The sequence below is a fragment of the Homalodisca vitripennis genome, chromosome 1, assembly GCF_021130785.1.
Source record: "Homalodisca vitripennis isolate AUS2020 chromosome 1, UT_GWSS_2.1, whole genome shotgun sequence".
Taxonomy (NCBI): Eukaryota; Metazoa; Arthropoda; class Insecta; order Hemiptera; family Cicadellidae; genus Homalodisca; species Homalodisca vitripennis.
In genome coordinates this window covers 136,760,705-136,832,793 of record NC_060207.1, presented here as the reverse complement: position 1 = coordinate 136,832,793, position 72,089 = coordinate 136,760,705, and the positions used below count along the sequence as shown (strand labels likewise).

General features: G+C 31.3%; 1 protein-coding gene across 1 annotated transcript; it reads right to left on the bottom strand.

Moving 5' to 3' along the window:
- Positions 1-28,887: 28,887 nt before the first annotated feature.
- Positions 28,888-44,649, bottom strand: LOC124371884 (trace amine-associated receptor 9). Its single transcript, XM_046830255.1, has 7 exons — positions 43,993-44,649; positions 42,489-42,614; positions 40,422-40,538; positions 38,012-38,302; positions 34,429-34,557; positions 33,055-33,180; positions 28,888-30,763 (listed from the first exon to the last, which is right to left on the bottom strand). Exons 1-7 carry the CDS (start codon positions 44,212-44,214, stop codon positions 30,530-30,532), a joined length of 1,245 nt encoding a protein of 414 aa, XP_046686211.1. The 5' UTR covers positions 44,215-44,649; the 3' UTR covers positions 28,888-30,529.
- Between the last annotated feature and the right edge of the window lie 27,440 nt (positions 44,650-72,089).

Sequence of the window (72,089 nt, the reverse complement as noted above, 5' to 3'; positions counted from 1 at the left end):
TCTGTTATAACAGCAAACAAACCAGAGTAACAACAACAATACACAGTTTAAATAGTTTATGTGTACTTTGAAACAATAATAACTCAAGTCTTGTACAATTAACGTTGAGTAAGTTTCCCTTAGAGTACAGGAAACCGACTGAGTAAACATTTCCACACGCTAGAGTAATAGTTAACTGTCGTATGCCTGTAACCAAAAGTTGATAAAGACCAGTACATATATGACATCTAGGTAAATGTTTCATTTATAAAAAACAATGGTTCATAGATACTAAATATTTTAAACATAGTTGGAACTTTTATCAAAATTTTCATTAGATGTTTGGTAATCCCTCGCCGATTATAGATATTCCTCTCTTATGTTTATTATACGGATTTATTTAATTGCCGGTAACAACCTGAAACTCTTACACATAATATGCGTAGGCCAAGTTTTATCCAACCTTGTAACAATAACACATTATAAAAATACTTAACATGATTTGAGTGGTTAGTAAGCACACTCGCATGTTGTAAAAAACATATAATTTACAAACATATAGATCCTATAATTTTCTATTCATGTACTAAATACTTCACAAACATAACGTTAATAACTCTTAGTAGACTAAGATAATCCTGTATATATTCAAATAATGTTCACAACATTTAATATGATCTATACTAGTGCCACTAATTTAATTATTATTGATGCTCCTATTTGCCCATAAATATATCATGACATTATCTGACTATAAAATTTGACTGTCTTTAAATATTCATCTATTAAATATTTAAGGCCTAATCAATACCACAACTAATAACCTCTTAGGATGGTCTTATAGTTCTTTGTGTACATACAGCTCAGGTTAAATAATCAAACGATGCTTGGCGTCAAAAGTAAAGCGTTTGAGCTCCTTTGTCTCCGATTTTTTTTCGATTCTTTAAACGTACATGCCGAATATTCTGATTCGGGAGTGAATTTTTTTACGGTGTCAGAGTTTTGAGCATGTTTACAAAGTTAAGGACAGCGAAGTAGGCTTCATCTGAACAGCGAGACACAAAAGACAAATAATTACGGTTTTCAACTCTGATACAAAAGCAGTAGAGTTAGAAGAATACTGTCTAATATAAAACAGATTTCAGTTACTGATATCGATAAAAATATACGAGAGGAGTGTGCACGACTCATAAACACAACATCTGCACGCACGCAAATAATCGCAAATCGAGGTCACAAACACGTCTTTGCAAAACCGTGCAAATTAATAGAAACATACATATCCAGTAACAAACATCGATTTCTTTTCCGATGGCAATATACATTTCCTTTGTTTTAAGGGCACTATTATTCTAGGCGTTTGAGTCTATACGAGAGTTTATTATGTAAATAATTATAACACTTTACTCCAGTCTTCAGCTAATGTATGTCCGAAATGTCATTTCTTACTAATTTATTTAAAAAACAATAAATTATTATACTGAAAAGACAAGAAAGTGACTTAATCAAAAGTGTTGATCTACTATACATTAGGTCCATACTTTTTATTAGCACTAGGATTTTTTATTAGTAACGTCGTACAACATAAAACGGTTGAAAACCCCTTTAAAGTTTGCTATGCTGTAAAGACATTGTAGGTTAAGCTGACAGTTTGATTTTTGTTAAAATCTACCATTAAAGATGTTAAAGTGACTTAATTGAATATAATAAGAAGGAAATAAAACTTTTCACACGATAGATTTATAATTAAAATATATATATATATATATATATATAATATATATAATAGTATATATACAAACATATCTGAAAAGCCTGCTTGTGTTAAGCTACAACTAAGATTGGTTAAGAAGTGTTGTTATTATCAAGCTTACTTTATGCTCTCGAAGCTATAAATGTAACAAAATTGAAAATAATGGCTAAATTATTTAAACATATGATAGTGTCTACACAGAACAGTTTATTATTTTTAACAGGCTCTTTTAATTAATAATTCGCAACGATTGAGTAACACACACACACACACACACACACACACACACACACACACACACACACACTACACAAATAATTTTTAGAAAAAGTAAAAGGAAGGTAACGTTATAAAAAATGGTAAATGGAAGTATTGGAAGATGACAAGAAGATGCATCAGAGAGAAGTACGGGACTCTAGGGAGCTGATTGGACATTGCCCGAGGACGGGATCTGGGCCAGCGTCATTATTCCAAGACCGGAGTTCAATGACGATTTATGGATTAAAACATTAGTCCAGTTTGGTATTAGCACACTCAAGTATTATTAAATTAAACTTACTTAGATTTTAATACGGTTAAATTTATATTGGGCCTTCGGGATATTGATTTTAATCTTACTAAAATCATGACATTTCTCTGAACAATGTATTTTGAAAAGAAATTAAGATTACTGTAAGAAAATCAATATTTTGTTTTAATTTTAATACAATATCTTAATAACTCAAAATATGGGCCAATAATATAGTATTTGTTTTTATTAGGCATTATTGATATTTACTTTCTTTAAAAGTAAATCTCAAGAGTAACAATATTCAAAAGAACGTTGGTTGTTGTAAGTGGGTAAATTCTACAAACAGCATCACCATTGTATGCACAATTACTATAGACGCCTTAAAAGCAGTTGTGTCCCTGAGGTTGAGGCCTGCAAAAAGGATGGGGCAAGCTAGAGGCCTGGGCTAATTATAGGTTAGGATCTGGTAGAGGCAGGAGCCTGGTAAAGGCCGCTGAGTGCTAGAGGTCTGAGTCTGCTAGAGACCGGGGCCTGCTAGAGGAGAGACCCTGCTAGAGGCCCTTTTGTGCTCGAAGCTAGGGCTTGCTAGAGATTAGTGCGTACTACATGCCAAGACCTGATAGACACCGGTGAGTGCTAGAGGCCGGTGTTTTCTAAAGGCTGGTACCTGCTAGATGCCAGGTCCTGCTAACGGTAGAGTCCTGCAAGAGGTCGGTGTGTGCTAGAGGTCAGATCCTGCTAGTGGTCATTTCCTGAAGCCAGGTCCTGATAAAAAAACCGGTGAGAGCTAGAGGCTAGGGCGTGATGGAGGCCACAGAAAGCCATAAGGTAGGGCCGGGGACTGCCCACGGTTGAGGCCTGTTATAGGATGGGGCCTACCAGGGATTAGGCCTTCTAGAGTCTATAGTCAGCCTGGCCTTGGGACTTGCAAAGGCCAGGAAATTCTAGAATTAGGAAGGTACTAGGTACCTGGGTCTTCTGAAGGCCGAATATTAGCCGATATTGGGATGTTCTATAATTCTAGAGCTTCCAGATTTTGAAGGGTGGCAGGGGCTTGAGAAATCGGATCTGCTAGATCTCAGACCTTACAGTGACTAGAGTGTACCAGTGACCGCGTTTTCGTAAGGCCGAGACTAACCAGTGGCTGGGAAGTTCTAGACGCTGAGAGAGCTACCAGAGATCTAGAGGTTGAGAGCTCTCGGTGACTGGAAAATCCAAAAATCTTAGACCTGACTGGTTAAGACGGCAGCTTATGGTGTGTCATATTTGGTTTAACATACTTGCTTGTGTCTATTACGAACCCTTGTTACTTCAGAGACGTAAATTTAATATACCACAACTTAAAATGTTAAGTCGATCTCCACAGAAATGTAACAATATGACATATACAAAAAATAAATATAGGATAGATAACTATCAGAAACCGTTAACCGTGTATTTTTTTCTTTTTGTAAGCAAATAAATTAGCCTAATCTTTGATAATTGTCGAATTTCAAAGATATGAATCGTTTGAGTTTATAGAAAGCAGTTGGTTAAAAATTTGTAATACTTTAAAAGTCTCAAATATTTAGAGCTAAGATGGTTTAGAGGTCAAAAACAAATTGAAGCAAGATTTTTTCCTACCTTTATAGTTTATTTATGTCATAAATATTTGTAACTTATAAACCAATAGCTAGAAACAAGAGATTCTCTCGTTGCTGGCATAAAATGAGCATCGCCAATATTCCAAAACTCCACTGCAAACTAATTAACAGAGGCTCAGGAAACTTTAACTTCATAAACTCTCCTTTTTACTTATTCATGGACCCCTTCAGTGAAAATAGGTTAAAATTCACAAATTACTATAAAAATGAGGATATACTATAGAGAATCAATACTATCTTCTATACATTTGTACAGTACTTATATTTGACAGTTTCTTTCTGTTAAATTGTAGCTTATTCTCTACAATTGGTTTGATATACAGTATAATTGTAATTATATACGTACAAGGTATGTAAATAAAGTAATGAGGCTGATTTGAGTAGGAGTAATGAATGAATATTTCCTATCAAAGTAGAAATGTAACTCTGACAAGTAGTCACGTGTCTAGCCAAACAGCTGTTCAACATTAAGTATTAATTTCAATTGCTTTTAGCATTGTTATGTGAGTATTAAACAAACGTCCAGCAAAAAAGGTTTTTGATGTGCGTTCCAAAACAGAATATGAAATCATAATGGAAGTGTGTCAAAATATTTTAGACCGAAAATAAAGATATGATTTTTCTAAAACACTTTATCATCAGTGAAGAATTTTAGATTTTTTAGTATGACCCAGAAACAAAACGTCAGAATAAACAATGCCACACTTCCAATGCATCTTGACCTAAAAAAGAAAGAATGAGAAAATCAAAAGTCGAAACCATGCTGATTTCTTTTTTTGATTCCAATAGCGTTCTTCATAATGACTTTTGCCAGCAAGACACTGTAAAGAAATACGTTTACCGGGAATACAAATACATTTTAAATATAACATTTTATGGAACCAGTCTCGTTACTTAATTTATAAATGTCGTACGTAGGTGTATATAAAATATTTGTGTAACAATATGTTTGATTTAACGTATTTTAACGCTGAAATTCTCCTAGTGCACCTATTGATTTTACAGGCATTGAAAAGTGATTTGATCTGACTGACACCCACCATGCCACGCTTTGAAAGTGCCTCACACGTGACCTGTATGCCGTGCCCGCTAATATTTGTCCTCGGTAGACTACATTACTGTACGGTATTGATTCCTAGTGAAATTCATAACAGTCATGTCACCAACCAATCTGCAATATCTCATTATACACATCAAGTATACAATACACCGTTAAAACTAGATTCAACTACTAAACTCCATAGTTTATAAAAACCAATAATAGTTAATGATTTAAAATATCATAGCTATGAAAACATAATCTTTAATTGTTGTCAGTAGTATAGAGTATAGCTAATATTAAAAAAAACATATTTTTGATATATAAATCTTCTGAGCATCTAGCAGTTTTAATTCGTTTTAACTAATTATTTTAACTGGATTTCAAGACCAATTTAAAAGTTAAACAGTAGTTTTCACAGCAATTATGTAGTCTCCACATTACTGAAACACGATGATATTATTGAACATTTAATGTATGTCTGTTTTTATATGTTCAAGCAATCGTGATGGTAATTGTATTTTGAAATGCTACCAGTTTCATATAACTGATAATACCGAAATGTGAATTTTAGCGATCACTCACTATATTTGCATATGAAAACCAAAATTAAATAGTTGTAGATATATTCTTATACATTTTAAAATATACATGAACCAAATGAAATCGATTAGAGTAAACGTTTTTACAATAAAAAGAATACGAATGTGTCTTTGAAGTTACGATAAATATTGCTCAATAATGTCCACTTTTTTAGTTATTATAGCACATTTTAATATACCAGATTTTATGAAAGCTCATGTGGCAATGTTCCATTAGTTTATATACAGTATTATTATTGTTCAGTTTCGTTTGTTAAAGGTGTATATTCCAAGGTAGATGGAATATTTGTAATGAACGCATACTTCAAATATTTAACATGTCACGGGCCATGAACCGTGCAAACAAAAGCATTGCTCTTACAAAAGTATAGGTCAACCGAGTTCAATTTGTCAATTCTCTAGGTTTTCCTGTTGCTCTGTTCTGATTATAACTTTCATGCTGTAGCCAAGGGTCTATGTCAGCATCCAATCACGTAACATAATGCTTGTGTCTACCTCAAAGCATAGAAGACCATTAAATTGTAGATATTACCAACAGGACAAGGGTAATGTCAATATCAGAACGTTCCGGAGGCTCTCAGTTGTTGACGATCATACACCTTTAGTACTTACATGTCACCTAACGTTTCCTACGTTATTGTTAGTAACTATTACTAATTTTGTACTTATCTATTAGTTAGGAATGACTAATAACAATACAGGAATAATTAAAACCCCGATGATATACGAAGAGGTACGAGAAATAAATATACTTTTTTGTTTGGAACGTTTCAAAAAATAAATGTTGTCTTTATTACACCGTTTTTTTTCGTAGAAATAAAATGATGTTCGATGAATGAATTTTCTTACATACTTTCTTTTCTTTTTAACAGCATGGTAGAGTAATAAAAATAATGTTTTGTCGAGATGGCTCACTTCAAGATTTGACCATAATTGAACGTGATTAATTTACAGTAAGTACCAGTGGTATTCAACGGATCTAGCGCTAGTGAATACAATGTTTGATGGCGTTGTTTGTAAATTAGTTGAAAGTGACAAAGGTGATGTATTAATTAAACTGCCATTAAATAATTCATGACTTTGGAACATTGGAAAATACGATATATTTTACAATAATGAAAAATCTATTCTAATTGTATACCTAAGTATATTATAATTAATCGTTTTCAATTGTGACTAAATAACTACTTCTGTGTGGATGTCTATTAATTTGTACGAAATAATAGTAACAGAATATAACTGGTTTATAGTAAGAATAAAGTATACGTTTTACGCCTAGAATATTCGTTCATAAATATTAAATATAAATCTCATGAAAATTTTCATATGGATTATAAAAAATTCTAATGACATATATGATTAGTGTGAAAATAAAAGAGGAATAATATATTATTTGATCAATTTAAACTAGTAGAAAAAGTTTTTTTTACACAAAAATACTTTGTGTTACATATAAATTCCGAAGCAATTATAGTATATAAAATGTTAATAACAACTAATATTGCATATAGACCGTATATACATAAGATACGATGGATAACAAACTTTTTTGGAAGTCGTAGGTTCGAAACATTAAAAGTAGTTCTAAAAGGAAAATAACGGAGGCCATAAGGATAAAATTAAACCCAATAGTGCTTTGTAAAAAATGTATTTATTTGTGGCTAATGATTCGTGAATTTGTAGTTACAAATCCATTGTAAATTTTTATTTGTGTGGTAGGCCTGCAGTATATTGGGTGAGCGGGTGTGGGGATCGCGCGGAAGGACACACGGGCGCCCGACATAATCACGACAATCCCGGTTCGGTATCATCAAACGCTCGCCACATGTGTGCAATACGTCCGCCATGATTAATCGGTCGACATATCAACTATACTTCATTACTGTATACATTATATACAAATATTGTTTATCATTATTATATAAACGTTTTGAATATTTTAAAATGAAATAAAAATCATATGTGGTTTTGTTAAGACATTGAACACTCAACAACAAATTTAGAAAAGTATCATTTTTAAACGTGAGCATTATACGTTTATAATACTTAGCCAAAATTTGAATATTATCTATATTGTTTAAACAATGATAACCTGGCATATACACGATAGTATGGGAATCTCGGGCATGAATAAGTAAATCTCGTGTTTTAATAAATCAGGTATGTATTTTTGCCATGTCGTTTTCTCTTATGAATGCTACATTTACAGCCTTTAAAAAATACAACAACGACGGAATGATATTTTACCACATAACTTGAACGTTTCAATGAAAACTACCAAAAGTAACCAAAAATATATGTGCAAAAATTGGAAAAATATTAGTTTTATTGGTATTTTAAGTATACGTGATATATTTAACTGTTATAAACATCCATGTTATTAGTTCGTTTGAACAATTTCGGATTATTTTAAATAGTAAGAAATCACGTGTTGTAACATAAGACAGCTCTCTCTTAACAAGAGGTGGTTTTCCGAATGTTTTGTAACTGTTACAGGTTTTACATGATTAATGAAAATCCATAATTTTTCCAGAAGATAGAAGTAAGAGCAGGTTTTTTTCATTAGAAATAGTTATGTATTGAAACTGGGGGTTGATTCATAAGTGGCTTTCTTTGGCTAGAGAAGTAAAACTATACAATTTAACTTAACAAATCCTTGGATTGGAAAATAAAACTCTATTCAATTGGCTCTTTCATAACCTGACATTTTTTATAGAGTTAATAGTGATATTTCTTGTGAGACATTTTAGCCAGCTGACTAGGACTTAATTGGACAGTCCTGGGGCCAAGCGCGTGTGGTAATTAGAATAAAGGTTTCATTATTTTATTTAAATATTTTTTAATAGAAAATAAACCTATTATAAGTATTGATATGAATGTATGTTTTAACGGTAATCTTTTTACAATATAAAGATATTGAATATGAACTAAACTGTAATAGGATGGCATAGACTTAACTATACTATGATTTTATTAGTTTAGTGTTAGTTTTAACGAGACGTACACTTTTGCCAAAGAATATCCATATCAGTGGGCACACTGTACAGAGGTGATAGTTGATTTTCATTTTGAATTATTTTAAGTTCTCTATTATACTTAACTAGCAGGTAACCGTGGCTTTTCAAGCGATTTCCTATTCAATAATATGTGCATAATAGACATATCCTTTTTAGGGCACAATAAACACTCCTGAAAATAGGTTATGAACACAGTTTTGTAGCCCTGAAGTCAGAAAGTTAAATTGTTTTTATGAGTACCAATGTAATACACAAATTCCTTTGCAACACTCCATACAATAACGATGAATAGCTCCAACAATTTCAGCCACTCTTGAAATATTTTAGTCCAGAGTGGAGAAATATTAAACCCTTAGTAATTGTAGCGATATCACTTGTGATTTTATATAATCTAGTAATATAATAGTTTTAAATGGAATTCAGATATGTTTGAGGTATGCACTATTTCAGTATTTATAGATCAGAGGTTCAAGAGCCAAACTGGCTCTTATTTGATATTTAGCACATGAAGAAACGTACTTTACAAAACAATTATATTTTATACGATATAATGCAGTTTGTCTTTTTGCCACGATTAAAATATAAACAAATAACACGGTTTGAGAAGTCTGGATTAGTCAAAAATAGTCTAATTTCAGTCCTATTAATATTCAACTACTTTTACGTTATTTTCGATTTCTTGGTCTCGTTTACATTATTGGACGATCTAGAAAATATTTGCAAAAGCTTTCAATGCATTGCCATTGAACATTAAAAATGAGCAAAATCAACGTTTAAAAAAAAAAAAAAACTAGATACACTTTCTAGATAAATGTTTTTACTGTGTAAGAGATTTGTTAGGTTAGATATAGTTTTTAGTATTTGACGTGTAATGCAAAAATGTATTTTGCATTTACGAATAAAGATCTTGAATCTATCGGTGAAAAACAGTCTAATTCCGACCATAGCTATATATATTATATTTCTGATCAAAGCTATTTATGGTAGTAGCGTTTACATGGCGGATCCGATAAAGTAAGTATGCGCGTACGTCGGTCAAAAAGTGCTCGGGGTCATTGTAGGAGTAATAACGTATGTGTGCCAAATTAACCTTTTAAGGAGGGTAGGAAGTTAAAAAACGTGTTCTATGAGTTACAAAACACGATTTTAAAAAAAATCTCTATGGGTAATAGATCTTTACGTAAATCCCTTTGCTTTTGTTAGTAATTAATAGGACATGTTTGTGACAAATCTGATCTTATTAGAACACCGCGTGCTTAAAAAAACAAAGATATACTTCTTCTAGGAGTTGCAACCCTATTTCAACCCTTATAGACATTTATCTTCGTGAACAGTTTTTATGTTGAGGGTATAAGGCATATGTGTATGAAATTCCGCCTTTCTAGGACATCGATAAGTTCAAAGGCAAAATATAGTTCTTATAGGGGTTGCAACCCCATTTCAACATCTATGGTCGATAATTCTGTTAACTTTTAAATATATTCAAGCATTTTGGAATAATATTGGTTTGATTATAAAATGGTCTCATCTTGGTAAAACTAACTTGAAACGTAAGCATCAAACTAAATATTGAGTTTATCTCTTTGAGATTATTACAACGGTATTTTCTGAAGAATGACTTCGAAGTATTTAGTGTCCTAATTTGTTATAATCAAAGATCCATTCCATTCTTGTCTTTTGTAGCTTTTATCAATACAGTTGAGATCATTTTGAAATCAGAACAGGAAGTAATATTTAAGAAACTTCATGCTTTTCTTATTCATAGCCCGCTTGGTGTAGCGAAAGCAATGGCGTAAATGGAATAAGAGAGATACCGTCTGGACAATAACATAAATCTTATCGGTTTTACAATATTCAGGTCACCTTGACCTGCCGCTGGGTTGGTAGTGCAAAATATGTCTACGTAATTTTTTCCAGTCCGTTTTAATGTGTAATGTGCAGTCTCTGTACGGTCCAATCAGTTATCCTTTAGTAGCTTGTTACAAAGATTATTATTAAGCAAATTAATTATTTTATTGAATTTTATTTTATCTTCCAATAAGGGTCCCTTATCAATATTTAGACTTTCTTTAGAATGTGGATTATTGGTTGTCTAAAATAATATAAAACAATTATCGTCTTTTTATTAGCAAATTGACAGCTCACTTTGGTAATTTTATTAAATAATTAATTTTTTATTTTAATAAAATTATTTCTAATAGAGGCATTTTTAATGCAATATTTCACAACTTTAGATACTAAAATAGTATTTTTCACTGCTTTAAAAACCAGTGAGGAGGTCCAGAGGGAATAATAATATGTCAATATTCATCCCAGGGACCGTAAGAATGTCCATTTAAAATTTCAATACCGTTGGTTGAACAGTTTAAGCGGAAAGTAAAACAAATAAACGAAAACACTCGCATTTATAATATTGTTAGAATTTTTATTACAATCTAAATTATATTAATGTATATGACACAAAATCTTTTCAAGTTTTTAAATTTTCACCATCATTGAAATTGCGATCACAAATTGTATCCCTTAAAGATAGTTTAAGGCAAGTAAAACAAAAGTTATATATGTATTTTCTTAATGTTAAATAACAGTCATATTTTATAGTTCATTAGGTGGTGCGCAACAAATTTAGTTAAATTTTATGCATTCTATTAACACTGGCTGTTAGTTTTTGCAATTTTATACATTTTGAGCCGTACTTTGTAAATATAGAAGAATTTTGGTTAAACTAAATAAATCTTAACGTTTACAATAAAGAGGTAATTTTGCAAATTTATCAGAAACAGTCGTAGAGTAAGTCGCTTCATTGGAACGATAAAACAGTGGAGTAAACTTCAAAGTTAGAAAACAAAAACTGCATATTGTTTTTGGCAATCTCAGATTTGGCCTTTAAGTCTTGCAGTGTAAAGTTACTCTGAAACTCTCTTTAGTCGAAATTACCAACTTTGCGCATCCGGAATTCCATATTTTTAACAACCATTGTGTTGTTACTACGTTGAAGAAATGCTGGAGGCATTACGTTATCATAAAGCCTATTTATTCAATTTTATTCTACTAGAACCTAATAAGAATGTTCTATAAGAGGCGAGGAAACATGTCAAAACTATATTCCATGGACTCTGCAGCAAAGACGTAAAACAGTTTTTACTAATTTTGCCGATTATTGAATAGTGTACCTCAACTCTATTTATATTCCAAATAAATAATAATTTTTAAAATCCTTGTGTGTGCCGTCAGAGAAAAATATTACGTAATGTTATTTGCCAATAATTAAAAAAATACAACTATTTTTAAAGACCCTAAAAGTAGGCAAAAATATAATTTTGTTTCAAACTGCATAAATACAATCTCAGTACATCATTTCAAAGCCGAGAGTTTGTTTGAGTACTAAAATTTCAATATTTGATTTATTTCTCCAAAATAAAAAAAAACAAACCTACAATTTTTTATTAGTATTCAAGTGTAAGAAACAAAAAGTCCAATATGTTTTTGGCAGCAATACATAAAACATATGTCTGCATATTAATTTATTTGTTGTAAATTATCACATTTTCTGCATATAAAAGAATTTATTAATATCACTAATATTATAGCTATTGGATAGGTAAAATAGCAACCTAAGTGACAATAGTAGTAGTAGCAGCACATATGGTAATAAATAGACATTTCACTATCTTTAATTATTAAAAATGATAAACTTATCATAGTTTTCTAAAATTCATGAAACTTTTTACTGTAATCTTAACAATAAAAAGGCGCGTTGTTAATTATGGTCTTATTAAGTTTTACTCAAATGGGCGTTTCAATGAATTAATTCCTACAGAAATCAAAGAATCGGAACTGACATGTAAACTAGAATTAATTTCAAAATACCCGCAGTTTGGTTACTAATATTAAAATATATACCATTCTATCAAATATAAATTACAATTAATCAGTTAAATCAATACATTTTGTGAGAAATATACGTTTGTGTACTCCACAGTTCTATGAGAAAAACCTCCAAACCTAAAGATTCTGTAACAAACAACAAGCTACACAATTTTTTAATTTTATAATCAATGTCCCAATATATGTAAATATTTATATTCCACTATTTCTATTAAATAATGAATATTTATCAATAATTATTCCATAACAGACGTGATAATGTAATGTCTTAAGTGACAGTTGCGTGGTTGGCACCTTTGTAGCAAACGCAATATTTATAGTTTATGAGTTTGTTCTCCTCCATTTATTATATACTGTGTATTGAGTTTTATTTACTTCCATAGTTATGGTCTGTATAACGTTTAAAAGAATAACAGATTTTTGCAAATGCGGTAAAAAACCTAAATAATAATAGTCGTGTATCTTAATATGTATATATAAATAAAGAAATATATATATATATATATATATATTTCCCGGCGGAGCAAGTACTTTTTGTGATTCAATGTTTATTGAAATTATATATATATATATATATATATATATATATATATATATATATATATATATATATATATGGTATATATAATTAAGAACGCATATATTTTCAAATACACATAGTACATAAGAAGACGGTGTAAATTTGAATACTATTTTTAACAATCCAACATAATGACTTCATACCTGTAGAGTTATTTCAGTTTTACATTAGTTTTAAAATTGAGCTATTCTTTTCCTATTAGATTGTAATCTACTAATACATTGCTAGTTCTCAATCATCATTGCTCTACAAGTAATCATTAAGATTCTATGAAGCAATACTTAATCATGATATTTATGATTAGTATACAATAAAAGTTTAAAAACAAACCATTCAAACGTAATCTGTAGTTGAATTAAAATTTTGCTATTGTGCTGTCAAATTTTTCAGATGTAGTACTCTTTATTATCCCTTTTATTGTGTTTAACGTACAGGTTTAACACTTTCATTATTGTGGATTCAACCAATACATACGAGTATCTAATTATTCCGCCAATAAAGTACATATTAATTATTTATTACTAGGTATTATGACATTAAGTGCAAACTGTAAATGAAGTATATTGTAAATCAATAATCCATGCACAATCACAACATAAACATACGCTTTAAACCAAGGTGACACTAGATAGATTATCTATATTTATCACTTAAATGCAGAAAATATTATTACGTGATTAACCGTGTCTACTAATTTAATAAACGTCTCTTACTTTTGAAATGATGCATTATACTGTTGGTGGATCTATTACAGTTTGTCTTAAACTACACTGTTTCATAACTTTACGAGCTAAACCCCTAAAGGTATTCATTAAATGCTAAAACTAAAAAAAACCATTGACAAACCACTGGTGGCATAATATTTGTTTTGAATTGATTCTCAAATTGCGATCCAGCTCCTCAACGACAGGGGCCAAAGCCATGGACAACATTAGATTTGAAGCGCTGAGAACACGGGCAATTGAAGGGTTAGCTAATCGATTTTTCTTATTTGTTTTCATTTTATGGAATTTTATTTATTTAGGTAATACTATTATTTTTAATATTGTTCAAAAATAATTAAATTCATTATTGTTATATTAGACTGAAAGGTTTGTTAATGTAACTAATTAAAGCATTGAAATTTTAAAATTAAACTATTTCAATAATATTCTTTTAAATATCAAATGACTAAAACTTGTTAAATTTAATAAATAAATACTTACTTACATTAGAGTTGTAATTACATGCAGATTCATACTCATAAAATTGTTTATCCAATGGACTTGGCAAAGTAGTTTAGTTAAGGATTTAAGTGAAATTTGATGTTATAAACATAAAAATAATTATACGCCGATTCAAAAACTATTTTGTCAAATAAATGTGAAAAAAAAAAATGTTTGCATGGTTTATTATGGGTATGAATTTTAAACAAGGTAAAATTCTAATGCTAACCCTTCAGAGCAGCTGATTGTAAGTGAGTAAGAAAGTAAGTATATATATATATAACATTTTACAATTTTTATAACTGTATAGCATATGTAGTGTGATATTAAACGAAACAGGAATGATATGTTGTTTTCGATATCTATTACCCATAGCTTATACAAACGTATTTTATGACAAACGTTTACATGCATAGAAATAAATGTGGCACTTTATTGAGTGTATTCTTTATATGGCTTCTATATTTGAGTCGGTTCGTTTGCTTTCATTACAGAATTTTTATACGAGTTATTTTTTAGTTTTTGTATATCCATATTGTTGTATAAGCAACTTCCCATTTCTTACTTAACTCTCACCTATCCATGATCACTGTGGACATCTGTTTTACAAGACTGAATGTATTAGTGGGAGAAAGAGATAGTGTAAGAGTGGGAGTAAGGGAAAGGTGTGTGTTTAAGAGAGAGAGAGAGGGGGGGGAGGAATGAGAGTTAAGCGTGAAGAATAAAGAGCTTGAATATCTCAAGAAATCACGCAATAACGTGAATTTATCATGTATGTCCACTTGAGAGGGTTTAGCTCTAATTTGGTGTATTTTATCCTCCGTATAACAAAGCAACAATTCACGTCAATCCAATTTCCCTCAGTTTGAGATCCAGTTACTTGATTATAAGGTGACGGCGCCAATTTGTCTCTTTTAGACTTTTAATTTAGACTTTGATTATTTGAAAAGTGCGGAGGAAATGTTTTCTACACTATGCGTCATGTGTTCAGATGTTACGTAATCTTCTGGATTTTTGTGAGGTACGCTTCTCTAATTTTTCAGTGAGTTTTAATACAATCCACTCAAATATTAAATTTTTGTATACACTCATTATTATCTGTGGTTCATAGCAGATTGTGCTGTATACTGCAGTTAGATTTTCAAAAATAGAGGATTTACAGTTCCTACAATAAATAAACTGAAAAACGATTTGTTGATAGCTTATTATAGTGCTGTTGCAGTAAAAACATGGATAAATACACGATAATTAATGTTCCAGTTGTATTTATCAGAAAAGAGCTGTCATGTTTGCTTTAACAAGCCACTGTTTACATTGTGTTCCTGTAGCCTGTAGCCAACAAATTACTGCGTTTAGTTACACCATTGCTGAGGGCATTATGATATTGACATACATGTTTTTTTTATCTACAATAAAAATTGGTGATAAGTTAAATATTTTTATTAATTATAGCCAAACATGAATGCAAGATTAGGATTCAAAACTCAAAGGCACAATTGTTAATTTGGAAGGGGTAATTACAAGCTAAAACGTCTACATTTTAGTATAAACAACGAAAACATGGTGTGATTATTGTTGATATTTTTTATGATATAGTATAAATGTAAAATACACCGTCAGAATAAAACAAGTGAGTTATAAGGAGCTTGTTTAGACGTAATAGACGATTCTTACTGTCATCAATGCAATTGCTAAACAGTTGATCAGTTATAAAGTATGATAAAAGAGAAATTAATAATCATAAGTGGCGTTTAGCTCTTCAGTTACTATCTTAGAATACTTAATATTTTTTGTGATTTTAAAACTTTTCTGTATTTATGTAGGGTGTAGGACATAAAAGGAACATTTCGCTTTATTTTCACTTAGCTTATTACTTATTTAACTTTATTCGGCCTATTACATTGTACTTAAATTAAAATGGGAATAAATTATATGGTTTTATTTGTAGAAAGCTAAAGTGACTTACAATTAATGGTAGAATTGTTTTATTACTTGGTTATCTACATAGTTCCATTTTCATAGTTATACCATTCACCTATATACCGAAAATGAGACAAACGAAACAACGTATTCAAAGTATTCCAATTTAAATTGTCTTACTAAAATTCACAATTGCATAAGAGTACAGTTAGGGATTTTTACATATATTTGAATATTTTCTATAGTGATTAGCTTTATTCTAAAATAAAAATCAAAACGCGAATTATTTTGTTCAAAGTTGTGTCTATATAATAACATGTTTCATTTATTGATATGGAATAGAGTTGCTGACATACAAACCCGCAACAAACAAGCCCAAGTAAAATCCTACAAAAAATTAATGTATACTGATACGAAGTCTTAACTTTTGTTAGTTTGTGTACTTACTATATTAATTTTCATTGAAATATCAGCTATCTATAATTTATTTGACATATTATGCTTGACGTTCAAAATTTCAAGCTCATATAAAATAACATTAACTTTATTTTATTATGAATATTTAACTATTCTACAGTTGAGTATGTAAAGGTCAGTGTTCCAGCAATTCATGTTTTTTAATTCAATCTTTTAATCCAAATAGGAATGAAAAACCCTGAAAAATCTTCTTCTAACCCTGAATAGCAAACGAAAAACTTTTTCATATTGTTCAAATTTATAATTTTGCTGCCTAGATCTTGTGGGAATGTTATAATTCTTTGAGTGAATTTATAATTTTAAATGTGTATATAATAAAATATCATGTTAAAACAAAAATTTCCGCTGAAAAATTGTTACTGATAAATATTTAAATTAATATTCCGTCATAGTTATTTTGATAATTCATAGAAAATACTGTAGATATTCCATAGTTACGAACTAGAAAATTAATATAAATGTTATGATTTATTTATTAGCTACTGAGTGAATTTAGATCAGACACTAGAGTATCATAATGGGCTTTACGCTCATTATAAAATGAAATTCATTAATTTGTCCATAATAATCCAATTAAGTTTGGATTAGTGGAATATAATAATTATCCGACTGATTGTACTTCCTATTTATTGTTTATTTACTCTTGTTATTTGATCAATCATTATGTGTGATTTATATTTGTAACCTCAATTAAAAGTATTCGTACAATAAAACATATACCTAATGACACTCGTAGTTCTCCATCGTACAGTATGCTTAAACATTCAGTGTACAGAGCATTTACTAATATCAGTGAGTGATTTACTCGATTTTATCGAACATATTACTCAAATCCATACGCTAACGATTAACTGAGCATAACGAAGCCTGCTGTCTATAGACCCTATAGGGTATCTTAAGAATAAGTTATATATTTTTAATTTTGCATGATAATGTATTTATACATGAAGAAAATTATAATGATTGTTTATATCTCGCCATAGAACGTTTCTGAACATTATCAAAGCCTATTACCCAGGTGACATTTCGAGAACGAGTTGAGCTATAGCTATAAACTTAAATGTTACACGGAACCTTATTGCTACATAGGCAAGATTGTGCTCGATGATGGTTAATGTTCCTGTATTGGGATATGCAAGTGTTACTGAAGTCTATAAATCAGGGGCTGTATATGTTTCCCTTCCTGTCTGCTTACATTCCTGCATAATATTTCAGGAAGTAAGTAAGATATTCAAGTATATTTGTATTTTTATATAAATCTGAATGTATAGGTTTAATTTAGCAGAGCAAGAAATAAAATATTATTGAAAAATACGTTTTTTAATAATGGTAGCCTCATGAAGACGTAACATATTTTGTAGCACTTTTTGGTTTCAACTAAAAAGATTTCTACATGAAAAACATATAGCCCTAAACTATTTAAGGAAAAATATAACGAAAGGCAAAAAAGTAATAGCCCAGAACATTATTTTAAATTTTGTCGAAAAACTTTTATGTGTGCTCATTCTTCATGTAAAATCTCACATTAAGCATTACATTTTGTAGGAGTGTGAGGCATCTAAATTTTGCAAAATGCAAAATATAAACGCAGTAGCCTTTCCTTTAAGTCGGCAAGAACTTAATTAATTTTACTTTCTGTCCCGAATTACTCATTCCCTAAAATAAATTGATAAATATTTGTATGGTGCAGACGTTCCTTTTTGTGCATAATTGACTAATTTAGATATATATATGTATCCGAATGAATTATGTTTTATTTTTAAACTAACTGTCCAAACATCTATCGTAGCATCACTGTACAATACTGAATCCTTGTGATAAATTGTTGAAATTTGTTTGTAGCCTTGAATATTATTCATTCTCTAAAAAGATTACTGTGTACACATTTTTTATTTTAACTAAGTTGTATTTCTTTGTGTTATTTAGTTATTAAAATACAGTTTCCGAAAAAAAAGGATTTCAGAGTATTTGAACTTTGACGTATCCTCCCATACTGTGTGCTAAAGTTCTCATATATCCCAATAGCCATACTTTTTACTCATACAACGATCCACCATGGACATTTCTTAATATATTTATATTCAAAAGTTATTTAGGAGAGTGAGAACTTTCGGACAACAGTGAATTAGAAATTTACTCTTTAAATAATGACATATACACATCCAAACCCAGCATGTTAAAAAAATGAAATTTGACCATAAATAAAACCACTGTTAATAGTTATGATGTTTAAAATAAAATCATATTGGGAAATATTAGTAATTTAGATATATTTACTAGCAGAAACAAGAGAAAGATGGCATTAAGAGCTAAATAGAAATACTTGTAGCAAACATTTTTCTTAGGACAGTAGTGTTTCTCATTCACATACATATCTACACAGCCATATATATAAGACAATACTGAATTTGAACAAATAAATATAATATAAATATATTAATTAATTTTTCCATTAATTTATACGTGGCCAAACAATTTCATATAGAAAAACACGTTTCTCTATTAAAATCTCTTATAGGACACTTCATAACACTTGAGGAAATTCCTCTGATTAAAAAGTCTTATACTACGGTTTGTTCTCATTTAATCATTAATTTTCTGCAAAAACTCGGTGATGATCATTGAGGACTATCCACTCCGTTTCTCATCATAAACGAAATGATAAAGCTCCTGCCCATTTGAACGCCATTCAATCCCTCATAATGTTTTGTCTGTTTGTTCATAATTTTCTGAGAGTGAATTTAAACAACTTTTACTCATTGACTGCCAAGAAATATCATGTAATCCTTAACCGGCGGGATTATCAATGTACGGGATTGGTTGAAATATGCATTAACATACAAATAACAATGATAGATTTTTGCCGTAATTTGCGTCTGTGGCTTGCTAACAGATGAAGGTATACTGTGCAAGCGAGCGACCCCAACCGCAGCGCAACAGCATCCAAATTTGAAAACGGTACTTACACAAAATACATGCTTTTGTATATATATATATATATATATATATATATATATATATATATATAATTTCAATAAACATTGAATCACAAAAAGTACTTTATCCGCCGGGAGTCGAACCCGGATCTCTCACTTGCCGGGTGAATGTGCTACCATTACACCACAGAGCGCTTACTTTTTCCGATTCAATTATTTTGTATTTGGCCGTATCTGTCACATATGCGTTTAAATAAGCAAACTAACATATGATCGGAAGTCCAAACACCTGTCAAACGACTTTTATTTACATTAAATTGTATAAATAGCAATAGCCTTATTTAATTTCAATAAACATTGAATCACAAAAAGTACTTGCTCCGCCGGGAGTCGAACCCGGATCTCTCACTTGCCGGGTGAATGTGCTACCATTACACCACAGAGCGCTTACTTTTTCCGATTCAATTATTTTGTATTTGGCCGTATCTGTCACATATGCGTTTAAATAAGCAAACCAACATATGATCGGAAGACCAAACACCTGTCAAACGACTTTTATTTACATTAAATTGTATAAATGGCAATAGCCTTATTTAATTTCAATAAACATTGAATCACACACACACACACACACACACACACACACACACACACACACACACACACATATATATATATATATATATATATATATATATATATGTATGTATGTATGTAGCTATTTATGTTTAATCCCAACCTCGTTGTATTTAAAGATTGCAACCATTATGTATACACAGCTATTTGCATTGTGATTCCGTTGTGTATTTCCGTCAACCTTCGTTATTACGAAATGACATAGTTCACTACACTGTATCTCAAGCTTAAGATAGTTGGTTAACTTTATAGATTATCACTAGGTTCCAATGGTGACAGGAGCTAATAGAGATATTTGCTAATAGATATATGCCTGGCCATCGCATCATCGCATCGTCCGGCATGGAGTGGTTGTGGTCGATTCAAATCGTGTATTATAGCTTTTGGGCATTGACAATTATAATCCATACTATGCCTTGAGGCTAGCGTTCTTAGATAGGCGATTTCACTTTTTGTGATGCAATTAATCGTGAAGGACCTCTATTAGATACATCTTTGTCAGTAAGATTCCTAGTCTTGTGTGTTCTTCTGTGTTAACTGTGGACGTACGTTCAGGCCTTATAAGTTCTGAATCTTTGAAAATAGCTGTAGCAAATTCAAACACACTGATAGATTAGTAATGGTAGGAATGACAGGTGAAGGTTTAAAATTAACACTAATCTTTAATTTTCAATAAATAGATATTTAAAAGAAAAGAAACATAATATGAGGTTTTTACGTGTTATAAGAATTAATCTACAAGGAGATAGAATATTAAGTTCTGATATAAATTTGTCACAATAAGTTTACAACAGAACTGAGTGCTAAACCTTCAATATATTATTATAGCTTTGAAATAACATAAATTCAAATTACATGGAGTTCAGTAGAGATTACTGGTGATCATTATGACTGTATTACAACCCAACCACAAAGAGCTAACTAAACCGGATCAAATTAGTTCATAGCTTTGTAGCAGGTAGATATATAAAGGTGTTAATTAATGGTATACTGATCTTAATCGTGCAACCATTAAGTGCAACCAGCTGCATTGGTTGATCTTAATCGTGCTTTGTAAAATAAGGCATATTTCAATAACTTAATTTATACCAGTACAAGGTTATTCCGTTATCATAAAAGAAGCTGAAGTAAGAAATAAATTTACTCAGGGGTTACTACTATATTCCTATATATATATTGCCATAAAAATCAAAAACATCCCATATATATATATATATATATATATATATATATATATATATATATATATATATATATATATGACTCAAAAATACCTCATGAGTTTTTATCTGCTTTAGCGATATAAGAGATATCGATATAAAAGCAAAAGGGATAGAGGTGGTCATATTCCTTCATTAAAGTTTTGCCGTTTTTAATCCTTAGTCACATGTTCATCATGTTTCTGCAGTATAAGGATTAAGCATGTTCTTAGAATTTTGTTGAGTGAGCGTTATTTTTACAATTCGAGATTTCACGAAAGGAACAGGTTTATGAAATTTATCTTTTTATCCTTCTACAAATGTCTTAAGGATTCATTATTGGTGGTTGTTAAAATTTTTAGAAGTCGACAGTTTTTTAATAAAATTTTTTATTCACATACACAATACAATAACATGTACAGTACTCTTACATAATTTCAAATGAATAATTCCCCATAGATTATAGGTCTGTGTAAGGAGAAGAGTCCATATATCTGTCTTTTCTTGATTTACATTTTAGTAGCATAGTATTACGTTAAATTTTACAAAATATTAGCTTAAGATTGTACAAAATACATTATTATAAAAATCAGATATATGTATATTTTTATATACATATAACTGTATGGTGTTCACGTTGTTGCAAATAAATTTTTATATAATATTTAGTCGATATAGAAACCAATCTATAATGTAGTATAATGGATGGAAGTTACACTGGTTCCCGATCTTAGAACCTAAAGTCTCACAGTCTTTATCTCACAGCAATAAACCAAGACATGTGCTTCTGTTAAATATGTACAATCACTACCATGGAATGGAATGTCCAATGCGTTACCATTATCAACAAGGGCATGGGAGATCTCTATTAGTGTGTTTCCTTACAAGTGAAATTAAGTACCGACACTTCCCAAAGGTCAAATACTTCCTTTATATGAAGGACTCGGAAGAGCTATATGAACCTAACACAAGAGATCCGTTGACGGACAGTTACCCTATTCAGATTATAAAAGTGGAATTCTAAAAGAATTATAACGTGAGTCAGATCCTTACTTGATAATTTTTAACATCTTTAATTGCTTTAATACGACATGAGTGTTAACCGCGGCAAAGTAAAAATAGTCATTGTAGCATATTTTGTAGATACTTCTTTGAAGTGATGTTCAGAGAAAGCGATGTAGTGCAGGTGTATAGTAGTGTCTGTTCAATGCAAACTAACTTTACATTTGTTTAGGGCCATTTATTGTTGTATAGTTAGATAGACTGATCGATCATGTCACTTACTTTAAAGGTTATATTGCTTATCCGGTCTTATGCTCTTATCAAGGAGCGATACGATAGACGTTCAGCTCCACTATAATCGGGTTAGCGTATTAAGTGCTAGTGAAGCTTTAAGACTTCCTACAAAACGACAATTTCGTGAGCTTTTTTATACGATTAATGAATTTAACTCAGCAAAGCTAATAATTTATATGTTGATACAATAATTATTTACAATTAATTAATTATTTAAATTAATTAATTTGTTCATAATTTAAATTGAAACTAAGGGTAGTCAAAAACATCCCTGATAAATTATAACTGCCAAAATACAGAAATAGAAGATAATAGACGGCAGCTCAATTACACTTATTGTATGGCAAATTCAACCATAACACATGTTAGAAACCTAAAAACTATTGACCAGTATGCTAAACCTTAAAATGCTATAACCCAAAATATGGACGGCCTTTGTTTTAATATTTGTTATTTGCCGAGAACCTTATAATGAGGGCTATATCTCATCACAGGAGATTTTCAATAACTCAGCTATTTATTAATCGATTTCAATAAGTGTTCTGCCGTTAGATTTGTAATACAATATTTTAAATAAATTTTCATTTTGAAAACCTAAAATTTTTAAAATTGCTTTACTTTTAGATATTCTAAGGTAAACATTATAATGGTCACCATTAAAAATATATTACGTTTATTTTTTGCTTTAGTATAAACATTTGGCACAATTTATTTCCGTAATTCTTGTAAAATAACTCATGGAGACGGGAAACTATGCACCAGAAACCCATGTGCAAATAAGAAATGTGTTTGTCTTCACTTAAAAAATTATGAATATACGTTTGTCCATAGAGATACTGAACACCTTGTATACAAAAACATTGGCCTGTTTAAATTTACAATACTAATACAATGTTAGTTGAATTTAGTAACCATAACATATTTCTATCTTTATGTCTATATTTCTGTCTATAATATATCTCAAAAACGAACTGATATATAGACTTTAGATTTTCCATGACACTTAATTTCCATAATAGTATGTTATATAGTTATGCGTTAGATAAGGCAAAATCGCAATATATCGAAAACAAACTGACATGTAAACCTGAAATTTTGCAAGAAGCTTTATTAGTACATAGGCAGTACTAAATTCCATAATGGTGCTAGGCTCACTACGGGATTTGGCTGAGCGTTAGCGAATATTTTTATATTTGTCTTAGGGGTAACTATGTTGCCAAGGAACAAATAGTAGAAGAATAAATTTGTTTACAATCATGTGGTATTTAAAAACATATATTTTATTCGTTGAGTAAAAAGAAAATATAATAAAATAGAGTAAATCTTAAAAGTCGGTAACAATATTTGATTTCTGCGTTCTCTCGTAAACTTGCAGGAAAATATTTTATTTGAAAATTGCAATAAAATGTAATTTGCTTAACATGAGTCCTTTAAAAGTGAATCTACAACCATAGTGTTTAGCTGAGCGTCGTTGAAGGCTGTCAATCCATACACTGATTCAATTTCACTTTTATCTGCCCGAGGTATGTAAACGTTTCTTTTCTATGCGATTGCGTGTATTTCTATGTAGGATATCTGAAGAATGAAATGAGCTCTAGATATATTATGAATTTTGCATGCAAACTTAGCAAAGCCTTGCACGCTAAACGTATTCTTACATTATTTTATACTGTAAAACACTGCTTATTTTTTTCTATTATAAGTAATAGGTGTATTTCAACACAATCAAAAACATAATTATAGCTTAAATGTACTATCCAATTTTTACGGCTATAAAGTACAAATGTAAAAGTATTTAAAAAAATCATAACAGAGGTAAAGTTTACTCAAGTAGATCACACATATACAATTTCGCAATACCTCGTTAAGCCTGAATTATTTTGAGGTCTTTCTGTTACCTTATAATTTCGAATAAAAAGTAATAAAAGGCTATTCAAGTCTTTACTGATTTATGAGTTAGTGTTTAACAACTGGTTTCAAGCGCTAACTTAAATATTAAATAGATACATTCCCTATTTCAATAAACAATTGTTTTCTAAATGCACTTTAATTTCTTCCATAAATACTGTTTCTATCATACCTATAATCATTCTCCAATAACTTTAATTCTAATAATAACTTACATTGTTTATATTCATTAAATTCTTTATGGTGATGGTTTCCTAAAATTATTTTTTGATATTCACTTGTTAATTTTAGTCTGCATCTAGCACTAGGATTTGTGTCTCAAAAAGAATATGAGTTTGCACGCTAATCAGAATATTTTTACTTTCAGCCTCACTCCATATACTATCTATACATTGAACTAATACACACAGTATACGTGCAGAATACGTAAAGGGTGAACTCGGAACAGTGGGAAGTGGAGCGTACTGATACAGTGTTCGGGTCACAAACACAGTTTGAACCTGCACTATCTCTATTTGTGGGCTTAATGTTAGGATATTTATCAAGTTACACCTCTGGATTTTACATGATGTTCGTTTTTAAGGTTTGGGTACATAAACACATATGGATTACATGGCTTAAAGCGTGTTTACGGAATAAAAAGTATTATCCTACTAGTTTTTATTGCATAAAATAAGATATTTGTTGCGTTCACTTCCAAATAAACAATCCTTTAACGAGGACATAATTGTTTAAGTTTCAGTTCAATTCAAATGTAGTGCTGCTCTTCATTGCTTAATAGCTGACATATTGTCATATAAGTAGTATGCCTACTCACATACATTTTTAGGAAACAAAAATACTTTATTTAAGAAAATATTTACAGATTCCAGATCTAGTGCCTTCTATTTAAAATTTGTTCATTGCTATAAATGAAAAAGTTTCAACGGATTTACATAATTGATATTGAGTTCTGATCTGTTACTGTTTATACCAGACACTTTTGTTGCTTTTAATTAAATTAAATCCAAGATTACTTGTTAACCGTTAAGTGTTAGAGAGGGCTTCTTAGCCCTAACTTCGCCTGGTAAAATAAGACATTCTTTACTTTTTTTACTTTTTTTAAACGTAATCTTAAGGTCTACAAGATAGTGCAGAACAGAATGAACATACAACATGTCTAATTGATGAAACTAATTAACCTTTGAAAGGAACAGCATTTCATACTATCAGGAATTACCACTAATTATTAGCTTCAGATATGCTGGAATACCGTATTCATTATTAATCCTACAACAAAATTTAATTAATGCTTTTTGCAAAAGGCTAATCATTACAAGTTATAATAACTTTTAATAAGATAGAATGTTAAGGCAGCTGATCTTACATTTAATAATGAATTCTGTTTACCATAATTGTGTTTAAGAAATAATGCTGCTAATTACTAAAAAATTCAATAACTGATAAGTTGCGTTCTATTTTCATTTTGTGATTAATTTCAGGTACCGATTGAATAAATGGAACATTCTTACTATGATTTAGCATTGCATTAGATAGAGTCAGCGCAGACACCATAAATTCTCGTAATTATTCTTCTTTTGTTAATACCTGAGTTTGAAACGATCATGTTTGAATTAAACACATTTACTTATTCCTGCATACCTCCTGTTTACGGGAGCGATAAATCGTGTTTCTATTAAAATTATGTTGCTCATTTCTGCAAACCTCCAGTTTATGGGAAGGATAAATCGTGTTTGTATGAAAAGAATGTTTTTTTATTTCTGGATACCTCCATTTTGTAGGAAAGATAAATCGTGTTTTTATTTAAAAAAGTGTATTACTTATTCCTGCATAACTTCAGTTAATGGGAGGGATAAATTATGTTTGTATTAAAAGTATATTACTTATTTATGTTATTATTATAGATATATTGCAATAAGTAGGACAAAAATATTAGGCTGGCATCATATTAATACAAAAGAGCTACCTAGTCTTGGACCTATACGTGTGTTTAGGATCTTTGAAGTGACAGGGCTGGCAAAACTGTAATATTCTATACTTCTCCAGTAATTGATTGGAGAGGGTACGGCAACACAATAAATATGGTTGCGTTGTAATTCTTTCTCCTTAAAATAAATCACTAAAAATACAGGTTTTTGAAGTATAAATTAAAAATAGTTAAAATAAATTCTTAAATTATGTATACACATCAATAAAACATACAATCGGTTAATTATATGCTCTGTTGCCCTAAACAATAAAGTGAAAATTTAGTAACTGTGCACAATTTTCAGAGACTAAAAACAAGAGGCAGTGAAATAGTTTGATCTCACAGCACGTTAATATTTTGTATTAACAATTTTTATTGATTCTACCGTTAGTTATACCTATTGTCATTTCTTATATCAAACAATAGGCTATATTTACTGACAGGCAATAAACGTATTGTCTGTAAGGAACATGAAAAATGTCACGGGAATGGACATCTAAATTTTGTCTAATGTTTTAGTGAACATTCTGTAATATTATCTTTGACTAGCACATACCTACGGCTTCGCCCGCAAAGGTATTGCAAAATATCTATGCGAAATTCCGTGTTTTTGTTTAAAAAGCTCCCATTATTTCAGTAACGCTTGAACTATTTTAGAGGAATATAGAGGAACTCCAAAGTCAATGTTCATTCTTGTCATATTGAAAGGACTTGTGATGTAATATCATACGACTCTATCCTTTATTTAAGTGGAATTAGTCATGTAACGTGCATCAGGTACCCATTATACAGGGTTCATGGTTAAAAAGACCAGAAGTTAATAAAAAGTTTGAGTAATAATTATTTCAGGTTTTGCTCTTCTATTTCAATTGGAGAATTGGAGTTTGCTATTTTCCCCGATAAACAATATAAATAGACCTACTATATATACATAAAATGTTTATTTATTTATACAGTATTGAAATAGTGTTGAAATTTCTTTCGGAACCGATAAAGTTTTTTTAATATTTCTAGCTTTTTTCCACTGGTAATAATAATATTATAGTGCAAAATGATACATCCATTATAACGCATTTTATCATACATTTTTCCCATAATGCAGCATACATACATTTAATATTGATTAGTGAAGTTGTGGACAATCTTACAGATATAGTAAGTATATACGAGTATGTCATAAATTCCAATGCAATCAATGGACAACATTACCCTAACTGTACAACTCACCTGCGCTTGCAATGTTGCCAACCCCATACATCTCTCCCATTGTAATGGTGTTGTGGTGGAAAGTCCATCAAAGCGAATGGATCACTGTGATACCAATCGGAAGATTTATTTACCATACTGACTGAAATACGGTTCATTTCACTTTTATTCGTGTATAAACTCTAACATTTTTCGTTGCTCTCGCTCTTTATAGTTCAAATTTCAATATGTAATGGTTAATAGTATATCTGATTGATACTAAATGTACTGTACTAATCTACTCTAATGTACTTTTACTGCTTGAAGGAACTTTGCACGTAAACAATAACGGTTACGTAGTGTTACGAATTCGTAATTGTATACGAAGTAATTTCATTCTATTATTCTCTAGTTACAAATAAGTTTAAAATCATATATATATTTTTATATATATATATACATGATTTATATGTATCATTTATTTATATATATATATATATATATACATACATATATATATATATATATATATATATATATATATATATATACACACACACACACACAATTTGCACAGTGTTTCAAATATTTCAACAATGATGTGTAATAATAAATACAAGCAAAAAAACGAATTTATTTTAAGAATGATTCCTATATTTTCCAAAAACTTTTAGTGCTAAACACATACTACACCTGATTCCAAGAATTTCTCAATACCTACTACAAACTTTTGTAAAACTGCCCCATACGTTATTTTATATGAGAGGGTAAATTATTAGTTTTATTAGAAAACACCGTACTAAAATAGGCTTTTTATCAAGTTACTAAATATTTGTGTATTATTTTTATGAATATATACATATACATTTATTTGCGTTAGCCGATATACACTCTCTTTATGGTTTCTTTGACCAGAAAACTCTGTTTAACTATATGACATAACATTTATGTCTTAAATTAAATCCACTAGATATTATCTATGATTTCGTTTTACAACGAATAATGTGCAGCAAAAGTGCCATACTACATTTTGATTTTTATTAAGAGTGTATAATATAGGAAGCTATACGGTTGGACATTTATATTGATACTTATTCATTTATTAAAATATAGTTTTTAATAGTAGGTTTCAAAAATAAATGAATAGGCCTTCATTCAATATTTATTAGGAAACAATACAAATATACAAATTGCGTACAGTATATACAAATGTACAAAGTTGTGATTGACATTCAAGACCTACTCTTGGGTAGTGGATTTTGATACGTTGATATGGAAGTTCACTGACAGCGTCTTACGTATTTCCATTTCAAAACTACATATATAGATTAACTAAAGGCTCATTATTATTCTAGATATAATATTTTAAGAAAGGCAGTAAAGTTACTACATAAATAATGCTATTCATATTTTTGTTTGTTGTATTGGAAACTTGGTAAGTAATACCTACACAACTATAAAATTATGTTGGTTACATTATTTAGTCTCTTTTTCAGAGTTTACGATCCCTAATGTAATATATTCGGTAACGAAAATACATTTTTTAGGTTCATAATACATTTTTAATAATTTCAGTATCAAAGTGATGAATACACCATATAATTAAAAATTTAGGATTCAAAACATGTTTGCAACAAATAATATTAAATAAAACTCAAATACCCAAGTCTCAGATTTTTTAAATTATATTAATACAAATAAATTAATCTAAAATTTTTACTTATACTTCAAAGTTTATTTACGCTGTTTAAACATATACCATGTAAACATTATTTACTGAATTTAAGTAACTTTTTCAAGATTATTTTCTAATTATAAATTAAAAATAGATATCCGGTAGAAACACGAGTATAAAACTGGAGAAAAAAACTTATATTGACTAATTAAACACTGAAAACAGTTTATATTATTCTCTGAGACATATGATGTGACAATATAAACATCGGTAATTTTTAAACATGTCCGCATGTTTTGAACAAAAAGATACGAAAATCACATTTTTACATACAATTCATTAATAGTAGGAGTCTAAAAATGTAAAGCCCAAAGTCAAATAGTCGGTATACAATAATGAAATTGAGCTACTTATTAAACACAAATACGTGTTTAAAAGTATCCACTTATATGCTACAGTCACACACGTAAATAACGTAAACGATGAAACATTGAAAACTATGAACGAGAGAATTCCGGAAATGAAATTAACAGTGACCAGTTACAACATATTATAATATACCTGTAGTATTATAAGTTTTAGATAGTACATTTGCTAATGGGTTCTGGTCATTGACTTAATGATATAGCAACGGAAGGACCAGCCAAACACATAGCAACACTTTGTCCTGCGTTTAGACAGTGACAAGGGGATTTCGTACTATAGTACGATATGAGTCTTTAAACAGTGGATCTCGCCAAAGATATTGTTATTGCACGACTCACTAGTGGTGGATCATTGCAATGACCGACCGAACAGATCACACCACTCACCCTGTTACTTGGTAGTGTCAACGGTACGGATTACTATAGCATCTATAGTATAGCATACTGTAAATCTTAACTCCATAACCCACACACTAGTTCTGGTCATTGAACGACTCCTTTGAGATAGACTCTTGCAAGGATCACCAGAAAATATCACATCACTAGACCCTGTGACTGGGTAATGACGACGCTACTTAGTACTATAGCGTACTGTGAGTTTTGACTCCGTGGACCTCACACCAGTTCTGGTCATTAAACGACTCCTTGGTGATGGAACAATGGAAGGACCACCCGAACAGCGCGCATCACTGGGTCCTACGACTCGGCAGAGATGAGGGTACTGTGCCTGGGGAGGGTGCTACTCGCTGCATAGCCTGTAGACTGCTGCTACTCACTGTACGCTCCAGGATCTCACCCCAGTACTTCTCGCTCATACCCTCCAGGTCGGTACGGTTAGCCACGGCGGCGGCTATCGGCCCAGTCGATGTGCAACACCGGATAACAGGCTCACTTGGCTTTTTGGGTTTACGACACAGGATCTGAAAGAATAAACTTAGAAAATAAATTCAGACAAAATATCAAAATACTCCATCATGTGCATCGACTCAGTTTGAAACTTTACAGAATATAAATGCTACAAAAACCAAAACTAGGTACATCAAAACTTAAATATGAGTAATGATTCGGGTATCCGGGAGCGGCACATTACCAACCGCACATGTCTAGATAATAGTAGGCAAGGATAGATCGATTGGTATAGTGTATTCAAGAGGATGACTGGTTAAAATCTCTTATAAGTATGTTTGGATTTGTTTGCAAATTGATTTATTCTACTAATTTCTCATGGCCATCATGGTTAACGTAAGACCAATTTAAAAATATTCGCCAACGCCCGACAAAATCCCAAGGAGTAATATGCACCATAATTGCACTGTGTTCGTCACATACAAACGAATCTTCATTCACAATATCGTCAATTATCAGCTCAGTTCGTTTCCGAGATATCATGCTGATTGATAGACCAAGGGACAGCTCTTATAAGTAGGTTTGGATTTGTTTACAAATTGATTTATTCTACTAATTTCTCATGGCCATCATGGTTAACGTAAGACCAATTTAAAAATATTCGCCAACGCCCGACAAAATCCCATGGAGTAACATGCACCATAATTGAACTGTGTTCGTCACATACAAACGAATCTTCATTCACAGTATCGTCAGTTATCAGCTCAGTTCGTTTCCGAGATATCATGCTGATAGATAGACCAAGGGACAGCTCTTATAAGTATGTTTGGATTTGTTTACAAATTGATTTATTCTACTAATTTCTGATGGCCATCATGGTTAACGTAAGACCAATTTAAAAATATTCGCCAACGCCCGACAAAATCCCATGGAGTAACATGCACCATAATTGAACTGTGTTCGTCACATACAAACGAATCTTCATTCACAATATCGTCAGTTATCAGCTCTGTTCGTTTCCGAGATATCATGCTGATAGACAGACCAAGGGACATCAGCCCCGCGAGTAATTTTAAAACTAACGTTAAAAATTGTGATAATTTATGATGAAGATGTTACAAAATTTAAATGTGTAGACCAAACACATTAGAATTAGATTAGAAATCAATCTAATTTAAACGTAACATTTTGCGAAGGAATTACATGAAGTTATTTCACGAACTGTAATAGTAAGATTCAAAAATAGATTAAATTAAAGGATCTATAGGGTACTTTAGGGCAATGTTGGACCAAATTGAAATCACGGGGCTTATTAGACTCCGCTTCAAAACATAATACTCTTTTATACACCTGAAAAGACATTAATAATCTTAAGATATACCTTCTGTGACAATGCAAAGATGATTTTTGGAGTGTGGGCCTTTAGACCTACATGTCATGTGTAAAATGATTCATGGTCTGTGGAGGGACTGTATTAGCCCAAAGCCATTACGTAAAATCTGGGAGATGGATCTTATTAAGAGCAAGTATGGTGGTATGGAGAATATAAAATATTACATGAATATGATCAATAATGATTCAGGGTTTAACAAGAATCTATTAACTTGTTGGGCAATACAAACCTATTTAATTAGTTTTTTCCTCAATCAGTCCATTTAAGGATCACGAGAAAAACTCAGTAAATTCCTGAAAGACTTTCAATCAGATTGGGTTAAATCGTATGTTAGACTACAGAGGTTCAAAATATGCCTAACCTTAATGTCGCTTCCGCCGTTGAGTAGAGGTCAGGCTCTCTAACCGAGAGTTTACAAATTCGATTTTATAAAACAATTTCCATTGCACCATTTTCATAAAAAAAATTTTTTACAATTATTAGCAAAGCGCAGAAAACTCCTTAAAACCTCTTTATTTTTTAGTCCAATGAATTTATACAAATTATAAGTTTGGCTCACTGCTAGGGTCAACATGTATGATTTTTACTAAATAGAAGACAATTTTGACAGTCCTTGAAGGATCTGAAGTCATGACAGGGAATAGCCTGGTGAAGTAAATCTAAACAGCACTTACTGTGCTGTTCTTGAGTAGTGATTTTTTAACATTATTCACAATTGAGACGATAGTGCAAATGCTGGACTCCTTCAAGAAAGCTTAGCCTTAGAACAAACAATGGTGCCCCGACTGGTCATTCTGTGTAAATTTGGAGACACAAATAGTATAAAAATAATAATGTTAAATGATTTAGTGTTGGTGATATTCGAAACTTAAATCATTAAAATCTTTTAGAGCTACTCGGTACTTTTTCTCTCAATATGTACAGAAAAGTGTAATATTTGAATGATGGGCCTATCTTCTTTTATATATGTACCTTGGAGAGAAATAGTTCCTTGCTGATACGGCGGAAATTGTTGTTAAGAAGCCAGTATAGGAATGGATTCCAGAAACTGTTACTGAGCGCCAACCAGGTGATGGTGAAGTCCAGGAAGGGTGGCATCTGAAAAAACGGGTTTAAATAGGTTTGCAAGAAAAAAAAACATGCTACGCGCTAATGTGTTATTTTTATTGAACCATTACTCTTTGATTTCAAACATTGTTCTTTCGATTTAAATTTTCCATAATTCTTTGGATTACTCAATTCACCATAGTTATCATAAGCAAATATTACATTAATTTGACGTCTGGTTTTGACTGAAAGTGAATATAGTTTTATATGTAAATAGCTTTAAAGATTTGAACAAACTATAAATAAAGTCCTTTCGATACACAATTTGAGCATTAAAGGTTGCATATAAACTGATGATCTTACACATATTTCTGGTGTCGTGATTAATAAGTAAATGTCACACTTATATTGTACAGGATATATAGTCTCGGTTCCGACTGATATAAAGAGCAAATGGCCCAATAAAACATCACATATATAAAGATAATGTGTTTTAATAATATCAAGATGACGCCCGCGTTAGGATTCATATAAAATATATCTTCTGAAGTGCTCAGATCACGGTGGCTTTCTTCAAAAGTTCACAACACCTTGCTACAGAAAAGCTAGGTGAAATGTTGCTGTATATCAGTATATTTAAAACAATTGTAATACTATCTTGTTATAACTAATTATTAAATATAAAATGATAGGAAGTTTTTGCATTTTCTATTTATTATCATTTTATAAGTGTAGGATACACATTTGCAACTGTTACTCGATATTATTATTATATATACAAGAAAATTTCTGTAATAATATAAATTGCCTTTCAAAAGTGGTAAGAAAACGGGTAATTGTAGTTTAGAGGCATGACAATTCTAGTACTTCAAGAAACACTAATATAACTCAAAGACGTTATTTCAGAACATTTAGAAATGTAGTTAATATTGGAAAATCCAGTCGTTTTACATCCTCAAGCATCGGATATGAGTTACAGGTAGTGCAAAATGTGCAAGATCATAGATCATATCCTGTCTGTAACCGTTGCACTTTTTATCAGTATTGTTGACCTTGCACTGCACCTAGTCTTCTCATTACTTTATTTAATAGGATACTCGCACACAGGACTGTGGCCCATCACAATAACCAGTGGAAGGATAAAAAGAACACTTTTGTAATTTATTTAGTTCAGGTAAATCATATTCTTACATTTGAAGCTGCTTAATTACTATTTATACTAGATATTATTTTATGTACTAATTTGTCCTCTGTAGTACTTCACAATTTTATAAAACACAGTAATGACATTTTCCTCACCTTTGACCCTGTGCAAGCGACCACCACCTCTTGGATGGTCCAGGGGGTCACCATGACGATGAATCCCAGAGACATGGCAGCCATAGTTCGAGATGCGTTCGTACTCAGTCTGCGTTCGTGAGCTACCAGCTGTAACACGACTCAAAACTACATAAGAGTCATTAGAAATAACTTTTATTTATTTTAAGCTGTTTAATGGTTAAAATTATTAAAGTACTCTGATTATAGTTTAGTTTCACTTTAAACCAGGCCATAGTTCAAACTGTGAAATATTACGCCCATTAATAATGACAAAACTCATAAAGAAACGTGGTCTAGTACTATGTTAATTGAAATAATTTTGTTACATAATATTTTACTGCTTAGTAAATAGCTATTATTTAACCTGAAATCAATAGCTTATGACCTTATTCAAAGGCGAATCACATCGAAATAAAAAAAGCTTTGACAAAAGCTTTAAAAAGTTTTCCTCACAAGTTATGTGCCCCCTACTACTTATGTATTAAATTAAGGTTTAAAATACTGCTAAAATTAATGAAAGTTGTTAAATACTACAATACTAGGAAATTATGATCAGTCATATTAATTATTAACGATCGTGTTTCAAAATGGGCGTTGTTCCAATGTATTTGTGGGTGTGTGTGTGTTTTATTTTCTTATAAGAAACCCCCTTTGTAAATTAAATTTTGGTGCCACTAATGTTGAGGTCAGATATTAACTGGGAATAAAACACATTGTTTGATTTGTCATTTATTTTGTTTAAAGATTGTTAAAATATTTGGTAATAAGAAGTTACAGCAAGTAATAATTTAAAATGTAGTTTATTGCAAAACCGATGTAATAGCTAGCAGTTACCCACGGCTTCACACACAACTTTTAAAATCGAAGACCATAAATTCGTATTGAAAGCATTTATGATGTAATATGATGGAGTCCTACAATTATTTAAAACATAAGTAATATTATAACTGGTTCTATTTTATATATAAATACAAGTATCAAAAACATAATTTGGTCAAAAGTTTTAACTTTCGTCTGTTTAGATTAATTTTCTATCAAGTGCAATAGATGAGTTTAACTTGTGCCCCGATTACGAAAATATATACCAACAAAAACCAACTCGTTTAAAAAGTGTGTACTTTCGGCTCTTTTAGTATACTTTCTGTCAAAGATTTTAAAGTGCCATAGTGATGCCATGAGTTTTCTTTTTGCCCCGATAAAGAAAATATATAACTTACGTACGACTGAAAATTTATTGTGGTCCAAAAGAGTTACATGCAACCAATTAAATTCACTTTCGGTATAATTTATTTATTTACGTTTCCACAATTGAGTTTACGTTGTTGCAGTGACCAAGAAAATAAACACTTACGTGTGTTTTGAAATCCAATTTATATTTAAAAGCGCTTATTTGCGGTCTGCGATGCTTCTGGTACTATACGTAATATTGAATATCACCCCGATCAAGAGAGTATGTACTTACGAAAGGTTAAAAGTACTAAATAAGTCAAAATGTATATAATTCCACTGCTTGTATTCAGCTTCTGATATACAAGGACGAATATGCCATCCCTTTGCTTTCCTATTAACAACAGTAAAATATTTAAGGAAGACATCCAGTTCCAATAACCTTATGTGCAAAACATTCACACCTTTTTTCATCAAGTTGGGTTTTAGAACAGCATTTAAATAATATTTTCCATGCATTTAGATCACGTTCTTTTCATATTGTTATATCAAGATAATAATTTGACAATAGCAACAAAGATCAATCAATAATGCGAAAGTTTAAAGCACATTCAATTGTAAAAAGAGACTTCAGAAATAGGCTTTCAAATGTAAGGCTATTGACAGAAATGTTGTCCGGTTATATTACAAAGCTTTGGTTCCTGACACTCACTGCTAACGTTATTGGGGGCCGTACTAGGTCGGTGTTCAGGTATTCTGGCATTTATAAACCAACGGGTATTTGACATCCCCTGTTCTATATTTGTAGGCTTTTCTTATAAAACCGAATGCATTATTATGATCTCATTTACAAAAGTAAAAATATCATAATTATTAAAAAAACTGTCTTTATCATTATACGGTGATTTTAGTTATCTAAAACTATTACTTTACGTACATACATATTTTCTATCATGCTAAAGCTCCTATACTCTATATGTGTCTTTTTGGATTTAAAATACATTATATTATACGTCTCTGCCTCACTAGCCTCAAAATTTCTAATATTAATCTTATAAGAGTTTTTTTTATTTAAAAGAACTGTTTACTGAAACACAAGTGTTGCTCAGACAATTTTAATACATAAATAATATCAGCTGATTGGTGATGATATTTGCTAACAAAATTATCACCTTTTCTTTGTGATTTTTAACACCCATATGTTGTTCCTATTATAAAAAAATAGAAATCGAGAGCTTTTTTAACATTTTAATTTTTATACAGGTTTTTGAAATAAAGCCTTTTTCGGAGTAGATTTTAATATTATTTTTCATGACTTTGGGATACAACCAAATATAATTAGTTTTCGAAATTTAATCAGTTTTCATATCGTTAATTTTTTTTTAATACGTTATTTTAAATATCACTTAAGTTACAAGACATGAATAACACACACACACACACACACACACACACACACACACACACACACACACATATATATATATATATATATATATATATATATATATATATATATATATATATAATTTACGTTTTACTGAATATAAAGGTAAGTGGATTGACTAAACTTATGGTATTGGCATTATGGGATTTCCATTATGACTAAAACCTACCAGATTAAAATGTATATTTATCTCCCCAGTTTTTTAGACACATTTTTTCATTTAAGTACAAGAGTTTAAAAAGTACATTAAAATGTGTGGAGCTCATTGTAATGTAGTGGCAAAGTTTTTCATAGTACAAAAGCAAAGTCTTGTATTATGATGCCATGTTTAAAATATGAACACAGCTGAAAGTCTCTATCAGCCATTAGAGTTGGGGGAGAACTTCACTTAGTTATTTATGAGTGCTGTAGTACAATGTATTTCCTTTGCGTAAAAGGATAAGAAAATTAAATAACAATACTTTTACACATCTAAGTAAAACAAATGTTGTTAACGATTATCTTTTCAATAAACACAATATATTGAGAGAAATGAGCGAAGAAGCACGTACCAGTTTTAGAAAGCCATTAATATTACTATTGCCTAAAACTTATTAGCTATGAAATTTTTATAATCCACAATTCTAAATAATTTTAGGTGCCAAACAAATATACACTATCAACACATACACATACTGTTTAGAGCAATATAACGAATAAAAAAGTGTAATATAATATTATATTACATTAAAAAGTTCTTCAGGTATATATAAAGTTACTTTATATTATAATACGCTTACTTTATTCAGTGAAGACCAACGGTTTTCAAATAAGAGTTATTTTTATATCAAATTACCTGTTTATCAAATCCTAATCTGTAATATTCAAAATTATTTACCTTGGAATTTGCTTTTCAAAGGTTTAATTTTGCTACTCACACAAGAACAGAGCATAAACCTTTGTTTGTACCTTTTCAAGGGAGGCGTTGTTGATCTCCTCAGGAGGGCTGGCGGCGGTCACTCCCCGCTTGAGCCTCAACTTGTTGACGTGAAAGGCCGAGCCGTAGCAATACATCAGCACCATGGTGGTAGGGAAGTAGAAGATGCATGCCGCCAGGATACGGAGACTGGCTCTGGTGTAGAACGGGTCACAAGCGGCAAGCCCGGTCATGTTGAAGTAATAGCTGCCCCTTGGCAGCACCAGGGTTGAGAACACAGTGAGAGACGTCACCAAGGTGAGGCTGAGCAGCGCCATGCACCCCTGAAATGACGACATAAGTGAGTCACCAAATCTCAAAACAATTTATGATATATTTGTTTTATATGAATAAAATATACGTACATAATTAGAGAATAAACTTTTAAAACTTGGTACGTGTCCTTCATTGAAATAGTAGAAAATGTAGGGTTTAGTTGCTAGTCCCGATAAGTACAGATATCTGTTTCAAAAGCAGATACATCATGGTATTTAGTGTTTCTACCGCAAGATTGTTGATTGGGCAGTGATATCGTGAGTTCCCGTATTTCACATGGAACTATAATTTCATTATAATGAAGGAACTGCAGTTAGGAAAAAATCTCTTAAAACACCATTTGTTCTCCAAAATTATTATTTTGATTAAAAAATACTTTTATTGTATAATTTGATGTACGCACGCATTACTTCGTAATTTGAATCAATGGTATAGTAATTTTGAACTGATAGAAACATGATTTTTTCGGGCAGTACGTTTCTAAATCTGCACTATGATCTCTTCCTCAGGCGAACTACTAACCTTAACTAAACTAAAACACATAATTACAACCTAGATTAAAATAAACAAATCACAATAGAACGTTGTGACATAGATGTCAGGAATCACAACCATGTTGTGTGTTGACTCAACGCACACTTACTCTATAACATGCACTCATTGATGAACTATATAAAACTGACCAGACGGCCAATAGTAAATACATATTGTCACAGTAGAAAACAAGATGGCAGCTAAAAAGTGAGGAGCCATTTTTATTTTTGTTTCATTCTATATGAACTTCTTAAAAACATATAAGGTTTATTTTATAAGTTTCTATTCAATATTATACTTTAGGCTTCCTTTATAGTTTTTCAGAATTGGCAACCAAAGTGACCAAATTTCTACCAATATTTTATCGGTTGGTCTACCAATGTAATGTATGAAATGTCGATTAATTTCGTTTTAAGTAAATAAAGTTGTTGCTATATTATGTTGGTTTCATCCCAATTCATACGATGGTCTTTGGCTCAACAATGATTGAGTGTTCTGTTAGTCTCTTTTTCATACTTTCTTTGTGTTCATTTCTTCTTACGTTTAATGGTCTTTTTGTCTCGCCTATGTATTTCCTGTTGTAACTACATATTATATTGTAAATTTAGTTTTGGAATCCTTTGTGTTATTGGTTAATTTTTACAAGACTTTGTGAAAAAGGATTGTGTTTTTTGAACGTTGCTCTAATATTGTACTTTCTACCTAATCTTCTAATTTTCTCCTATAATCCCAGGATATAAGGGATTGATATATACGCAAATTTACCTATATTCTGATTTTCTTAGAATTATTTGACCTTTTATTGGAATAAGTATTATAATTTACTAGTTGAATACATTTTTTCTTTTTTTGTATTTCATTGTAAATTTTTGATAGCTCATTCCTGTGGTATTTTATGGAACGTAGGTCTAGAAAAAAATTATTTGCATACTAATAAAAAAACAATTCATTAGAAAGTGATGTGCATTCGGCTTTAATGAAAACACCGGTAGATAACAAGGTTTTGTTACAAAACCAGACAGATATCAAGGTTGTATTGAAAAAACGAGATAGACTATAAAGCTCTGTTTTGAAACCAGATAGATATAAAATAAAAACGTTTTCTTTGAACATTTTTCACACAAATAGTTGAAACTTAGCTTAATTCTGTGCCTAGCTACTGTATATGAGATTGTAGAAAAAATATATCTTTATTATACATTAGAAAATGAGCTTTATGTGTCTTTTGTGTTTGGTGAAAATATTTAAAAATTAATCCATCTGATTTGAAACTAGACTGAAATATAGTCCGTCTCAGAAGAATTGATTTGTGTATGTTGTACAAACCAGTAAAGTATACTCCAAACCACTAGTTTTGGCTTACACGAAGTGAGGATAACCAATGCAAGAGTTAAATTAGTAGAGGAATTCAGTGTAAAAACTTATTACTGGAATAAAATGATAAGGCTCTCCCTTAGATATACAATGCATTTGCTATTAAAAATGTATAACTAATATTTCATTATATTCTCATTTACTCAAAGTACACTAATCACCGTATTGTCTACTAATCGATTAATACTCTAGTCAATTGTTTAATTCGCTTTTGATTACCTTCTTGTTGGAGTGTTTGTGGTAGTTCACTGGATGCAGCATGCAATTATAACGATCCACGGCCATGCAGATCAAGATGGCTGCACTCTGCTGTGTTAAAGCTCCACGTAGCAGTGCCTTTAACATACACATATATTCAACTATAGATACTTCTTGTTGGGAATTTACATGCAGACTGCTAATGTATTCCATAATTATATTTGGAAAAAATAATTATAGTAATGCAATATCACAAAACTACTTAAAGCACCATGATCCTTTTTAGTTAACCATTAAGAACACACGCATTCTAAATTTATAATTTAAATTAACTTACGGTTTTATTACTGATCGACTTTTAAAAGCCCTCTTTTAAAAGGAATTAATTTATGGCGTTACTTTGCTTAATCGTGAGACAAGCATAAAAATATAGTTTTACTACCACACAAAAATTTCCGCTCTAATATAATTATAACCTTCTTTTATAAGTGAAAACCCTGTAGGTTTTTTTTATTTTCAAGCACACATATACTGTGTACATTCCTCAGGTTACAACAATTTACATTTTTGTAATAACTAGGGCCATTTCTGACTTTCAAGATATCAATGTACAACCTTCACTATACTTATTAAAATACGTTTTAAACTTTTTTGGAGAGTACAAAGAAATCCCCCCCAATCCACCCCCCCTTTTAATATGGAGGGAGGTGGATTCGGGTAACTTTAAAATTGCACCCCCTACCTTGTGACATGTAATGTTAAAGGTGTATTCAATAGAAACACGACGACACTAAGTAAACACCCGTAAGACGTTTATGGACAAAGCTTATGGGCAAATAATGCAAAAATAATAATCTGTAGTAACAATGCCAATTTCTTGCGCGTATCAACACAATGCATGAGTGATATCTTTTAGTAAAACTTTGAGGTGCTCAGCTTATCCCTTTCCGAGGTATCTAATGTTCTAGGTGTTCCGAGGGTTTCTGGTGTGCATAGTTTTGATAAGAGGTGTCTTTCTTAGGTGGCATTACAATGTAAGGGGTTATTTTCTCATAACTTTTGCTAGGAATATCGCAGAGAAACTGTCCTTCTGTCAAAATAATGATTCATTTTGTAACAGTGTAACAAAATATTACACCTAGCTGACTGATATATAATTGAGACAATTTAAGAACTAAATGTAGTCTGTTTGTTGAATATAAGATAAACAAGTCAAATAAAGAACGTAAGTAAAGTAAGGGAGGAAAAGAGTATTTTTGTGAGCCGGAGTTTAGAAACATGCAAACAAAAGTTCAAGTGTAATCAGACTTGGATCTAACGATCAGGAAATACTTTATCTCCGTATCCTTCGGTACATATGGATGGCTTTATAGTAGTAAACTGTATTTTAATATAAAATATCTTAATAAAATATTGTTAGTATATAGAATATCCTTGTTATGAGTTTAGAGATGCATTTTTTACTAATATAAGAAATTAATTTATTATGTCTATTATACCAAATGAAATAAAAAATTTGTACTTCATTGTACTATTCATTTCTTGTAAATATGGTTTGAGGCTTTTGAAATCGATCACAATTTCCTTTCAGAAGAGTTGCAATGAAATTGAAATTCATTACACAAATTTTGAACTGAAATTATACAAAAATAATGATAAATTATAAGAAATAATTATACATAATAATCAAAAAGCAAAATTAAAAGTAAAATATAAGAAATTAAAATATATCGTGGAAAGAAAACACAAACAATGGGGTGAGGTGTACATAGGTGTAAAACTATGTTACAAGATATCCGTGTAACAGAACTTTAGTATTATGTTGTCCATTTTACCTAGATTGTATTTAAGCCTTACGTTATTTCCCATCTCAAGAAGAGGTCAAATTGCAGATTTCAAATCTCAGTGTTACTGGTAGCGTTGAAAAATATCCAGGAAGTCCTTTCAGAATACTTGTCAGAATATTGTGACACAATACTATGCGTACCAAAATGCATCATACACCACTCTAAGGTAGGTCATCAGTTAAAGTTGTACAAATTTATTGCATCACCAGACTAAGACAGTACAATATCCTACAGTTATTACCTGTATCTGGCAGAGAATGTCGCTATAGGGCCAACAACCGTATACGGCGGGCAGCACACCGAACGGGGTCACCAGTAGGCCAATGGCCAGGTCGTTCCCTGCCAGAGACGTCAGCAAGTATCTCGGCTGTCAACACAGACTTTAGCGTTCACACTGCTTTACATTTCAAACATTACAGATTGTCCATAATATATCTACACTTCTTTTCCAATACATCAGCAGCTGTACAATATATTTTGTTATTCCCATTTCATACGCTAAAAGCCTATATCAAGTCTATTTTTAACAAATATCTACTAAAAAAAGGTAGATTTAATAAGTGTCAAATTGCTTTAACTCTATTATCGCAGAGTTTGGAAGTAGAGCTTTCGCACTATACTGTCGGAAAAAATTCACGCTTCAACCAGTTTATTCTCTCTTATAAAGTCGTACAGTCTCCAGATTTAGGTTATTTTCTTGGAAAAATTATGGAAACCTTACGGAAAATGGCCATCGTTAGATTTAACTAACATAACTTATATCCTATTTTATTCTTTATTATTCCTATTCCCCCATTTCCATTCATAATGCAAAGAATAGTGATTTCAAACGGCATAGTGTCAGACATCAACTCTTGGCAGAATTGAATTTCCGCGCTACACAACACATATGTGCTACTCAATTTGAGATAAACGAAACTATTGAAATCTTAATAAAGAACTAGATAGAGGTAGAACATACGATCAAACATGCTCTATGCTGTAACGTTACTCTTCCTAAATGAAGCGATACATGTAATCTTTTAGTAATTTAGTAGGAAACACATAAATTTTGCTGTAAACTTTCCTATTCTCAAAAATACTACAGTACTCGTATAATTCCTTACAAAATAACTTTCAGTAAATTTGATTTTTTATTTAAAAATAAATATTTTCATGTTTTAATAACATTAGTTATGATTATTGTAAGCTACGTGTAACACTTTGACCACCTATGTTGGACGTGATTAGATTACACGATATAGGTCTTCTCATTTGAAGTGAGAGGGAACGTACAGCTCTACCTGATAATTTCATGGGGTTTATTCCTGACGATTTAATAGTAACTTAAAGACGCAATGACTTCATAGCCGGCTTAATACTAAGGCTTTATAAAACAATCAAATGTATTATACCAAAGAAAATGTATGCAGCAATGTAGAGATGCATAGATGGGTGTTGTAAATGAGATGAACCGGTATAAAATCTCAAATTATCAGAAGAAAAACAATTAAAACCAGTGTAGTAATATTTATTTTATTCAAGTGTTTCTTCTGGCAGGCTTACTTTGATCCAAAACTATTTATTGTGACCTAGACCAACAAATACATTTTATTTTATTTCAATTTGTTTCAGTTCCCCTTTGATTAAGTTTTGTTGAATTTAAATGGTAATTTTATTGTGAAATATAGTATTTATAAAATTATTAAAATACCATCACATATTATATTAATAAACACTATTTGTATTTATTTGACAGAACTAACCTGGGCGTGAATGTACTTGGAGTATCGGCGACTGTTGATGACAATGATGACTAAGAGGTTGGCCACGATGATGCCGACGAAGAGCGTGAGGATGATGGTACCCTGGACTAACCCTCCGACTGAGGCCTGAGGACCGACAGAGCCGTAGCGAGGGTGGGTGCAACTAGAGTTGTGAAGGACGGGCGGGACCAGCAGGGTGCTCTTCGATGATATAGTCCTCATCTTCACTCACCTTCGTAGATTGCTTTCTACATTCCAATTTCCCAAAATTTTGAGGTCTTTATCTTAAACTTCTATTTCTTGCACCAAATTTAAACTACTTATATCTTTACCTAGCTGATTTACCTTTATAAACATGCATAGTATCATATATTCTTTGGATACAGTTTTAAAGCTTTATTCTTTTGATAAACTATGACTTTTAAAGCTTACAAATTTTCTTATATTTTTATCGAAATATTACTGACATATACTGGGGCTGTTTGTGCTCCAGTGCTGTTATCCGTTCCTCATTTGAGGCCTTGAGTAGACGAATAATAATTTGTTCATTTCATCTGAAACAGAAGAAACATTTCTTTTAAAGACGCAATAAAATATTTAAAATACATGGTTAATTGAAATTTTTATCTCTTATTAATGTTTCTTTGAATACAAGCAAGATAATAATCTTTATTGGATAAACATTGAACTTCTTTAAGTTTTGAAACCTAAGTCATATTTGTTCATTTCTTCTTATTTTTTCAAACGAGGATATGAACACTACTATTTTAAAATTCTAATAGCAATTTTTATTTCACAACTCATCAAATGCAAGAACAAACAATGAAGTTACCACAATGTACCAATCATGTCATCTTGCCTTATAGCAAGTCTGAGGCGTAAACATGAACATAGATAAATAAATAAATAACATAATGCATTGATTTTAAGACAGGTTTATTTACAACCATCTCTCTTAGTTAGGTTGTCTTGCCCCGATGCTGCTAGTGTCGTGTACGAGTGGCGGATAATATTACTTGACGCAGTTTATTTGCTTTTGATAGATATCGGATAAGTATTTTTTCAGAATAAAAAATTTCGTTAATTTATATCCATCGATACATAAAAACTTCCATACGGAGTTCCCATTTTAAATATTCCACATTTATTATCTCAAAAACAACAAAATTACTAAAAGGCCAACCAACGCGACCATATGAGGTTTATTTATTTTCATAGTATTACGAATAATAATAATAATATTACGAGTAAACGAGTTTGAATGTTTACACTGTGTTGATATTTATATTCAATAAACCTTAAGAACATACCAGCACAGGGAGAAAATAGCTTTATAGGAAGCAGTCTGGTTGAAAGAAAGTATTGTGGAGCTCAATATATAAACTAATTAAACTATTTGGACTGCAGCAGTTAGATAGCCATGGTGGTATTCTATAGTTTTGTAGTACTTTACTTTCTTTAATTATGCTTCGGAGTCTTTATGTATGACCTCAATTAAAGGGGCTTGAGAGGCAACACTCTTGTCTCCTTTGACTGGTAGAGGATGAAGATAAAAAACCTCCCGATCTTAAAAATTGGCATGGTTGAATAGTGCACTATAATAACTGGGCATTAGGTCACCTTAGGGCACCTCCCGTACTCATTCCGAATATCTTGTAACTCCGGAATTCGTGCTTAGGTTTATGGGCTTTGTAAGACTAAGTTAGTGAGATTTCTCAACTACACGTTTTAATGAAGAATGGGATCTCATATAGCACGATATCCATTCCAAAAGTTTTTATTATTATCAGTCTTAGATATGTTATTAAATATAAAAAGAATTAAATATTTCAAACAATAATATGTTACGTTATCTTTTCTACTCGTATTTAACATTTTCAAGAAATGTTATATATAAATTAGATGTTAAAATTAAATTCAACTGAGAATGATTAAGCTGGAATGAGATATTGTCGAACCTTTTATATTTTAAACATTGTCAGGATATTTTAGTATACTAAGTGCTAATAAGTGCAAAAGTCAACAGGCTGGACTTGGGTAAGCTGTAGTATAAACTGGTAGTCTTGATTTATACATGTACTTTTGTAACTGTTTTTGACAAGCATTATTTTTGAGACTCTTTGATATTAACAGATTTCCATGAAAATATTTCTTCGTTATTTCTAAAGGTTCATTATTATATGTTTTCATACAATGGAAAAACAAAATTATAGGCTCGTTACATAATTAGTTTCAAATATTTGAAAAGTGACTAAAACAAATTTCGTACATAAGATAAACGTTTATCTGTAAAACATTCAGAGTTATTTACAATGTTTCTGTTGTAAGTAATTCTGAATATTAAAAATAAACAGAAATGTTATTACATTATAAACTGTGTATACAGTAATAAAAACACTACAGTTTACATACTTAGAATTTATTTTTTTCCAGTAATGTATAAGTTAATTTATTATTATTGTAGATTTAAGGTCATGATACATTTATAGTTTGTTCTCTATAAGAACCATAAGAATGGATTGAACTTAAGATATTTTATGTTCACTGTTTGTAAAAGTTCTTACTTTGTGCCGAATGTAAAGGGAATGTTAGCTCCTGTAAAGAAATAAGTTGATGCATCAGATGTTTTTTTAGGAATCTTATGTGTTTTAGAAAGGGTGATATAGTTTGTAATCCTTTATTATACACTTAGATGAACACTGTGCAAACAATCTGACGAAGAAGAGTATATAATGAACGAAACTACGAATGAAATATTTTTTGTCTCTTTAATTCTGAATAGTGTTCCACCCGAGTTGTTTTTGCAGTATATATGTTAAGAGATAGTATCTAAGTATGTTGAAGAGAAAGTTAAATCCCACTTCTGATATCGAAAGCGATGTCCAACATTTTATTGTTTGCTTGTAATTAGTATTATAGTTTTATTTATTGCAGTATTAACGCATGCTATGCACTGTTATGAATGTTTATGCAATAAAGGATATTATTAATATATGTTTTATACAAAAACTGTTAATAGAGTATTTATTTTTAGTGGTTTCAAACTACAACATCATATTTTTATTGACACTATCATATACTCTCTGGATTTCTTCGTACTGAAGGGAAAACGTAGAACTTTGGGAGGTGTAATAAGATCATAGGAAAATAAGCAATATGGATTATTAAGTAATTCATAATTTACTTAATAGGTAATACATATTTAAATATATATATATTATTTATAAATTATTCTATTTATAATAATACGTTTATAAATAGTTGTGTTGCTGCAAAAAGGGTTAGAATTATTCTCAGCACACTTCTACAGGTTATATTATCTCCTTTAACCGTAGTGTAATTGAATAAGATTGAACTAATTCTCTAAAACTTAAAAGTCCAGTTTTATATGTTAAATAAAGAATAGAGAAATAGATTTTATGAAACACTTAATATACATGTTATGCCTATTACGACTAATGTGGCCTTTAATAACTCAGTTTCAACCTCAAAGTCTGATGGTTTGCCCGTTGTATTTGACAGCCACAATGTTTGGTTAAACATTTAACATCGGCCCACAATCCATTGAGCTCACAATATTTCCATCACATGCAGCGTACGCCCACATTCTCTCACAGCTAATTATAAAAGCAGAATTTCTAAATTAATCGATATTTTTTCATTAATTACTGTTTCTGGATTGTTATTAACAATCTCTTGTAAGCAATCAACAAGAAAACATTTTATATTTTTAATTTAAAAATCTTCCAATATGGACGATAGCTTTCCTTTTCCTCATTAATTCCAATTTTAAAATCTCTTCCCAAAACATAAAATCAGTGTTATTTTCACAAAACATATTAACATTATTTTAAAATGTTATGATAAGATATAGGAATTTAACAACATTTCAGAAAATTAAATGTGTTTAAGTTTTAGAGTGGTCCACTGGATTTCAATATTTCATAATGCACTAAACGTTCATAATTTACAAATAAAATCTATTAAAAATATTTTTCAGTAAAAATTTGAAGATAAAACGTTTGAGACGGAGGAGCCTGTCTGGCGCCAGTGGCTACGGACCGTATATTTCAGACGTATTGTACACTCCACAATTAAACATCCGCAACCAGCAAACTGATTTATAGCAGTCCATTCATCAACAGAGGTGGTGTCCTTAAGTATATTCAAGGAACCCTTTATAACAACAACATTAATGAACTCTCATAACCGGTTACCAATGATTTAAGTGGTATTAGTCCTCTCGGCTGCGTTGCGTTTCTGTAGAACTTAAATTGCTCGGGAGAATAAATCTTACTTCATAACTTGTATAAAATATATGTATGTATATATATATATATATATATATATATATATATATATATAAAATATATTACTTTTCAACAAACTTAAGATAACGCATAGTATCAATTACCTGATGAAAATTAAAACTTACAATGAAGATCAAGCTGTACTGGTGACCATGTGGGTTTTAGCGTGACATTTTACAAACTTATTTTAGTAATACAATTATGTGAAATGCTTCATTTTAAATATATAAATAATACGCATCTAAAGGTCTCCATATTTTCTAAATTTATATATCGTATGTTCCTGTACTTCGTTGTTTAAATGGTAAAATATATACTGCTTTGAATAAAATTAGAAACGTTTGGATGCGTATAATCACCTCTTTTAAATGAAACGTACACGAATAAAAGTTATATTATACAAGTTTGTTTAGTTTAACTTTATTCTTATGAGTGTAGGTATTGGTTTCCCACCTATACAGACTCCTAACCCATATTGTACTGACAATAATATCAATAAACTTTATTATTTTCTTTGTTTCAGGTTTGTTTTGACGATGGAAGGATTGTGAATAAAATAGGAGGTTTCAGAACATTTTCCATCGTCAGTAATACAATACAATCAGTCACATTACGTTTTGAAATCTATAATCTGACCTCTTCTTCAGGTAAATGCTTCAACTAATGCATGATTGAAATCTAGGTTATAGAAAAACAAAACATACCAGAGCGTTGTGACTCATGTGAGTTATGAAACTCAGGAACAATATCAGGCATGTTGTGTGTCTATTTCACGTACACTAACACTAAAACATGCACTTATTAAAAACTAAACACTGCCTAAACACTAATTAAAACTGGACTACAGAATACAGGTCACAATAGGAGTGCACTCGCCGGCCAATCTAATACAATAACTGTGGTAACTGACTTTGCATGTCTCAACGCTCTGGTATAGTTTATTATGTGTTTCTGGAAAAAATATGACACGGAATATCCAAACTTGATCTGTTACTATATTAATGCATTAAACTTAGCATGTCTGATAAGGAACTGTTACAAGGTTACAAAAATTAAGAATACTAATTTGGTCAATATGAAATAATCGTTCAAGGCACAGCAATAATCCAAGCACAATCGGCTTATATTCCAAGAACATTTAAAGCATTGAGGTTATATTCCAACGATAAGCTTAATAGTAACACGCTTTTAAATTTTCCAGTCATTATTATTATACTCTAAACAAATATCATTAGATTTTATTAGCAAAATCAGCCTTTTGCAATTGTTCTTATTATAGAAGGTAAGACAACGTTTGACATATCTCAAGGAAAGTTTTAGAGAAATTTAAATATAAATCCCATTAGATTTGTTCTATCACCAAGAACTGGTGAAATGAACCCGGAAACAAGTCCAAAATGTATAAGTAGATTGATCTTAGAATAATGTTGACTAGGTTCAAATGTCTCGACAAAGATCGCTGGCCAGCTTGGTACGTCATTTCGTTCCACTATGGAGGCCGTTCAAAGCTTAAACAAATTCACACCTGCACCATATATGAACCAAGATAAAAATTAAAACTGTTTTGAACACTTGTTTACTATACTGTTTATTATACACAAGTTTTTTTCTCGAGCGGTTTCGAGATATTTACGGATTTATGCCTACATGTATGCCTCACGAGAAATAAATCTACAATATTTCAGGTGCCACGACTCTACAAGCGATATTTAGAATCCTCGTAATTAATTAGAATATGTAGTCTTTTGATTACAGCAATCACTTATTGAAAATACAAATTCAACTTAATGTTTATAAACAATTTTTTTAATGCGAAAATCCTCACCATGTTTTTTTCAATACTAGTACTAGAAGTACAATCATTTACAATAATAAAGAACGGTTCTACCTTTGTTCTTTTTAATTTATTTGTGAACACTCGTGAATGTTTGCTTACAAACTGTACTCAGTTCGTTTAAAAATGTATTTATTATGCTACTTTTCGTTTCCATAATGTTTGAACATAAGTCAAAAGATAGCATTTGCTCTAACACTCAACCAAATCCCATGGAGTGACATACACCACCATCGAAGTCGATTTTTCTATACATAAATGAAGCTTTATGGAAAAATTGAAATCTATAGGTTACTTCCTTTTCGAGCTATCATGTGGCCAGAAAGACATACAGAAAAATGAAATTTGTCTATCTCCTCGGGTGATTGGCCTCACTAATGCTCAGCCAACTAAGACATTACTTTTTATCTTTAAGTATTTAAAACTCCCCTACAAAACGATATTGTTAGCCTATGTGCCTTAAATCAGTTACCTTAACAAAAAAGTACAGTTTTTTTAAATAAAAAACTCCAACATTGATGAGGGAGATAGGTACAAAATTTTAGAAACTACACAAAAACATGAGTTGAACAAAGAGAAATCAAATGTAGTTTTATCGATGAAAAAGTACCAATAGATATTTTATCCTTACGGGCATAGATATTATTCTAATTTTTAACGCAGTATGTCTACTTTAAGAGAATTCTAACAAAATATTGGAGGGGAGGAGTGATAATAGTTCCCCAACACTTCATTTCCAAAAGAAATCAGTGACTCTCGTCCCAATGTAGAAATCCATGATAAAATCTATACACTCGATCTAGATCATTAAGTCCAAACCTACATCGAATGATAAAGGCCTCTTTTAGGAATGTTAGAGTTTCACGTTTTCACTGTTACGGAGCTCAATTCAGACTTGTTAGTTATGACCGAACACGGTTTTAACGACAGCAATATCAAAAACTTCAAAATTCCAAATTACTAATTGGCAAATTTTTACTGCCGCAACTCCTTCAAAGGAGGAGGTGTAGCAATATTTCTGAAAAATTAGCTCTCCTTTACCCCTCTCACTCTTTTCAACCCTAGAGACAAACACTGTGAACTTACAGGGGTAAAACTCATAACCAAGCACTGTCATATTGAAGTGATTGGTCTATATAGGTCTCCCAACGGAAATGAGGATTTTTTTATCGATCGGCTCTTGACTGACATAGCAAAGAAAACTCGCGGTTTCATAGTCATGACAGACTTCAAAATTGACATCTTAGATGTCGATAGTCCCATGACAAGGAGGTTAGCTGACTTGCTGAGGTCGTTTGGCCTAAACTGGTAGGTTCACTCTCCAACAAGGTGACGGCCAACCCAGCGACCGCGATTGACAATGTCTTCACAGATTTGACAGGCGTTGAGGTCTTAGTGGTCGACACAGCCATTTCAGACCACTATGGCCAACAGGCCATCATCAATGGTCACGAGGCACCAAGGGGCCTCATCTCAGAGAAAAACACTCAGAGATACAAGGCCCACAAACATAGCATTACTCAACTTTCAACTGGTAAAAGAAAGTTGGATCTTTCTGAATTCTAGGGATCCCCTTGAGCTGCAATTCCAAACATTTGTACAAGTATTTAATTTCCATCTAGACGTGAGCTGTCCTCTAAGTAAAACCAAACAAAAACCTACGAAACGAAAATGCGCATGGATTACCAAAGATATCCTGGTTTCTAGAGAAAAATGTTTGTTTTTCTCGGAAATAAACAAGCACACAGTTAACGAAGAGTTCAAAAGAATTTTCAAAAGTACAAACAAATTTATAGAAAAGTCATCAAAACTACGAAGGCCTATGATGTAAACAAAGTGTTACTCACGTCAAAAAACGTCTCAAAAACCCCATGGGCCTTCATAAACAATACAAATTTATCAACTGACAAACTGATTGAACGAAAAATCACAGATAAACTCATCAATGATCCTGTAAGGGTAGATTAGGAGTTCAATAAATTCTTTTCCTTGGTTGTAGCTGAACTAGGACATCGTCCTCCATATAGCCAGCCTGTTCACATACCAGTGCCGAGTCCAATAGCTTCATTGGCTCTGACCCCCCGGTATCAGAGGAGGATATTGCTAAAGTGATACGAGACTTTCCATCAAAACGGTCTAATGACTCAAATTATGTGTCAACGTGGCTCCTAAAGCAATGCTCTAATCACTTATTGGGGCCGCTCGAACGCCTCACCAACCTCTCTTTTCACTCAGGAGCGTTTCCTTCCTCTCTCAAAATCGCTAAAGTCAATCTAATTTTTAAGAAGGGCGACCCTCTTTCAACTCAAAATTACCACCCCATATAAATATTAACGGTTTTCAGCAAAATCTTTGAGAAGCTCTTTCTTTCCCGTTGTGTGAATTTTCTCGAAAAACACCATCTGCTGTCTGTAAACTGGATTCCGAAGTGGTAGATCGAAGGTAGACGCAGACGTGCGTCTAGTCGATGCGATAGTAGAGGGAATTGAAGGTCGAGGAGATACTTTGAGTATTTTACTTGACTTATCAAAAGCGGTTGACTGTGTCGACCATCAAATCCTCATTCGCATACTGGAGTATTACGGAATGCGAGGAGTGTCGCTCAAGTGGATCAAATCGTATCTCAGTGATTGAACACAATTTTTAGGCATTTCAGGCATCAAATCGGGAGAGGAGGGTCTGAGCTATGGTGTTCCTCAAGGCTCCATACTTAGCCCTTAACTCTTCTTGATCTACGTAAATGATGTTGGTTCATTGGTACAATAAGTGCGACTCGTTCAGTACGCAAATGACACGACTCTCTGTCTCAACTGAAAATCACAAGAAGAACTTGAAAAAATTACGTTCATTGAGCTCAACAGTGCAGTTCAACATTTCAATCAGCTCAATCTCAAAACAAGTCCTTTGAAATCGAAATTCATTCAATTTAGTTCGCGACAAACAGATTCAGATTGTACTGTAGTTGTTGAACTACAGTACAATCTGAATCTGTTGGGTCAGGTTAGACGAAACTGAAATCACTGAAGTCTACTCAATGAAATTCCTTGGAATACACCTAGATCGTGGTTTGTCTTGGGATTGTCATGTAGACTATGTTTGTTCAAAGTTATCCTCAGGCATTTATGCCTTGAGGAAACTGTCCGAATACTGCCCAACGCAGGTACTGATGGATATCATGGACCGATCTACCCACACCTTTCTTACGGATTAGCATTGTGGGGAGGTTGCACAACTGCAAACCTTTTAGAATTTTCATCCTTAAAAAACTCAGTTCGAAAAATTGTAAAACTGCAATGGAGAGAGTCGTGCAGGCCAGCTTTCAAAAATCTAAAATTGTTGACATTACCTTGCCTCTAAATCTTGGAAACGTGTCTTTTTTTCAAGTCTAAATGTAAACACGTAAGAGGTAGTGATTTACACTCTTATGCAACTAGAGGCAGGGATGACTACCGAACTGGGAGACATAGGACAGTAGTTCACGAGCGGTTACGTTCTCAGGCAGGAGTTCGAATTGTCAACAACTTGCCAAACTCGATCAAAAGTGTCCCCATGCTGAAGGCATTCAAAACTCGTCTAAAAACAACATTGATCACACATGCGTTCTACAGTATAGACGAGTATAACTATAGCATTCGCCATTCTTTAAAGTTTAGTCGTGGCTAACGGGAGCTTGCATAACTATATTCAAGGAAGCAAGAGCAACTATTGCTCCTCATTATCTAAAACACTAAGAAACTTATCACAGTTCACCATCAGCAAGCTAATAAAATAATCTTCTCGGTTGTAAACAGTATAAACAGTTGTATCAAAAATATCCTAACTCAATATTTTCACAATACGTAGCTTCTTCTCTCTAAATAAAGAATCCTACTGTGAGGAAATGCGTTTAGGTTTAAAAAGGCACACAATTGGGAGACCTCTCAATTGGTTCACTAACAGGGGAAGTGGTGGATAAATTCGAATGAGTGAGAGAGAGTGAACGAAAGAATTGTACGTATGGAAGGGACTTCGATGCTAGAACGAACGGAAAATTTAGTTCAAAATACTTAGTTATTGCTATAACATTGCTTTTTATGTTTAATAAATAATTTATTATTATTAAATCTCTATAAAGCTATATTTGAAATTTAGAAGCACAGTTATCAATTAAAATTTTAATAAACGGAATAAATTGACTATCAGAGGGAAAATGATAAATTAAATCAAGTAATTCACCCATAAACAAGTCCTTAAATTCGGAGACTGAAAGAACGAATAGTTTTAGTACCTCATTTCACTTGATTTAACCTCTCGTTTGTCTTCAGCCCAGTCATGCCTCTTGCAAATCTAAATCATTTTTAAGTCTAACTTATTTCCTCCTTTCTCAATTCCCTTCCACCTTAAAGCTGTGTCAATACTCCAGTGGACTAAGGCATAAGTAAGCAAACGAATGAAATACCTTTAGCATTTTCAGTTTGATATCGACTTACTGACAAAAAAAAAACATAAAATAAATTCTATATGACGCTTAAAATGGTTCATATCTGTTACAACAAATGCGCACTTTCATAACTCAGTTTCAACGTCTAAGTCTGACGGTTTTCGCGCTGTATTTGACAGCCAAGCTGTTTGGCTGAACGTTTCACCTCGGTCGTCAACCCACTGTTCTCGTGTTTCCCTTCCTCGTAGCTCAGATATTCATTTCAAAATCGCTTTGCATTCATTTAACAACCCCAAGCACTGTTTAGATAATTATCTAGTATACTTTTAATCACCTTCCACCAATAGTTGTTTGCTTTCCCCTGATAATACCTGGTAAGTGTATGAAAACTCAAGATCTTTTAGTTTGCAGCATCCATGACCATTTGTAATATTCTTACTTTGTAGATTCTTTTTTTTAACAAATAAAATAACAAAAATATGAAATTATTTTCCTTCAACTATTAACAATGACGTAATTGCCTTACAGAATAGTCTACCTTTACTGCATAATAGACAATACATATACAGGGTATAAATTAAGTCTCGATACGTCTGGATATATTCCAAACAGATTGAGATATCGATGTAAAAATCTTCCCCATACCTATTAAAATACTTTTTTTACTTTCTGGAGGAAGTGTAGTAGAAGGGAGTCAATATAAATTTCGAAATTGCAAACCTCTCGTGATATTTCATATTAAAAGTATATATATATATGGGGGAATGTTTTTGCCCTAAAAAAGTCCAAAAAAGTATTGTGGTAAATATGGGTTATATTTTACATAGTATACTTCATTTACACCCTGTATATTATGTAGATTATTATTAAGATTGCGGAATTTATTTTTTTAAATTCCACAATTAAATTACGAATTAAATTTATCATAATTTATTTATAAGTAATACAACTGCACGCTTATGTATGTTTCCTTATAGATAACATAGCTATATCTTTCAGCACAAAGTTCAGGATAAAACCCAAGATCTCGAGACGGGGCTGCCTTTCTGGCGCCAGTTGCTGCGGACCGTGTATATCAGACACTGCACAATTAAGCATATCCGCATTCTTGTGAGCTGATTTATAGCACTCGCCATTCTATAAAGTTTTGTCGTGGCTAACGGGGGCTTGCATAACTGTATTCAAGGAAGCAAGAGCAATTATTTCTTCTCATTATCTACAAAACTAAGAGACTTATCACAGTTCACTAACAGCAAGCTATATAAAATAATCTACTCGGTTGTAAACAATATAAGCTGTTCAAAAAAAAAAAAAAATACCTTAACTCAATATTTTCACAATACGTAGCTTCTTCTTTTCAAATAAAGAATCCTATGAAGAAACACATTAAGATTTAAACAAAGAAATAAATGTAGGTTGAAACAATCTATATACATTTTTATAACGAATTTCAAGTCGTAAGCAACAATTCACAAATATTGAACTTGCACTAAAAGTTAAAACTATAAAACTAAACTAAAGAAACAAAATTTATCTAACTATTAATAAAAAGGTGAGTACATTCTTTACAGGATCGTTCTACTATAAGAACAGTCTGAGGAATCAATATCTTGTTTCCACTCCCACCAAGTTTACAGCTTCTAAATGGGAATATGAGCACGAGGTCAAATAAGTTTAGATTTTAAATGGAGCAAAAATCAAAGTTTGTGGTCTGTTGTTCTTTTCACGTTCACTAAATGGTGTGCTGTTACCAGAAATGTAAAAGAAGTCAGACATATTATTAAACCACACTTATGCATGGTTTGAAGCTTAAATTCCAAGAATAGATTTATACACGTCCCTCAACCTGACAATAAATCCGTCAAATAATATATGAAGAGATTTGCGTGATTACATAGTGTTAATATCTGTACCAATATGTATGACAACAGACTACAACGCACCGTCTGGCTGGGAAACTTAAGCCTATAAAAGATTAACAATGATCATTTTATAGGATAAATATACTTAATTAAAGGTCCATTATACTATATGTCACGGATAATTTTAGTTGGTAAAATTTCGTTCGATAATAGCTTGTGACGTTATTATGGAAGTAAACCAGCACATAAGCTTCCAAAAGTAAAATTGAAAGCTGAACGCCAACAAACTGTCGAGAACTTTGGCCTTCCGGCGTCCTGCCTTGCTTCTTCAATTGGATTAAACCTCTCCTGATGTTATTCTTAGACAATACTTCGTCATAAACTTTATTTAGTAAACTTTTGAAACAGAACCAAATATTTTTTTAATTTATTATATTTATTGCTACGAGTTTGGCGTTGAGAAAAGACTGATTTTAACAAACACACATTCATATGTATAATCTGGGCAGCATAGCTAATATTTTCTACGGGATATTCTTCTTATGCCATGCATTTCAGCAACTATTTTGTGAACATAAAACCAAATATGAAATATTTTAGTATTAATAAAGTCACGCAAGCTTGAAGAGCAATTAGCTAAAACACCTTGGCAAATAGTTAACTTTATTTAGTGGGCTATACTTATAAAAGTATCATTAGTAATCTATGTAATGCCTAGATGCTCTGCCTAGAGACACGTTGGAGGTGAGAAGGTATTTACAATCTTGATGCCTATACAAAGATAATAAAATAGTTGTAACTAGTACAACATCCACAGGATATATATTTGCATAAGAAATAATCAAAACTCTGTTGCATCTTCAATATATTTCGTAAGAATTGAAAAGTACACTAAAAGTACTTCATACTGTGTTCTTCAGCACAAGTATTGTCACCTCAATCGAAGTACAACAACGAGGAACACGTTTTTTTAGTGGAGAAGAGTTAAAGTAACGTGCTATGCTAAGGAATAATAGTAGGCAATAAATTTAGTTAGAATTCCATATTTTTCTTTTAAGTTTACAATTGCAGAAATCTCAGTGATTTTAAGAATATTAGCTAGAATTTAGTTAAAGATTTTAGTATGTTTTATAAATTTATAAACATTTATTAAGTGTTGTTGTACAATAATATAGACATTTTATGAATAACTTTGAAGAACCTGAAGATGAAAATTTGATACAGTTTAAGAAAGTCAGCTGAATCTTATGTGGGATTGTACACATTTTCATAATCTCTAGGAGAAAACGCTAACAGCAGTGAACCCCCTGCATAACGTAAAACATTATCATCCATGCGATGTATAATCAGCTTATTTGTCAAGGCCGCTTAAAGCGTTGAGCTTCCACGAAAAGCTTATCAGATAACACACTAATTTCTGGAATAGTAATATTTAAAACTTTTACAATCCTTTTTTCAACGAAAATATGTAATCTTTCGAGTAACTGTTCAAGTATATATGAAACTAACAACATTTATACATTGTAAAAATTATATTATACACAACACTGTGATAAATATAGGTCCATGGAGTATTACAGTATGACCTGTTATACCAAATGACCTGTTATCATTATGACTGTCATGAATGATAATCGTTCATGTAAGTCAATTACATATATACGACCCGTTTCTCTTCTTTCATAAACACTCATGTATCTTTAACGTTCAACACAGAATTCGTAATGACAGTTTACATACTGCAAATAAACAAAACTAGTTTTAATAAAACATGATTCATAATAAAAATTATACTCTAGTAAGCCTCATTATAACTTCTTGACTAAATAAATGGCAAAAGAAATATTTTCTCCTAACACTAACTTTACCAATAATTAAAAATATACCTCTTTAACGTTTAATCGTTTTGAGCATTAAAAATAAATACGGGTTTTTACATTTAGAACATTATAAATATGTAATTGTCATGTCTAATACTAGTACAATGAGTTATTTTAGAAGTACAGACAGCAAGAAAGATTGGCGGTATTTTTGTCCTTATTATAGGAAGAATTCAAAAAATTAATTGATTTATTAATTGAATTAACAAGTGGGAACGACACTCACTAACGAAACTAAAATAAAAATATATATATAGAATAGAACTTACTACTTAAAATGTGAAAGTGGCCTGTCCGAATAAAATTTACACTATGAATAAACAAATAGGAATTCTACTCCTGACTTTAAAAACTAACTCCATTTAAGCTCAATGGCATATAAATTCATGGATCAGTTGCAGCTCGGGACATGTTACTGTATGGCTAACAGAAATATTTATATGTAAAGTTTACAGTCTTCACGATTACATTTTCTGATAGGTCTGTAATCTGTATAACTTCATAGTAAAAATTATTACATTGTTTAGCGTTCAGTCGTAATCAATATCCAGTCCTAAGTCTGGTGGAAGCATGATGTATGCAAGTCTAGACTGGTTCTATCAAGGCTCTTCTCGTTTTTGCTGTATTTTACTTATTTATAATTATGTATCTAGATTATAATATGTCGAATCAATGTAAAGTGTAGTGTAATAACCTTATTTAGTTTACCGAACATAATGGTTCTATCTACAGCTCAGTCTTCATGTTATGATTGAATGTTTTACCTCATGAATTTTTCATCTTCTTTCAGACTGATTCTATCATGCTTGTTCATACAAATCTTACTCTATTAAAATTATGCCAGATACTCATATTTTCTTCATAGTACATTGGTTGGTTTCAAGTCTAAGTGATAATACAAGGGATAATGGAGAGATGTCCTGACTGACTCATCAACGCCCAGCAAAATCCATGAAAGACAGAGACATTAAATTTGGTACACCTGTTAACCTCTTGCCCTAGGAGGGCACTAAGGAAGGACTTTTCACCCCGACATCAGGGCTCCACCCCACTGGTCTCTAAAGTTGAGAAAGTGTCCATGAGAAGTTCAAAGCAGCAAACACATATTATGTAAAACCTGTTAAATGTAAACACTATAATATTGCAACACAATCATAATTATGTTTAATTAGTTCAAGTACCATTTTAAATTTATTTATTATATTTATGGTTTAAAAGCATCAATTAAACGTAACAACACGTTTTCTTTAATCGCCGTTGAAGACAGAGGTTACCCAGACAATAAAGTTGAAAGTTACATTTAAAATATACTTTAAACTTTCAATGTAAATAAATTAAGTATGCAGTGCTTGATCATTATTTTAATGCAAAAATGAAAGATATTTATAGCAAAGAAAGTAATGCTTACTGCAGATTTAAAGACTGTCATAAAATCCATTTAGTTTTTTTAAACATAATTAGGCTTCTCAGACCTACGTATGTATTTATTTCGTTGATTGAGATAACAAGGCCAACTCAAAAATGATAATGGAAATACAATTAATTAGAACTAGAAAGTGTCATAACGTGTAAGGCCTAGAATAAAAGCCATTCTCAATTCCACCTAATATCTGATGTTCTTAACAAAGAACACTAAATAATGCATACCTAAAAATATTTGTAATTTCGTTTAAAAACTGTTTATTACATCTTAAATTTGTTAACTGAAAAGCTAAAAACTTCGAGTTTAAGATTTTTCCCCACTATCTTAAATCATATTACTTTTTACGGAAAACGTTTGAGCTATTCAATGAAATATCGTGTAGGGAGAACATTCGATTTATTTCGTAAGTACTCATAAAAACTGTTTCACTCTCTATCTTCAGTCCTCGAAAATGCTGCTCTTTAAACTCGAATTTAAAATGGATCATTAATTTGGAATATCTTTCAGTGACTATCACTTATAGCGGGAATGTTTAGAGTGTTTTTTATAGCTAAGAAAACCATGGTGTTTTGCAACAGGATATTGCGTGCGAATCCGCGGGTTCATCTTATATATATATATATATATATATATATATATATATATATATATATATATATATATATATATATATGGAGTTCATCTTCCTTTACTACGTTAAAGGTAATATAATGAACGCGTAATAGTAATCTTCTTTAAAGTAATTTATCAAAAAACATGGCCAGAGAATAATATAAATCTATCGCCAATGTACATGTTTGGTTTAAGTTTTATCATAGCGAGCCGCGAAAGGAATTTTAATTTTTTTTTTTATGACTTTGTACATACATGTATATTAGACCAGGCAAAGTATATGGTAAATTATGGTTTGTAACTTTACGATCAGTATATTGCAGATCCTGTAGGCAGAAGGGGACAGCTGACACGTAGCGCTCTAGGCGCTGTATAGGTACCGTGTCTTATTTTATATTCATATTTGTATCATAAAATCAAACTGATACACAATAACTAAATGCCCTTTCATTGTTCTTTTTTATTGTTTGTTAGATTAGTTATATTTATAGTTCTAGAAATTTTTATTTAAAACGGCAGAAACATTGTTATTATTTGAAAAACAGTACAAACAAATCCCTGGAGAGACTTTGTTCTTCTAAGTAAATAATGTTTCATATTTCAAACGTATATTATAAAGGTTCAAATTAAAAATAGTGTAAACAGAAACTGCTATAAATGTTATATTGATGTATTCAATTCTAGAAATAATAGTTTTAAATTAAAGCTCTAATTTCATTTCAGCATTAGTAATAAATGTAATAAAAAAGTATGAACGTAATAATCTTGTTTTATTTTTATAGAACTAATTTTGGAGTGAGCAAAAGTAATCAAACAAATTTGGAGTTTTCTCTTATTGCTGAGGCATGATGATAAAAGCATGGACTTTCTAATGATATTTTGATTCTATTATACAGTTTCTAATACGATCTATTTACGTTTTATTAGTTTTATTTCACTCTAATTCTATGGATCTGCTGAAAAGGATGTGTATATTAATACATTCTAAAGTACGACATTTAGCCACTTAACACTTAAAGCCTATAAAACGCATGTAATCAGATTTAGTCATCTTAAACTCATTTATTTTATTTGAATACGAATAAAAAATATTTATCTAGGAATTTATTGCATTAACAATATATATTAGTTATATGAAATCTTTTTGGATTTTTAGTTTTTAATTACAACAATTTTTCTTTAAAAGCTATTAATTAATTAATGTAACATGTATCCAACGATGAGCTGTGTTCTACAGTTCTTTACTGTTTTAAGATTATGTAAAAGAGTTATTGATGTAAAGCAAGCAAGATTAAAGTATTGCAGTTGCGGCGGCTGATGGATGTTAAATCTCCCTGAACAACAGTTTGAAACCGTCAGCGTCATATCCAAGGATCCAGAGAATTATATAAATGTTAAAATTGGTCATCACTTATCAGTGTAAGTGGTCTAAATGATTCTTTCATGGAGTGGACCACATTTCTTTACATCGTATTCTATTGTGATTTATGGTGCGTATAATTCATATCATGGTGTGATTAGCTTTGTTTCGTAAATAACAATAATCACTTTTTACCGCATTTTGAATTTTTATTTTATTTTACCCACTATATCCACAATTGGCATACTATTTATGCCTTAAACGTGTTTTATTACAAGTGCTCCACCCATAGAATAAATTGTGAGTTCCAAGCATGTTGTTCCCTATTATGGTTTCAGTTCATTCAAAGTCCAGGTTTTGACGACCGCAATGATCGCTTGAGCTTGCACGATGGCTTTATACTGACAAAGTGTTTAACAGCAAAGATGTTATACTAAACGTGACATCAGATCACCCATATTACACATGATATAGTATATACTGAATATTGAGCGCAGCAACTATACTAACACATATAAACATAAAAAGGATAATTGTGAAGAACTGGTTGATTTCCAAATTTTCATTAATTTATAGTATTTTATTCAAAAAGTGCAAACCAAAAAATGTTTCATCATTTAACTCCCCATCTTTCTAGTGGATTCTTACTAAGGTTCTCGTATTTTAGAGGATCGTAAATTTCCCAGCACATTTCATCCCAAATGTTGTTTTTTTTTTTGAGGGGAAGGGGTACAATAGTGTTAATTGGTTTTAATCCTCACCTCTGTTTCAAACCAAGCTTTTGAAATCTTTCCATGATTAATGAAACTCGATCTTAAAATAAGCCTTGTCATACTTGTTGGAATGTGACCAAATATAACATATACTCACATACCCACACACACTTTTGTTTGTGTAGGGAGGACAATGGCAACACGGTCTGACACCTATTCTCTCAGAACGCACAGGTTCTAATCTTGTCTGAAGCAATACTTATCAGTACCATTATACTCATACCGTATCGAATATCTTACTTGTTCTGTTGACTACGGTCCTCGAAGGCAAGTGATCCATTCAGACGGGCAGATCAAAGCTTAAAAGGGAATAGAACTCTCTTGAAAACAAAAATATTTTACATCCCAACTAATAAATCAAGTTTATTGTACTTTAACCAATTACATTAGCTTAAAAATTATGTTTATTTCAATTCATTAGATAAAGTTTATTTTCGTATCCTCTACGTGTTTAAAATATTAAAATAGCTTGTAATTGTTAAAACATTCACAATATCATTACCTTAAAGTTTTTGTCAAAGCGAGACCAAACTTTTACAGCATACATTAAATACGGTCTCAATTATCGTGATATTCTTAAACGGAGATATATGTTTCTGCATGGACACAAGCTAGTTAGAGGTTTGTCAGACAATATGTACTGTAATATGTCGCCGAAAATTCCTATAAGGTAATGAGGCAGAAAATAAATGTTAGAGCCGTCAGGAATAAAGAACAGAAGTGTTGGCAGCTGGCTTCAATACTACTCAAAAGATCCCATGGATGGACATACGCCATCATGTAACTCGCTATTGCGCATTTAAAAATTACATTTTGTGCCAAGTTTACGAATGAAATCTTTATCGAGATACCATGCTGATATTTAGGCTACGTAAACTGAACAGTGAAATCTCTAAGAGGGGCATGCCCATAATCAAACATGGAGTTGTTTATGTTGAATTATGTTACATGCAAAATGTCTAGTTCTCAGATCACAAATTATTCTTGATATATTCCTCATTAGAAAACAGACACAAAATTGAAAGAGGAATTTTGACAGAATTAACTAAGTAACAGCCTTTTACTCAAGTAAACTCTTTACAAACAATGAAGTGTTAATAATTCAAAAAATTACTTACTACTTGTGTTTAGTTCCCATAAACAGGTCGAATAATTAATTTTAAGTGATAGTGAAATATACAAACATTGATGTTTATGTATACAAAAAGTTTATATCACAATTTATTCTAGCTTACACAGATCCCATTGACGAACGTGCACCGAATTCTATCTACTTAAAAAAACCTACGGATTATCGAAGGACCTAATAGGAAGTACCAAAGGGTTATTTAAATAAACCTAATGATTAAAAACCACTTTTAGAGTTAAAAGAAACATAAAAATATACTCAAGATAAGGTTTTTATTAAAATTATAGATTAAATTTAATAATAGTTATTGATTGTTTTGAGTGAGTTCTACAGTGTCCTAACGTGTGTAGACAATATACAGCATACAAGAGACATTTTGCAATCCACGAACCAAACTCTCACTTGTGTAACAGATTTATAACCAACTGCTTGCCATTCTCTAAATCGACGTTATTGTTTGTCAAAGCTACAACAATTAATTGGTTGTCATTTGGTTATTAAATCGGAACCGTACTCTGATCGTTACTATTCAAACTTTTAAATATGACGGCGAGTTCCATGTGAAACTGATTCATGAAATGTTTACAAAATCTTTGTAAATAGTCAACGGATTAGAAGATAAAGTTTCACATTATCACATACATATTAAAAATCTAAATAATTTAATTGTCAGATTGGTAGGTTTTTTGAGTCAATGATTTGTACCCGCTAAGATGCCATAAGTTTTCTACGGAAGAGAGTACTGATTAAAAATTCCTTATCAGTTAATTATTTTTATACTATTTAAAATACAAACTGAGACGCACTTTTGACATGGTTCTAATAACTACTTAGATTCCAAATTATTAAATGTTAGGTCCTCGAAGAAAGATGTCGTTTTGTAAACATTTTTGTAAAGCTTAACTTTTTAGAAAAATATTGTTCGGGATTATGTTATATTTCATACCGGTAATACAGACACCATAAAAGTACTACATCAGAAGAGAAATTATATAAGCTCCATTACACATATACTAAACGTTTTTGTATCTACAATGAATGATTTAATCTTCACTCCATAATGGCCACTGGTGTTCCCAAACAAGTAAACGGTCGTAAAAGCTTCTAAAACTGAAATTGAAAGTTGGGCGCCAACAAACTCAGGAAAACTTTTGACTTAGTGGTGTTTCTGCCGTAATTGAATTTGACCTCTTTTCATTTGATTCTTCAACGTGTGACATTTATGTTACGCAATTAGCAAAAAAGTATTCAGGTTGAAAATTGCTCAAAGATTTCTGTTAACACTTCGCATTAAATTTTTTCAAATATAAGAATAGATATGTTTCATATGAAGATTATTCGTCTCCTCTTTACAAATATTTTAATTATTAACACCTATTTAATTTGGAAATATGCGTTCCTGTAGTTAATTTTGAAAAACATGTTTTACTAAATTTCATAATATTGATTACTTACACTTGGTATGATTATCATTAATGTGTACTGGTGTTTAACAGATACTAAATAAATTCACATTACTACTGGTCCGCGTGTCCTGAAGTCTGGTACATTCCCTCGTGTCGCAGTGAAGGCGATAGCAACATATAACATAGTTATAGAGGTATTAAGGCTTAACACATTCACTGCGGCGGACACACATTAATAATATTCTGCGTGTCCAGGAATCTGGTACATGCCTAGTGTCGCAGTGAAGGCAATAGCAACATATAACATAGTTATAGGGGTATTAAAGCTTAACACATTCACTGCGGCGGACACACATTAATAATATTCTGCGTATCCAGAAATCCGGTTCATGCCTCGTGTCGCAGTGAAGGCGATAGCAACATATAACATAGTTATAGAGGTATTAAGGCTTAACACATTCACTGCGGCGGACACACATCAATAATATTCTGCGTGTCCAGTAATCCGGTACATGCCTCGTGTCGCAGTGAAGGCGATAGCAAAATATAACATAGTTATAGAGGTATTAAGGCTTAACACATTCACTGCGGCGGACACACATTAATAATATTCTGCGTGTCCAGAAATCCGGTACATGCCTCGTGTCGCAGTGAAGGCGATAGCAAAATATAACATAGTTATAGAGGTATTAAAGCTTAACACATTCACTGCGGCGGACACACATTTATAATATTCTGCGTGTCCAGTAATCCGGTACATGCCTCGTGTCGCAGTGAAGGCGATAGCAAAATATAACATAGTTATAGAGGTATTAAAGCTTAACACATTCACTGCGGCGGACACTCATTAATAATATTCTGCGTGTCCAGTAATCCGGTACATGCCTCGTGTCGCAGTGAAGGCGATAGCAAAATATAACATAGTTATAGAGGTATTAAAGCTGAACACATTCACTGCGGCGGACACACATTAATAATATTCTGCGTGTCCAGAAATCCGGTACATGCCTCGTGTCGCAGTGAAGGCGATAGCAAAATATAACATAGTTATAGAGGTATTAAAGCTTAACACATTCACTGCGGCGGACGAGGTAGTTTGGAACGTATTATTAAAGGGAACCTAGATAAGTAACCTAATAGTCTTTAACATTCTCTTACACTGTGGTTCATGCCATGCTGAGAATGCACCGGTTTGAATGCGTTACTCTGGTTATTAGGTAAATGGGCTTTCAATATTATTAGTCGGCCCTTCCCGACCCGCTGTTATCCTCCTGCTTTGGTCTCGAGTTATCCTGCCTTTCACTAATCTAGTACGTGTGTCTAATCTCCGTACCAACTCAACCAATCTTTGTTCCCTCCGCTTTTCAATATCACATTAAAATTATCCCTGCAGAGTTGTTTCACTTATACTTTAATTCGATTTTTCCCTTCTCCGTTCCTCAATACGGTAATGTTTCACTTGTTCACATCATGTGAGGTATAGTAATTAACTTTCGTAAACAAATATTTTCATTAGGCTTACAATATTTTTTGTTAGTTTCAACTATCTAAAATCATTAAATATTATGCTATTTGGGCATAGTAAAGTTTAAGTTTTAGAATGATCAATTAGTACTCTCCAGATTTACATTATTAACAACCAACAAGCAGATTAAAGTTTTAGATTATTTAAAGATCCATTTACTTTAAAAATATCAAGGTTATTACTATAAAAACTATCATCTGGATATTACCTTAATATGTAAAATACAACAATTAAAATTATGTGATTTTTTTAAGATTTTCAGGTTACATAAACCTAACTGTATCTTATATGTAAGGTTAATCTTATAGTAAATTCACTACACTGTCTCAATTAGGAATTCAAGGCTTTTCCATTCACAATACGCTCTCACGTTTATTTTTTACGTATAATATAAATTAAAAATAAGCAATGTAACTGATACAATTTATAAATAAATCTGTGGATTATTAAAAAAATAACAGTTTTATACAGCTTTATTGTGTAGTTGATAAAACAAATTTTTAATGTATTTTTAATAATATTTTAATAATAAACGAATCATTTAACTTATTAACGTACAGTAATTACTTTTACTCTTCATATTTTAGTGTATGTATCGTCACTATATTATAGTTTAAAAGTAAATAAAATATTTTTGAGTTACAAATTATGTATACAAGGAAATAAATAAATTATATCCAACAATACAAATACGGATCGTTATGAAAAAGAGATTTTTCTCTCAGAGGCCGTTATAAGATAAGCCATAAATATCGAAGATGATTTAAAGCTCTTTGACGTTATAAAGAATAAAAATCCTCTTAAACAGCGTTGTAGTAGTGAACAGAAACTTTTCAAATCACTTATTTAACCTTGTAATAGACATGCTACAAAGATATTATATTATTTTTATATTGCAAACGTTTCCGATTAAATTAAAGTTTGAACACAGTTTAAAACCTAGGGATATCCAATGCCTTACACCCGTACAATACAAATTTGTTCGCCAATTAGTAAAAATAACAAACTTTTATTATCAAGTATGGAATTTAGAAATATTAAATGGCACTGTAATTTTGTTATTACCAATACCCGGAATTTCTCTCGGTGTTTAATTGTTTTTCAAATCTCTCTCTTAATTATCTTTAGCATCTCTAAATCAATTGCATAGAACACAATATATTTATAGCTCCTTACATTTTCACAAAAGAAACCCTTGAGCCTTTCTGACAACTACGGTTTTTCTGGTTACGTTTACAGGCTACTGACAATCAATAGGGCAGCTAAGATTTTTTTACACTACTCAGGTGACGTTAGTAAATATGTTGTTCAGTGCGTGAATAAAATAACATTATTAACAAACTAAATTAGTTTAAAAAATATATGGTGCTGTCTGCAGGGCTCTCTAGTTAAACCTTCATAATATGACGTTGTAACGTGATTCTGCAATATAGTGTTACTGGGTTTGTTTAAAAGGAGATCTCAAATCTAGGTACAAAATATCACATCAACAATATTAACGTAACAATCGAAACTGAGTGGCTACGTATTTTATACTATGCAATCTCAATGTTTACCTAATTTGAGCAAAACCTCAATTTTTACAATCTAAAATTAACGGAAGCTTTCAGACACTAAAAAATTTGTCCACTTTGTTAATGTCTCACATCAAAATAAACAAAAATAATGAGTTTTGCAGTTTAAGAAACAACTCTTCTCAATTTTATTGTTGCTAAAAAGAAAACAGTTGTGACATGTATAAACAACGTCGCCAGAGCCACACCTGAGACAGATGTCGAGTAAACAGATGTGACACCAGTCTCAGGGCAAGCTGAGCGCTATTTTGTTACAAAATACTTCATATCTACACTGAATTTATCTAATCTTCCATTCGTATTTACAAAACAGTTCATAATTTTTCCCAGAGGTAAAATTATACAATATTTAATGTTAAAAATGTTCTTAGTATCAAATTGAACTCACCGTAACTTAATATTTGAACACTGTTATGAAACCTGACTTAATGAACAAATATGTGGCAAGATACCTTATTTGTCATAATTTAAATTTTCATTTTCAGCCAGGGAACTTGACTGAGCGTCGTTATAATCACTCAGTATTACATTTCCTGTTTTGCTGCCATGGGGATGTAAAAATGTATTTTCTGTATTATTATTTGACTGTATCTGTCTGTAGGACATCTCGAGAATAAAATCAGGAATCAATTTGAATTTACCCATGCAACCTCAGCGAAGCCTGTTACGTGACATGACGTACTCTCACCATGTTATAAAATACACAGAAAGTTAATTTTATCCAAGCAGGAAATTTACAAAATTCATAATATTAGATATTTTTTTTTATTAAGCCGTTTTACTTTATGATTTTTCAATACTTAAGGGAGGTTTTTACAAAACTTCTCTTAGTAAATAGTATGATAAATCCGTATCTAAGAACAAGCGTTACGTTTTATTACCTGCAATATTCACTTTAAGTAAACAACCTTTGTCTCTTATTGTACGATATGCTGTATATAAATTCAGAAGTTCATGACGTGATTTTAATTCAAAAAGCGTTTTATACTTCACATTTAAATTTCCAAGGAACAAAACAACTATTCCCTTTGACATTTCAGAAATTAATGTTACAATATTTTCTCCAATATTATGATGATGAAAGTTCTCTACCAAGAGCAATAGCCACAAGCCGCGTTAGGATGATCAGAGTTTTAAGACGCTAAACTAACTTAATAACCGGTGTGGTAGTGGGGGGTTGTACGAAGTATCATTGAACTCGTATATTAACTGTACACAATTGAATTGATAGGTGGACTTATTTCGCAATGATTGTTGTGCAAGTATAATATAGTTGTGCATATGTTGCATATATGTTGTGCAATTATGTAATAATTCAGTGTTATATTAGTACTTATTGTTAATTAAAACAAATAAATACATTATGTATTGCTATTTTCTGAAAAAATTTTAATCCAACATTTATTCGTAAATATATTTTCATTATATGTATCTGTTTTAATATGATCTGTTCGAACGAGAATATTATTTATTTTATATAATATATTACGTATTTATTGAGATGTATTATTATTTCTTGATATAACATATAATCTTTTAGAAATTCTTTAAGATAAATCTCGTGTAAAAATTAAACACATACTACCTAGCTTTGAATCAATCTTGAAAACATTTTATGGCTTCTCTTTTATTCCAGACTTCTCTGACCTACATGTCATATTAATTTGGTTGTAATATCAAAGCTTTATAAATAATTTTATAAATAATATACCTTTAATTGCATTCTAAATCTTCCACCAACTACTTATCAAATACAATAGAAAATGATATGATTCAACAATTTCCTTAAATATCCTGAGCCCTTTAATCCATAAACAGAGATTCAGTTTCTCAAGTAAAATTAAAAATTAGTTATTATTACGTTAGTTTAGATTCCAACACTTCTACCCACGCTTTTTAACTGACAGATCAAACAAAACCTTTGGCGACGACCGTTACGCGGTATTGTACCTGAATCACTATAGAAACAAAGAAGAGTTGTCAAACAAAGCCCGACTAGTTCGCTTCTATCGTTTGTAGCATGAGACGCTTTGAAAAGTTCTAACAGGCCGAATTTCACTGTATCCCTAGTTTTACCTTGTTATCTTATACAGGAAAGAAAACTTTACTACTGTTTAGTAGAGAAAATCCCACCATTGATACGAAACTGGATTAAATTTAGACTTTTTTAATCTCAATTTACGGACATTAAATTTATTTAAACGTGAAGATATACACATTTTCCATTTAGTGTAATTTTTTTACAACTACGTTCTTCACATATCCATTAGCTAATATAATGTTTAAACTATGAATAGAAGCACAGCGTATAGTGTTTAACTATTCATCAATGTATATTTTCATTTTTTGTTTTTTTAATTAAATTAAACTTGATCAGATTTCGTTTAGGTTAGAATTGTTCAATTATATTGCAGCAAAATTCTGAACGCTTTATAAATTTTTCCTTTATTAAAATAAATCCCTTTTTAAAGCCTCTGTATTATTGCCTAATGCGAAAAATAATTGTTATGATTAGGTCTATGTTTAACACAAAACAAGCAATCTTGATGTAATTGATGGTTATTGGATGATATTGTTTTATTCTGCTGTATTTAAAAATACTGAACAACTGGCAAATTCTGAACGAATTTGCCACAGGCATTGATTTAGTAAGCACTTTTGATGTTGTATGATGCCTTATAGTAATTTAATACTTGCAGACATCAAAATTAATGTTAAAAATTACTTAAAAGTTCAGTTAAATTTTAAATTAAAAGCGCAATCGACATGGTAGTTTTTTTTCTGGTAGAAGCATAGAAATCCAACCTTACAAATAAATAATATTTACTATTAGAATGATAACCTAAAACAATGATTCTACCTACCTCGTGGGGTCATCCCGGCTAGTCATGTCCTTTTTACGCTAGTTTCGTCCTCAGAAAGCATACATCCTTTATTAGTAAGTCTTATGCAATCCATGTATGTCCTTCCTTTCTAATTATTGCCCGCTACATCATCCTATATCCTTGATCTTGAAGTGAAGTTTTGATTAGTTCATTTTATATAAGGACCGTACCAATAATCACAACTCCAAAAGCTCTCATTTCAGTTCCTCATACTAGGAAATAAAAGAATATTAATAGTAAATAATTGTATACTTTTTGCAATGGCCATTCACTCGTTTCCTTTGACTAAGAGTTACAAAGAATGCAATATTGTACCCCCCAGTAGAGTATATCCTCTTTGCACAACAAAAATTATCTTGCCCTGCCTCTATATTTTTCCTCTCAAGTTTTTAAAGCCATAATAATGCCAGGGAAGCCAATCTCAAGTATTTAAGACTCACAATTCATATTCCTTGGTTAGATTCGGTTTGAAATCAACGTTTAAATAATACCTCTAACTCATAAGTTCCAATACTTCACTTTTATTATCCGTCACAAGCTAAATACTGTTTATATTTGAAGTACACCACGGATAAAGTGCTATATACATAACAATTTATATTTTTTTTTCAACTGAAACTTCCAATAAATTATTCTTTTGTCGGATAATGTGCAGAAAATGTCAAATATTACTCGGTAATTAAATAGAGCTATATTTTTATTCAAAATATAGTGTTATTTTTTAATTACGGAAGGAAACTTAAATACATAAACACATTAAATATACAAAGTTATAATACTAGTAGGAAAATTTCCTCAAAAAAGCCTCGTTGAATGTAAAATAAGGACGTTTTCGAATTATATTTTTCCATGGAGAAAGCTCTTTTATACAAGAAGACAGTAGAGAAGTGGCGCCCGGCACGGCACTCAGCAATAAGTCATGTTACATGGACTGTATTGCCTTATAACAAGTCCATAAAACTGTCGTCCTAGACTATGAACGTCGTTTTGCGATATATATGCACTCAATATCGACTTGAGGCAAATAGCCTACTTTCGTAAAATTGGTATATAAATAAAACAGTAGATTGGGTGCTTAACAAAAATTATACAGTTGGGTGTTGT

Bases quoted from the DNA above. Each gene is read 5' to 3' on its own strand.
- LOC124371884 (XM_046830255.1), bottom strand. From the start codon at position 44,214: ATGAGGACTATATCATCGAAGAGCACCCTGCTGGTCCCGCCCGTCCTT. The intron at 40,539-42,488 runs GTAATAACTGTA...TGTATGTTAAAG, and splicing joins ACATTCTCTGCCAGATACAG to GCACTGCTACGTGGAGCTTT. The intron at 34,558-38,011 runs GTACAAACAAAG...GTCGTGTTACAG, and splicing joins ACAACGCCTCCCTTGAAAAG to CTGGTAGCTCACGAACGCAG.